At 33.9% G+C, this 61785-nt stretch overlaps 3 protein-coding genes across 18 annotated transcripts; all 3 read left to right on the top strand.

Annotated features, from left to right (window-relative positions):
• Positions 1-25651: 25651 nt before the first annotated feature.
• On the top strand, positions 25652-34830 carry LOC18443729 (small ribosomal subunit protein uS8my). The gene is made up of 3 exons (XM_006853911.4): positions 25652-25921; positions 26943-27103; positions 34506-34830. The coding sequence occupies exons 1-3, from the start codon at positions 25792-25794 to the stop codon at positions 34602-34604; spliced, it is 390 nt and encodes a 129-aa protein (XP_006853973.1). The 5' UTR covers positions 25652-25791; the 3' UTR covers positions 34605-34830.
• An 11804-nt stretch (positions 34831-46634) lies between these two features.
• On the top strand, positions 46635-48075 carry LOC18443730 (carbohydrate esterase, putative (DUF303)). Of its 2 annotated transcripts, none has more exons than XM_011628566.3 (2): positions 46635-47387; positions 47731-48075. In XM_011628566.3, the coding sequence occupies exons 1-2, from the start codon at positions 46836-46838 to the stop codon at positions 47935-47937; spliced, it is 759 nt and encodes a 252-aa protein (XP_011626868.2). In that variant the 5' UTR covers positions 46635-46835; the 3' UTR covers positions 47938-48075. The 2 variants fall into 2 exon arrangements, with proteins under 2 accessions (XP_011626868.2, XP_088723498.1); XM_088867372.1 differs by having other exon boundaries at positions 46673-47472.
• A 4885-nt stretch (positions 48076-52960) lies between these two features.
• Positions 52961-60509, top strand: LOC18443732 (protein MAINTENANCE OF MERISTEMS). Of its 15 annotated transcripts, none has more exons than XR_016055864.1 (7): positions 52982-53315; positions 57010-57084; positions 57182-57817; positions 57917-58010; positions 58138-59167; positions 59639-59759; positions 59904-60509. XR_016055864.1 is itself a non-coding variant. In XM_088867367.1 (5 exons), exons 2-5 carry the CDS (start codon positions 57019-57021, stop codon positions 58160-58162), a joined length of 816 nt encoding a protein of 271 aa, XP_088723493.1. In that variant the 5' UTR covers positions 52982-53315; positions 57010-57018; the 3' UTR covers positions 58163-59317. The 15 variants fall into 15 exon arrangements, 5 of the variants coding, with proteins under 5 accessions (XP_088723493.1, XP_088723495.1, XP_088723497.1 ...); XR_016055863.1 differs by having other exon boundaries at positions 59846-60509; XR_002282508.2 differs by lacking the exon at positions 57010-57084 and having other exon boundaries at positions 57699-57817; positions 59846-60509.
• Positions 60510-61785: the final 1276 nt, after the last annotated feature.

Here is a 61785-nt window from a genome sequence, read left to right as displayed (position 1 = left end):
GTTACGTAAAAATCTGGTTCGCTTAGATGAATTATGGTTAAAAGGGTGATGAAATATTTGATCCCTATCTTTTTTTAAAAAAAGATAGGATTCCACCATTAAAAAAAAAAAAACGTAAGTTTGAGATTTCATTTTGGAACTGTGATGTTTTCAATATTTTGGATGTAGATGCTTTTCTCAAAAAAAAAAAAAAATACAGCCAAGGAAATTCCTATTAACCTATAGGGTGCGGTTTGTATACAGCCTAGGCTCTAAACAATCAAATTAGAGCCTACCTTCAAATAGTATCGAGAAATATGGTTTTAATATCAAAAAGCCTTGTGATAGCCTTAAAATATATTTTCATATTTAATTATAAATTTTAAAGCTTCAAAATTGGTGTAAATCGACGTATCTATAAAAATTTGAAAATAGACGGTCAAAAGACGTGTTACAAAATGCACTATTTTCAAAAGTTGCAATCCATTTTTTTCTTATGTCCATGCATCTTGATGTCAAAGTGATCAATTTGAAGATATTTGAGCATCAAAACAACCTCTTCTTGTGAAATTTTTTAGGTAGGCTCAAATTTGATTGTTTAGAGCCTCGGCTCTATATAAACTTGTCCCTAACCTATAAGCCAAACCATACTAGCTTCTTGGTGCCCTAGACACCATAAACCATAGTCTAGACCTTAGGAGATCCATGAAATATTAAAAAAAATTCAATTAAACCCAGTTTAATGGGACAAGCACCCTAAATAGGCTTGTCCTAGGCTCAAGAAGTATCCATAGATTTGGAAACCACAAGGATTTTCTCATAGGATCCGAATCCATAGAGGACACAGCAATACAGACCGTGTCTCTGGTAGAGACACTCTACAGGCCGTGTCATTGACTCCAATGACCTTCCAAAACCTTCAAAAATGTCAGTGGTGTGGTCTCCTTCAATACAATTTTGAGGACGGGAAACCCTAGAATCCAGAGTACTTTTGAAACCCTAACGTTGGTTTTCAAACCTGAAAACCCTAAGCTTCCAAACTGAATCTTTGAAAATTCAGCAGCCATTAAACCTGAAGAATCAGATAATCCAAGCCCCCTTCAAGTAAAAACCCTATTTCGAGTTCTGATCTGAGCCCCAATTGTGGATGCCGGGCTTGTGAGCCTAGCTTGCAAGTAAGCCACTTTTTCTTTCAATTTATTTTCTAGTTTATTTTCTTTAAAAATTATTTAAAAACCTTTATTCTTGTTTTCCTTCAAATTTCCAAGTTTCTTGTGGTTTCTACGAGGAAAGATCGAGTTGGGCCAACTCATCGATCATGGGCCAAACCAATTAGTCAAGCCGAGTCCGACTTAGTCAGCCCGATGAACAAGTAATTGTTTAAGCACTCGAGGCAATACTTTTTCAATGAACAAGTAATTAAAGGAAATTACATACTACACAATAGTAAAAAACACTATTAAATTGTCGTGAAGTCTGGTAGCGTCTGTAGGACAACAGTCGTACCTCCTTGCCAAGTGAAATTACTGTCATGAGAAGTTCCTAAGCTATAGTCACCCAAAATTTTTCATAAATCCCTTATTAGTCTTGCGAATCGGCGAATTAGTATCGATTAGTGTATAGATAGGTTAAATTAATGCACTGTAGGGATATGTCCCAAAGGGTGGCCTATGGAATTGGGACTACTTAGGCTCGACCAGTGACTAAGTCCAAGTTAATGACTAAGTCCAAGTTAATCGATCGACTTGAAAAAGGTCGACCAACTTTTCCAACACTGGTTTCTACGCAATCCTAAGTCAGCACGGCTGATGGATGATAAGAGGGAAAATGTAAAAAGATCGAACCCTTGTGATCTGTAATTCGACAAGTCTCACTTATCTATCTAACTTTAATTTATTTAGTTTAAAATATAAAAAAATTTACTTTTCTACCTAACTTTCATTTATTTATTTTAAAATATAAATCAAATAAGATTTTATCAGAGATTTCCCTCGACTTAGCTTAAACATTGAAGTCTTTTGGGCCTTGGATGGCGACCATTGGGCAAACAGCTCTCTCTCTCTCATGACTGAAAAAGAAAAAAAGAAAAAAAAGATGCCTCTCTTGACACCGTTAATTTTCCTCCTATAACTAGTCCTCCAAGTCTATCACATACACATTAGGAAACCCCCATAGATGCTGCAATTGCAGAGGCTCTTGTTGTTAGTTGTACTGAAATTTTGGGATGGAGTTTAATCCAATTAAGGCTGGCAACGGGTCCCGGCTCTGCTTTAGGTCTGAGCCAACATACAGTTGACATAATAATTGTTGAGGATTGAGGTCTTGTATTCTGAAAAAATGGGTCTGCCAAAGTGGAGTAAAAAAGACGACTCCAGATGACCGTTAAAAGCTCGAAAGGCTGAAGGCCCGTAGGGCTTGAGGCCCGGAGGAATCCATCCTGACAGGTTGACTTGATGGACTCAGCCCCTACGGGGGTTCAAGGGCGACAACCTACGAGAAAAATTTCGAATATCCGTACATGGGATTCCGATATAGCTGGGATTCGATATATATCTGTACTTGGGTATTTTGTTGTATCATATATCTGGGACTTAATATATATATATATATATATATATATATATATATATATATTGTTGCAATGGGTTTTTTTTAAGAGTCAAGAGAAAAACACATATTGCTTTGTAATCAGAGAGGCATGAAGAAGAGAGCGATTGTAACCCTATTCTCTATTGCCAGTAAAAAAGCTTTCATCTTCCGTAGCCTACGTTGCCAAACTCCTCACCCTGAAAGTGAGGCTGAATAACTCGATTGAGTCTTTATACACTGGTCATGAATCCGCTCCAATTGATCATGAAAATCCCATGACAAATCTACCATGATGATATTGTAAGAACCGTCCATTACCTTTTACCAAGATTACCTAATGCAACTTCTTCAATATTTAGCTTAAACCCATCTAAAGAATGGGATTGCCACCGAACCAATCAAGCCCAAGCCTAATGCCATTCATCACTCTCGGGCATTCGACACTTCCTTTTCCCGCCAAATATAACAAATTATAATTGGAATGAATGAAAGCTACCTATTTGATCGAAACTTGAATCTTCTCCATTTTTGGAGATATTCTAACATATGCAAACAACTTTCTACGGCTCCTCAAAGCCGACTTTCATAACAACTTGGAGATAGTGGATATATATAAGGAAAAATAGTTTATGCATCGGGGGTAGCATAACCACATTTGTATCCCCCAAGGCATCACACATCCATCTTTATGATGGATGTGGAATTGTGGTCTTTTAAAAAACGATACGGTTTCTATAAGTCCATGCAGAAATGAGTCGCCTCTTAAAAATCTAGTTTTGAGATTGATTTTTGGACTTAATTTTTTAGGACATGTAATTTCTAACATGGAGGTCATGAATATAAATAAATAAATAAATTTTGAAAATTAAAAATAATTCTCTTAAGAAAACATTTGGACTGTTAGTTTCAATTAGTTTTAGATGGATCACCTATTTGCATCCATTTTTAAGATGGATGCTTTATACCTCAGGGACAACAAATGTAGAAAGGGTAAAATCAATTGTTTGAAAATTTCATTCAAAAAAAAAAAAATTTAGTATCTAAAAATTTATGTTTTCTTACATGTTCATGTTCTCCATGTTAGAAATTATATATACCAAAAAAATTAGGAGCAAAATTCATTTCAAAATTGGATCAAGAAAAGGGGACACATACCTACACATTTATCCTATGCCATCTAGGGCGTGGGTGATTTTTTTTACAGTTCATGCTTTGCCATCCACTACACCACTTCTCACTTTTGGGAGCAAACTTGTTAAAAATAGGTGTTTGAACTTTGAACTGGCCCTTCCATATAAATGAAAATACCATACTAGGAAATTCAAGATTGAGGGTTTAGGATGATGCAGCATCAGGAAATAAGGATGGAAATTAAGATTGGGTCGTCACAGATAACTAAACCCCGATTTGCAAAGAATTGAAAATTGGGATTAAGGGAATTTAGGGTTTGTAATTTCTTCCATATGCTCTCTGTCTCGTGCAGCAGGGGGTGGACCCGGACCTGGACTCAACCCAATCCAACTAAGTTGCATATTGATCCTACTCGGATTCAAGTCCCTTGATTGACCTGGACCCAGACTAGGGTCGGATCCAGGCTATTTAGACCCAGACCCGACCCAATCTTGAGTCCATAAATAAAAAAAGTTAAAAATTTATTTTATATTATTGACATATGTGGGTCAACTCCAAACTGAACCGATAGGGATCTATATCGGACCCGACTGGATCGTGTTCAAGTTATTTGAACCAGGACCCGGACACAGTTAGGGTTGACTAGCCGGTTTCGCAGGTTGATTGCCGCTCCTACTCATGCACTGTGGCTTCTTTTCTATTGCTATTTATCATTTTTTTTCAGTTCTAGAAAGTAACACATAATTTATAATTTACAAAGTACAAAAAGTTCGAAATTTTTACATAGGCTAGAAAAACCTTTTTAGTGTTTTTGAAAACTCGCTCCTTGTTCTTCTCTCCCCAAGTCCCAATCCCTTCTCTGATACTGTTTCCCTTCTCTCTCTCTCCCAATGAACAATCTGTTGTTATCTCTCTTTTGGGGAGAAGTTTTACCCAAAGAGGCTCTGCCCCTCTCTCTCTCTCTCTCAACAAATTGAAAGCAGATTTGCTAAATTCTGGTCTTATAGATTAATAAAAAAATATCCCTCTCAGATCTCCACCTTTGATGTAAACAGTAAGGTCCTGAAATCAAACGAAAATTATAACACAATGGCTGAAATTTCGTTGCAAAGAGTGGCAGCACTTTTGTGATTAGGTAAAGGCAATAAAATGCATATTACGAAACAAAAATCCCTCCGTCTCCCTTTTAAATACAAAACAAATGAAAAAATAAATGTATAAATGCACCACCTCTTTCCCCGGATCATTGTACTCATCTCATTTTAGCTACACACATCGAGTATCAAATAAGCCCACACTAATATAAGCATACACACATACCTACACGACTTATAGACTTGAGAAACACTATAAATCAATGGTTTAAAAAACGGATCGGTGACCCGGATCGGGTTTCCAAAAAACCTATCCGGATCGGCGAATCGACGATTCGGATCGGGAATCGGGTGAATCGGTCAGAATAAAGCTTAAAAAAAATTCAAAAAAATTATTAAAATTCATTATAAATATTGTTTTTTAGGAATTCAATAAAAAATGAGGGTACTCCATTAAGAATTTTCATGTTTTTGAATGAATATGCGAATATTGATATGTTCTTTCCCTGCATGAACCGCCATTCAGCATTTAATTTACAGTATTTTGTGCTCATCCCTACACTGTTGCTATTGGGACTCGATATGTGAATAATATGGCTGGGATAGGGTGACCTCAGAATCATCATCTCTCTCATTTTCTCTTTGAATGATATGGATTAAAAAAAAAAAAAACAAATTTTCAAAAAAATCGACCATGGATTAAAAAAAAAATCACAAATTTTCAAAAAATTCTATCATGGATTACAAAAAAAAATTCGATCATGGATTAAAAAAAAAAAATCACAAATTTTCAAAAAATTCAATCATGGATTACATAAAATTCGATCTTGGATTACATAAAATTCGATCATGGATTACATAAAATTTGATCATGGATTACAAAAAAAAACAAACAAAAAAAAACAAAAAATTCAATCGTGGATTACAAAAAAAGAAAAAAACAGTTCGATCATGGATTACAAAAAATTCAATCATGGATTACAAAAAACTCTATCATGGGTTACAAAAAAAGCAAAAAACAAAACATTCAATCATGGATTACAAAAAAAAAAACAAACATTTCGATCATGGATTACAAAAAAAAAACAAACATTTCGATCATGTATTACAAAACATTCGATCATGGATTACAAAAAATTCTATCATGGGTTACAAAAAAAAAAAAAAAAAGCGATCATGGATTACAAGAAAAGAAAACAAACATTTCGATCATGGATTACAAAAAATTCTATTATGGGTTACAAAAAACCAAAAAATTCGATCATGGATTACAAAAAAACAAAAACAATTCGATCATGGATTACAAAAAAATCGATCAAGTATTACAAAAAAATCTATCATGGATTACAAAAAAAAAAAAAAAAAAATCCGTACGGACTCGCCGATTCACTGTTCAGACTCGCCGATTCCGTACAGTGAATCGGCGAGTCACTGTGCGGAATCGTCCGGTTCTCTCTAGAACCGGACGATTTCCGATTTTTCAACCGATCCGGTCCCTTTTCGCGAATTCCGAGTCGAACCGGGCAAGTCCGGTTCGACTCGGAGTTTTTTAAAACGCTGCTATAAATAGACACTCTTGAGGTCTATTTTGTTAGGAGATTCGAGTATCTGAAAACCCGAAATATGTGAAATCGATAATCCAATAACAAGCCCCAGTAATTGTATGCAATAAAAGTTGGAAAAATAAAATAAATAACTTGCAAGACAAAATAAAAAATAAACCACAACACTAAACTTTATACGGTTTACCTCGTAGAGCTACGTCTATAGGCAAATCGGTAAGCAAAATTTCACTATCAAAGAGAAATTTACAAGAGGAGATACAATGTTACATCAATGAAAAAACGGTGAAAATCATCACCAAAATACATTCTTGAACTCACCTAAAACTCATGATTTACCACCGTGTTCCTCTACTTCGGATGATCCAAAAACCTCTCTACAAAAATGGACACAAAATCACATTCTTCACCCCTTTCATTTTCTCACTTTTACCAAAAGAGAAAAGAGAAACCCAAGAAGGAAAACATAATCGTAGGCCCAAATGGCCCATTTACGCTTTTACACAACTCATTTTAAATAGTGATAGAAAAGACACAAAACATATATATATATATATATATATATATATATATATATATATATAAAAGACAACTTGTCTCATGGGTGATTTTCTATCACCGCTAACGATCTCCACGTTGATAATAAATCACCTACTTGCCTTGCCAAGAATTCTCATATTTACTTTTTCATAAAACCTAGAGAAGTTATTTCAATTCCAACTTCTCTACCTAGACTATCTTTGTAGCCAACCGAACCACATCATCTTTAACAACTTGTCGAAAACAATGGTATCGGACCGATATATGCTTCATCATCTTTTAATAAATGGGGTTCTTAGCCAAATTAATGGCACTCGTGTTATCACAAAGTATTTATATGAGCTTAGAATGGATATCCAATTCACCCATAAGGCCTTGAAGCCAACCGCTTCTTTGCTTTCTTCTAATGTTGGCATGGGGGCCTCGGTAGTTGACAATGCCATTGTTGATTGAAGCTTAGTCCATATGAAAACTTGTCATTGTTGATTGATGCTTAGTTCCTATAAAAACTTGAAAACATAACTAGTAGTTGATCTTCCACTATCAAGATCATTGGCATAATTGGCATCAACATATCCTTCAATTGTGCCCCGTGTCTTTGCTAAATGCAATGGCACAATTATTTATGCTTGACAAATAACGGAATACTAATTTTACACCTTCCCAACGAGTCTTTCGAGGATTTGCTATAGAGCAACTTAAAATACCAACCACGTATGTAATGCCTAGTCTGGTATACACCATAACAAACATAGTGCTTATGACAAAACTTGCATATGGCACCCTAACCATAGTTTATTTTTCATCTTTAGTCTATGGACTTTACTTGAAGACAACTTGAAAAGAGGAGCTAATGGAGTCTTCAATGGCTTTGCCTTGCTCATGCTAAACTTATCAAACATTTTTTTTACAAAACTCTTTTGTGAAATAAAATAGTTGAAGGCCCATAAGTTAGAGTAGACAAATGTTGCAAGAATAAAAGTAGAGTACATGAATTTTAAACACTTACTAAAAAAAAAACATAAATTTTAAACAAAATAGTTCAAGACTGTGTTTGAAAAATCGGCCGAATAAGCTTGGACTCGCCAAGTTACTCAGGCTTAGGCAATGGTTGATCCCAAGTTGTCCTGAGCTGGGGATCCAACTCGGGGATATTAAAAACATCAAATAAATATAAAAAATCTCAAAAAAATAAGAAATTTATTTGTAATTTTTTTTTTATACTTTCTGTTATTTTGGAAAAGATTATAAAGTATTTTGACCATGAATACTTAGTTTTACATTTTTCCATCTTTTTTAAAAAAATTTAAAAAATGCCCCCATTCACAAACTGTTTTGTTAAATTTTGTTTTTTTGCTGCCTTTTTAACTACATTTAGATGTGTTTGTTTAATTTTACTTTAAATAAACTTTTCCTGTTTTTTGAAAAAAAAAATTATTTTATTTTATTTGATTTTTTTGCTGCTACAGTACTCATACCAAGTACCCGGCTTGAGCATGGGCTGAGTATTTGGCCCAAGTAGTGGTTTCAAACACTGGGTCAAGGAATTTTTCTCTCTTTCTATTTTTATATGTCCTTTTTCTATTTTTTGTTTGGCTTCTGCATATAAAATATTTTTAAACTAAGAATTAGATTGGCATGCTAATATCTCTTCCCATATTTTAGTGGGATATTGAAGTTAGATAGAGATTCTTGGAAATCTTTTAGGTTAGAGATTATAAAAACCTCAAAAAGAAAATCATTTTAAGAATTTTGTAAGAAGTAATGGGGAGTTTGAGAAAGAAATCGATAAAATTTCTAATTTGGTTATAGTGTCTCTAAACCCATTCTTAAAGGTTTCTCTTTTTTTCTTTATGGATATTTTCATGTTCTAATTCAAATATTGGAGTCTCACCCTCTATACTTAGGAATTCTATTTAAATATTTAAAAAACTCAACACAAAGAAAAAAAAAAAAAGAGATACTTATTTTGTGCATATCTTAAGATCGTATAAAGTCTACCTCTTTCAAGCTTTTACATGAAAAGATTCCCGAAATGAGCTACAATAGAGTTAGTTATTTCTTTAGTTTCTTGTTTGTCCACCCTATATTTAAGCCAGTTGATTGAATTTTCTTAAAAAGGTTTTCGTTTTCTCTCATCAAATAATTGCATGCTCACATGCTAAATATAGTCCATAATAGTCTATAGTGTACTAATATAGAGCAAGAGTTGAATACTTTGTATCTTTTGATTTTGTTATATAATATAGTTGCGGGCTACATGAGTCATAGGACGGATGTAGTGGTAATAAATCATGAGTTTCATGGTGACATGAATAGAAATAGCTAGTATTTCAAAACCTCTATTAGTGGGGCAGATCTTCCACCTTGAGAGTAATGTTGGGGATTGTTTATTTTGACCATGATTTTAATTCTTCACACCCATATTTTTTTACTTTAGCAAATTATGATACAAATAGAAATTCTACTAACATATAATTTAACTTTATAAGTGTATAGCTTTATAAACTTGCCAAACTTTTTGCGTACTGACTTTTGATTTGGTATCACATGCGTTTAATATGGCAGGACTTTGGAATAACATACTTTTATTATGATAAGTTTTGATTTCTATAAACTTCTTTCAAATATCTCTCTTTACATATCTCCTAGCTTAGTTGTGACGCAAAGCCAAATAAGCCAAATAAAAGTGGGAGAAAAGTTATTTAGCGAACTAAAAAACTTCATAATTACATTGTAATACAAAATATGTTAGGGCATTGGAGGAGACTAAAGAGGTATATTAATTTTAATTTATTATTTTTTTAGTATGATATTGTGTTTATTGTATTGTTTTTTATTTATTTTATTATTTTTTATTTTGATTATATTATATTATTTATCATTAAATATCATTATATTTCTTCTCCATGATGTCTAAGCGAATTTAGAGTTAGCAAATATCTATAGTTAAAGAGAAATCACTAGTTTATTTTTTAAAAATTACTTTATTTATTAATATTTTGTAGCTTTGAAAATTTTTGTTTTAATAAATTTTGTATGACTTTAGTGATAGGAAACCTTTTTAGATAATTAATTTAGATCTCATCTATTTCATTGATTACCATACTCTATCGATATTTATTTTCTATTTTTTTAAAATTGAAAGTAATTTCATACTGTCAATGCATTTAATATACATGCAAAGCAGAGTTTCATTTAAGAGGTATATGTTTTTGTCTGTGAGTCAGAGAGTGTGTTATACTATTTATAATAGAAAAAAAAAGAAAGTATGTTATGCCATTTGCGATAGTAAAACATATACTTCCACATACTAATATAGGATAGAACATAGCTTGGGCTTGTATTTATTGTACAAATATAAAAAAGCCCTTTAAGTCCCACCTTCTTTCATGAAAGAGAATTACAATTAGTTATCGAACTTTTCATCTATAGTTAGAGAAAATTACAATTAATTATCGAACTTTTCATGTACAGTAACAGTTTGGTGCAGAAGATTAATAAGTTTGCTATTTTTATTTGTCAGGTTGCGAACTCGATTTCTATCAGCTCGATTTCTATCAGCTCGATTCCTATCAAAATATTCGGGCTTTCTATTTTGACCCTTCGAACCAAACTTTGTTGATCCTTCGAATCATACTTTGAAAATTCCGATATAGCACCAAACTTTGAAGACATTAATGTGGTTCTCAGATATTGGACAATTCCGACCTTGGATATTGCACATTTTTGGATATAGCAGTTTTACTTTTCACTTTTCCTACTGGACTTTGGAAAAGCATTAAGAATCCATTTGATTCATATCCGAAAAGTCCAAAATCATCTACCTTTTTTTCTATATTCAAAAGATAAACCACAAACAATTTTTAAGAAATAATGGACAATAATTGCTAGGATGGAATATCTAAATTGTACAAAGTTGATATTCACCTGATACTTAACATAAATATACAAAACAAGAAGAATAGTGAATCAACCTAACACTAAACAAAGAGGAGGAAACCTATCCTATCATCATTGCTTTAAAATGAGAAAAGAAAGAAGAAATCAAAATATAGAGCCTTCGAACCAAACTTTCTCGAAAGATGAACCACAAACAATTTTTAAGAATTGATGGACAATAATTACTAGGACGCAATATCTAAATTGTACCAAGTTCACTTCTCAATATTCGCCCAGTTAAGAGACTTAACATAAATATACAAAACAAGTAGATTAGTGAATTAAGGAGAAAGAACCTATCGTATCATAGTTGCTTTAAAATGAGAAAATAGACTTAACATAAATATACAAAACAAGCTGAATAGTGAATCAACCTAACACTAAACGAAGAGGAGGAAACCTATCATATCATAGATGCTTCAAAATGAGAAAAAAAAGAAAATCAAAATATAAATATTAACACTAAACAAAGAGGAGGAAACCTATCATATCATAGATGCTTTAAAATGAGAAAAGAAATAAAAACAAAATATAAATATAAATCTTTTGAATCAAACTTTCTCGAAAGATGAACCACAAACAATTTTTAACAATAATTACTAGTACATAATATCTAAATTTTACCAAGTTAACTTCTGGATATTCGCTCAGTTAAGAGCAATGGTTTAAAAACCGGATCGGTGACCCGGATCGGGCTTTTCAAAAACCGATCCGGATCGGCGAATCGGCGATCCGGATCGGAATCGGGTGAATCGGTCAGAATAAAGCTTCAAAAAAATCCGAAAAAATTATTAAAATTCATTATAAATATTGTTTTTTAGGAATTCAATAAAAAATGAGGGTACTCCATTAAGAATTTTCATGTTTTTGAATGAATATGCGAATATTGATATGTTCTTCCCCTGCATGAACCGCCATTCAACATTTAATTTACATCACACAAAAGGATAAACATAGAATTATCATGGAATAAGTATATCAACATACATGGACTACAATAAAGCATAAAATTAGTAATATACGATCTAAATTAAGATGTAAAAAGTTTAAATTAACCTGACAGTTCAAAAAGAAAAATAATCACCATATGTAATGATAATATGTTGCGGTAGTTCATGTAGTCATATTCGTTGTTATTTGTTATTGCAAAAGGACAATAATATTTTCGTACATATCAATTACAAACATTTAGAATAATACAAAATGCGAGCTCCAAACATGGCTACAACTCAATTATCAAGAACATACATTTTTTGCATTAAAAAATTAATAATAAAAACAATTCTTCAAAGAGCCGGCTAACATCAGTCATTCCAACTAAAAAAATCCATGAACAACAGATAAAAAAAATACAGTTTTGTATTGAAAATATAATAACATGCATTTTTTTGCATAAATAATCCATCAACATACAATTTTTTCAACAAAAACTTTAACAATAAAAATTTAAAATATGGTTTAATACCTCATGATAATTAAAACCTTGTCACGATTTTCACATCTTTTCGGAAAATCATCATTTTTCAAAAAATTCAATCATGGAAAAAAAAAAAAAAAATTTACAGCAAACTCAAACAATAAAAATTAAAAATTGGGTTTAAATGTTTAATACATCATGATAATCAAAACTTTATCACGATTTTCACATCTTTTCGAAAAATCATCATTTTTCAAAAAATTCGATCATGGATAAAAAGAAATAAAAAAAAAAAAGTACAGCAAATTTTCAAAAAATTCGATCATAGATTAAAAAAAAAAATTAACAAATTTTCAAAAAGTTCGATCATGGATTAAAAAAAAAAAATCATAAATTTTCTAAAAATTCGATCATGGATTACAAAAAATTCGATCATGGATTACAAAAAATTCGCTCATGGATTACATAAAATTCGATCATGGATTACATAAAATTCGATCATGGATTACAAAAAAAAAAAAAAAAACATAAAAAAACAAAAAATTCGATCGTGGATTACAAGAACAGAAAAAAACAATTCGATCATGGATTACAAAAAATTCAATCATGGGTTACAAAAAAAAAAAAAACACAAAAAATTCGATCATGGATTACAAGTAAAAAAAACAAACATTTAGATCATGGATTACAAAAAAGTCGATCATGGATTACAGAAAATTCTATCATGGATTACAAAAAATTCGATCATGGATTACATAAAATTCGATCATGGATTACAAAAAAGTCGATCATGGATTACAGAAAATTCTATCATGGATTACAAAAAATTCGTTCATGGATTACATAAAATTCGATCATGCATTACAAAAAAAAAAAACATAAAATTCGATCGTGGATTACAAAAAAAGAAAAAAACAATTACATCATGGATAACAAAAAATTCAATCATTGATTACAAAAAACTCTATCATGGGTTACATAAAAAACAAAAAACAAAAAATTCGATCATGGATTACAAAAAAAAACAAACATTTCGATCATGGATTACAAAACATTTGATCATGGATTACAAAAAATTCGATCATGGATTACAAGAAAAAAAAACAAACATTTTGATCATGGATTACAAAAAATTCGACCATAGATTACAAAAAATTCTATCATGGGCTACACAAAAAAAAAAAAAAAAAAAAAAAATTTGTTCTTCACAGAGTCGTTTTACATAAGCGATTTTAACTCAAAAATTCACCTCCAAGTGAATAAATTACATCCAATTGACTATATTTTCTGATAAACAACAATATAAGGAATCAAAAACCTAAATTTTTAACACATTATTTCAAATATATCATGAAAACAAAATCAAAAGGCGGAAAAAAAAAAAAAAAACAGCGGAATTTGGTTCCGCAGGCATCTCACTGTTCATATCAAATTTCTTGCTGTAATTGATCAGATTACGTAAAATTGAAAATTTTAAATCATACTAGACACAATAGAGATTAAAAACCCTAATTATTGAACTCATTTTGTTCAAAATATGCCGTGAAATAAATCAAATGGCGGAAAAAAAAAAAAAACCCAAAGTTCTTACCTGTTTTTGTGAACCGAAGCCTTCAATCTCCAAAAAACTCTGTTTTTCTCAACGATTATCACAAATTAGTAACAAAAGCTTTTGATTCACAGCTTTAAGATCAATATGCCTACAAATTTTGAAAGATTCATGCCCTATTTGGCATGAAATTTCAGAAATGGCGGAAACCCTAAACCCCGAATTTTTCTTGATCCAAAAACAACCAATTTTTGCACCATTTAATCCTTGAAAAATCTGAATAAAGCTGTTTATAGCCTGAAAAACAGATCACATGCCGAAAAAAACAAAAAAAATGATCAAAAAATGACAAATTTGAAAAAATCCGTGAAGAATACTGTGCAACCCGTGTTCTTCACGGACTCGCCGATTCCGCACAGTGAATCGGCGAGTCACTGTGCGGAATCGTCCGGTTCTCTCTAGAACCGGACGATTCCCGGTTTTTGAACCGATCCGGTACCTTTTTCGTGAATTCCGAGTCGAACCGGGCGAGTCCGGTTCGACTCGACGATTTTTTAAACGCTGGTTAAGAGACTTAACATAAATATACAAAACAAGTAGAGTAGTGAATTAACCTAACACTAAATAAAGAGGAAGAAACTTATCATATCATAGTTGCTTTAAAATGAGAATTAAAATGAGAAAAGAATAAAATAAATCAAACTATAAAGCCTTCGAACTAAACTTTCAAGATATTGATGTGGAACAGATACTCTAAATATAAAATTTTCACTTCTCTTGCTAGACTTTAAAGAGTATCAAGAATCCATTTGGGCCTCTGAATATAGAATTTTCACTTCTCTTGCTAGACTTTAAGGAGTATTAAGAATCCATTTTGGCGTATATATAAGTAAGAAAAGAAAAAAAAAGAGAGAAAGAGGGAAAATAATTCATTTTGGCATATATACAAATAAGAAAGAGAGAGAGGGAAACCCATGGGTATAAAAAGAAAGAAAAGAGAAAATTTGGAAACCTATAGGTGTACATACAAGTAAAGTATAAAAAAAAAAGGAAACTTAAAAAAAAAAAAAATGGTGTGGTATACAATATCATACCCGAAAAGTCCAAAACCATTTGCCTTTCCTCTTGGAAAGATGACCCACTAACAATTTTTAAGAATTGATGGACAATAATTGCCCACGACGCTATATCTAAATTGTAACCACTAACAATTTTTAAGAATTGATGGACAATAAATGCCAAAGACGCTATATCTAAATTGTACCAAGTTAACATCATGATATTGGCCAAGGAAATAGGCTTAACATGAATATACAAAACATAAAAGGTGTGGTTTCTACAAGGTTGCAACTTTAAACGATCCAATTAACTGTTGGGTTTATGTGGCCTTATAAGTGCTTGTAAAATAAAATGATATAGTGGAACAAGAACTCAGTGGGAGTGTGGTCCCTTGTGGACCATACTAAGTAAACGATGTTTGCTGATACTGGACTGTGCATATACTACCTGGGCATAAAGATCAAACCGAGAAGGGTTCAAATGGGTTAGCTCTTGATGAGGCTGAAGAATATGCCTGGATGAGTGAGCCGAGGGACTGTGTAACCCTTGTATGTGATGGTGGCCTACAGAGACGGGGGCCAAAGCCTCATCCATGTGTCATCATACGTCATGCATATCAATCGATGAAAGCCATAAATTCACCTTTTAGAGTGAAGCATATGCATGTGCAAGAGATACCCCTATGCATCATAGGAGTTGTGGTCGTATCAGGTCTAGGTGACTTTGACTCGTCTCTAGGGGAGGACCTGAAATCCATAGACAGGGATTGCGATCCCTTGGCTCATCGACCGGACTTTGGTGACCCGCTAATGAGTCCCTGCTTAAACTATAGGTTATGAGAAACACTAGGTCGATATGATAAATCATATGGATTCTTTTCCTATCAAATTAATTTAATTGTGTTATTTTATGATGAAAATTATTTTAGGATTATTATTTGAATTTTTAAGAACTCGTGGATATTTTATTTATAATTTTTGGATTTATAAAATTAAAGATATTGATTTAAAAATGGTTTAAATATTTAAATAATATTCTAAAATGTTTGTATTAATTTTAAATATATAAAAATATCATAGGGGACCATTGTGCACATGGGCTCACTATATTTTTAGAAAGTGGGACCCATGAGTGCCTCCCTTGGGTGGCACGCCCCACCCTTATTTTCTTTCATATTTTTTTGTGATATGGCATGTGACCATATTGTTGAAAGATACTGACTAAATATTTACTTGATATAACTTTGAAAGATTTTATAGAAAGATTGAGTAGACTTGCGCTATTTTATAGTATGCACAATATTTTGATTAGATTTAATTTATTTAATTTCTATTGATGTCAAAATAAAATATTTTGATTAGATTTACTTTATTTAATTTCTATTAATGAAAAAATGGTTGAGGAAAGAGGGATAATGGTTCATGCATATTCCATAATGTTGATGGTACATCTATGAAATGGATGACTCAAATCTCTCACCCCACAAGTCACCCAAGATCAATGGTTCACATTCAATCTCACAATAAGAGACAAGTCAATGAAACCCTAGAAAACCATAATCTTATTCAAAGCCTATAAAAAAAGATTGTCTCTACCTAAAAATCTCTACGCCTTATCGTTTGTACCTAATTCCTATCTTTCTCTCTCATATCCCACAAAGGGGCACGCCCCACTTAGAATTTATCTCTCTCTCTTAAGAAAAGCTTTTATCTCTCATGAAAACCAAAGGGGGTACGCACCACTCTCTCATCTTTGATCTCTCTCTCCCACTTTGTGAAGGAACCTAAGGGTTTATGTTCTTCTTTCTCTTATCTCTCAACTATGGATTTATGGCTAAGGGTTTAGCAAAAAGATAATCCATCTCTCTCAAATTAGGGTGTTAAGAGAATTCACTTAGGGTTTGAATTTGTGATCAAAAGGGTTTATGTTCTATTAGTATGGCTTGGCCTAAACTTGTTTTCCCGTTTGAGATTGAAGGTTGATCATTGATCCCGCACCATCGGATAGTAGTGACCCAGTGTGGGGTGTAATAAGCCCGGTTGAGGTAATCTCTAGCACTCTTCTTTTTGTTTCTTGCAATCTTATCTTTTATTCTCAAGTATAGTGCATACTTGTTTCAATGACATCAAGTTGTTAAGATCTTGGTTTTATTATTATGTTGATTGTATTTTGAAATTTATCTTATTGTAATAAAGACCACATGTAAGTTATCTTTTTCCAAAATAAAGGGGTGAAGAAAAAAAAAAAAAATGTATTCCTCGGTAAAAGATACATAGATCTTTCGTTCATTGATATCAGAGCTATTAATACTTGATGTTATTAGTTGTTTTTTATCTTTATTGAGTTTAGATCAAATTTGAGAATGAGATATAAGAAAGCTAATGACTTTTGTGGTCAAGAAAAGCACCCACGGTTACGAATTATTGAAATACTCCAACACCGAAAAGGCACTCTACATAATGAGTATTCTTGGCTATTTTAGAGTAGTGATATAAATAAGATAACAAGGTATTTTTCTATTTCATACTTCAATGATATTTTATGTCTTTAAAAGTGGGATCTACCTGAAAATTTTTTGTGGGGGATCCTAAGGGAATTGAGAGTTATGGAATCATCAATGAAAGGTGTCAGTTATAACCCTGCAAAATCCAGGAGCTGTCCATTAAGTTCCATGATTTATTCTACCAATCATATGATTTTATTTCTTGCTGAAATTTTACTGCGACTCATAAAATTGAGTCTAATTTCAAGCAAACAAAATTTCATCAATAAATTCTTATTGGTTTGAAATATATGAGTGCGCAAGTGCTGTTTTCTGCAACAAAAACTATTTCCATGACTTGCAAGTCATGATTTTATTTTTATACTTAACAGAATGTTTTATGGTCCACACTAAATTTTTAGACTTCCATTCTGAATTTATTTTCTAATAAAATTTATTTAAAAGAAAAATATATAATGGAAGAGAGGAATAAAAATTTTGGATTGAAGAGAGGTCATCCTGAATTTTTTACAATTTGGTATATTCTTCATTGAGACATAAATAACTATATTTATCAAGCTTACTTAACAGGGTCATATGAGCCTTGTGGAAATATATGTGTTATCATTATATGTCTAATTTCAAATAAAGTTGGTTTGAAATGAAAACTCCATGAGAGTAGAGAGAAAAGACAATTTTACTAGATAGTGTTCATCCTGGAATTCTGCAGTATGATTTATTTTGTGACGTAAATATCATTTATTTATTTCTCTGAATAAAAGTATTACTTAGTATTCTAATTATGATGTTGTGATTTGATTTTGACTCTAGTTTTCAACACTAAAGATTTTAGGAAGAAATTTTCTGAGAATTGAGAGAAACAATTTTTTATTGAGAGGCGCTCAATCTGATTTTTTGTTGAGAAATTTGCATTATGACCTAAATGTCATTGAAACGTAGACCTCACTATATGGTATGATTTAAGGATGTAACTGAGTATTATTTTATATTTTTTAGTCTATTTCAATACTTAAAATGATTCAGAGATAAACTTTTTATTAGTTGATATATATCATATTTTTATCATGGGGTCTATACTGCAATAAATTAAAAGACGTAGAATGTTACGGCACATCCTTGAATTCGTAATTACTGGGACCTTTAAGGCTCATTTTAAAAGGTTTTATAGTGTGTCATGAGTATGATTTATTATAGTACAACTTCAGAGATATGTAATACAAAAGTTGGCAAGATAAGACACTCTATATGAAGAGTATTCGATCTCGAAATAGTAGAAAGAAGAAGAAACATAATATCTATAAAGTATTTTGGTTTTTTTGAAATGAAGAGATATATAGAGAGACTTGGTGGTAGCATATAAAGACTAAATATCAGTGAGAGAATCGAAATTGTGATATTTGAAATAATGGGATGAATAAGAGATTTTCTTCACCGTGCAAGACAGTAGAATCCAAGTGTCGAAGAGATGGATGCCTCGTGATATGTGAAACGGATGACTAATATATTTTCTATCAGTTGTGTGTACTTTCAAGATCATAAAAACTTGTCAAACAAGTCAAAGCGATGAGTCAAGAAAGCCTAGGTACCACATTACATGATTTTGAGGCATGAAATATATCTCACATTACATGGTAAGGTCATGTATGGAATGAGGATTCAATAACTTTATTTAATATACTTTGGTTATATTTTGGCTAATTATTTTATGAATATGTATGTAGTGTATGGACATTAAGTGATAAGTGCCAACAAATATGAAAGAGTCAGTTTTGAATACCTTGTGTTTTTGTGCCTCATTGTGCTTGAGTATGAACTACTTAAGGTAGCGATACACATGAATATGTGATTTGGTCAAAGGCTTTGAGTCTTAATGATGTAAGCACAAAGGGAGTGTTCTAGTGGAACTCGGTCTTGGTAACTATCCTCTCAATAATATCTATAATATGATGGGTTGCATGTGATGATAATCTCTTAATAAATTCATCATAATTGCCAAAAAAAAAGTATTTTGTCAATACTTTAATAGACATTATTTAGTCACGCTTTATTTTGGATAAAATTATAAGATGGTATATATGATTTGTTTTTTTGGCCATGAACTTAACTTGGTAGGAAATTAAAGGTGAATGCGGTAAAATGATTTATGAAGACCAAGCATTTATTTTAAAATTAAATTGGATGGCTTAAAAAAAGTCTAAGTCTATGAATATGGTTTTGAGAAAACCACATAGTCTTACAAGGTCCATTAAGTATTTATAAAAATCATTTTAAAACTGTCATGCTATTATATAACTATCGCTTATGGATGCATATATATATACCAAGTCAAGTTTTTTATTAAAAAGAAAAACATTGTGTCTTGAAGGTATTTATAAAAGTAGGAGAAAAACTATCATGCATTTTTTTTTAAATACCTATATGCTTTTGACACATGTTTCTAGTTATTTAGAATCCTAGATTACTCAAGACTTTGAACCATAGGGAATGTTGTAGAAATGTCATTATGCTAGGCTTCATTAACACATGTTGTGCTGATTAGATAACTTGGTTTGTATGAATTTATTACCAAGATGTCTAGTGTGGTTGAACCTTTGTGGTTCATGAAGGTTTTTGCATATTGTGAAACCAATGGATATTGAATTACATATTGCATGAGTCTTGATATGCTACCTCATGATATATGCATAAGAATGTTGAGAATGTATATGTTGTATATGCAATAATTGAGTGGGAGCTACTAGAATCCCACCTTTTTTTTAGCTGCTTGGATATTTAGATATACAGGTGTAAGCTATCTCATGGATCCAGATGATGCAAAGTCTACATCTGGATAAGTATTTTTGCTTGGAGGGGGTACAGTTTCTTGAAAATGAAACAAACATGATGTGAAAAAATTGTCTACCATGGAGGCAGAGTACGTGGCGTGCTGTTTGGTGATTGAGGAGGCCGTATGAAGTGATAAATTTATTAATTAACTTGACTTTTACCTCATGTATTGTGAAGTAGTAAGAATTTTCCGCGACATCACGACGGCGATATGTGTATCAAAGGAGTCACGATTCCATAAGAACTCGAAGTATATAAAACCATGTTTTTATCACTTGAGGAATGAGGTGAGATTGAGAAAGATCGATATCGAGATCCAGATAAATTAAATATTCCAATGGGAGCACCTGCTAGTATTTGACATGTCAGATGGAACAACAGACTATAATGTTGTTCACCCATGAAACCCAAATGTGTGGTGCTGGTTGTATGGCTACAAAAAGAGCAGCTTATTTGAAAAACTCTTTTGAGCCCATGAGCATACGATCACATGCGATGAGGGTACGTGATGGTCTTCTGCGACAACAGATCCATGATTCGCGATGCGATGTAAAAGATGAGCTACGACCATTTTTGGGATGAGATCCGAGCAGCAAAGAGAAAAAAGTGTTGCCTCTATAAATCCTTTTGAAAAATGATTGATGGTAAAAGCCATGATTAATGTATTAAGAGAATAAGTAAAAATGCTTGATATAAATTGTAATTGGGAGAGAGAGATAGGAATGAGAGAAAGTAAGAAAGAGAGAAGGCCTTCACTGGCCAAGTGGGAGATGTTGGGTTAATGTGGCATTTAAAAGCCTTATGAGTGCTTGTAAAATGAAATGATATAGTGAAATATGAATGCAGTGGGAGTGTGGTCTCCCATGGACCATACTAAGCAAACAATGTTTGTTGATACTAGACTGTGTTTGACAATCTAGGCTAGTCGGTTGGAAAAAAACCCATGTTATCTGGGCATAAAGAATAAGCCGAGAAGGGTTTTAATGGGTGAGCCCTTGATGGGATCGAAAAATATGCCCAGATGAGTAAGCCGAGGGACTGTGTGACCCTTATATGTGATGGTGGCCTACAGAGACGGGGGTCAAAGCCTCATCCATGTACTATCACACGACATGCATATCGATAGATTGTTCAAAAAAGCCAAAAATCCACATTTTAGGGTGAAGCGTATGCATGTACAAGAGGTACCCTATGCATCATAGGAGCTGTGGTCGCATCAGGTCTAGGTGACTTTGACTCGTCTCTAGGAGAGGACCTGAAATCCACAAACAGGGATTGCGACCCCTTGGCTCATCGGCTTGACTTTTGTGACCCGCTAATGAGCCCCTGCTTGGACTGTGGGTCATGAAAAACACTGGGTCGGTCTGATAAAGCAAGTGTGATATGTAGTCCACAGTTGAAGGTGGAGTGCCTCATGATTGTTGATTCCTAAATCATACGGATTGTTTTCCCATCAAATTAATTTAATTGTATTTATTTTATAATGAAAATTATTTTTGGATTATTATTTGAATTTTTATGAACTCGTGGATATTTTATTTATAATTTTTGGATTTATAAAATTAAAGATATTGATTTTACAATTGTTTAAATATTCAAATAATATTCTAAAATCCTTTTATTAATTTTAAATATATAAAAATATCATGGGGACCCATTGTGCACATGGGCCTACCATATGTCTAAAAGATGGGGCCCATGAGTGCCTCCCTTGGGTGGCACGCTCTACCCTTATTCTTGTTTTTATTTTTTGGTGATATGGCATGTGGCCATATGGTTGGAAGATATTGACAAAATATTGACTTAATATAATTTTGAAAGATTTTGGAGAAAGATTGAGTTGACTTGTGCTATTTTATGGTCTGCACAATATTTTGATTAGATTTAATTTATTTAATTTCTATTGATGGGAAAATGGTTTAGAAATAGGGGATAATGATTCATGCACATTCTATAATATTGATGGCATATCTATAGAATGGATGACTCAAATCTCTCACCCCACAAGTCACCTAAGATCAATGGTTCACATTCAATCTAACAAGAAGAGACAAGCCAAGAAAAACCCTAAGGAACCATAATCTTATTCAAAGCCTATAAAAAATGATTCTCTCTACCCAAAAAATATCTACACCTTATCTCTTATACTTAATTATCATATTTCTCTCTCATATCCCATTAAGGGGTACACCCCACTTAGAATTTTTTTCTCTCTCTCTCTTAAGAAAAACTTCTATCTCTCATGAAAACCAAAGGGGGCACACACCACTCTCTCATCTTTGATCTCTCTCTCCCACATTGTGAAAGAACCTAAATGTTTAAGTTAAGGAGTTCTTCTCTCTCTTATCTCTTAACTACGGATTTATAGATAAGGGTTTTAGGGTTTAGCAAAAAGATAATCAATCTCTCTTAAAATAGGTTATTAAGAGAATTCACCAAGGGTTTGAATTTGTGATTAAAAGGGTTCATGCTCTATTAGTATGACTTAGCCTAAACTTGCTTTTTCGGTTGAGATTGAAAGTTGATCATTGATCCCGCACCATCGAATGATGGTGACTCGATGTGAGGTGTAATAAACCCGGTTGAAGTAATCTCCAGCACTCTTACTCTTGTTTTTTGCAATCTTATCTTTTATTATCAAGTATAGTGCATAGATGTTTCAATTACATTAAGTTGTTAAGATCTTGGTTTTATTGTTGTGTTGATTTTCTTGTAAAATTTTTCTTATTGCAATAAAGACCACCTATAAGTTATCTTTTGCCAAAAGAAAGGAGTGAAGAAAAAAAGAAAAAGAAATGTATTCCTCGGTAAAAGATCACATATGTCTTTCTTTCATTAAGGTGCGCTTCCAAATTTTATCATAACATATAATTTTGGTGTAAAAAATTATTAAGACTATCTAAAAATCTATCTTTGTATCTAATTATAAAATTTTAAGCTCCAAAAATGGTTAAAATCAAGTAGATCTATAAACATATAAAAATCTAAAAAATGGACGGTCTAGATAATGTGTTGTAAGATGCATTATTTTCGAGACTCAAAATCTTTTTTTTTTGTAATATTCATACATTTCTATGTCGAGATGATCAACTAGAGGGTTTTTCAACGTTTAAACAACCTTCTCTGATGGATTTTTGAGATCCATCCGTATTTCTACATTTTAAGGATGCAACCTTATATAAACTTTTTCCAAACATAAATATACAAAACACTACTCATCTAAATCGTACCAAGTTAACATCTCGATATTGGCTCAGGAAAGAGACTTAACATAAATATACAAAACATAAATATACAAAACACTAAGTAGCGTAGTGAATCAACCTCACACTAAACAAAAGAAGAAACCTATCGTATCATAGTTCCTCTAAAATGAGAAAAGAAAGAACTTTCTTACTAGTGATACGACTCAACAAAAAAAAAAACCTTAAACCACTTATCACATCTCTTTAAGAGTAAAAACAAAAAATATAGAAGAAAAACAAGAGAAAAAAATGAGTACAATAAAGTGCAATATGTATCGACAGAGAAACATCATAATCTTTCCATGAATCTATATGATCATGTCAGCCTTCATCTGTTGTTGATATGGTTAGGGAAAGATATGATGTTTCTCCTCTAATCATAGAGAAGGATTTGTTCTTTCTCCATGCATCAATTCGATTATGATAGTACTCAATCTTTCTCCAGGCTATATACGTGACCAATAAAATCTGGGATTGTATGCAATTAGACCATTTACTTTTGATTCAAGGAGGTCATAATTACTTACAACCATCCAATTTGAAATTTGATAGCTTGGATGTGTCACAAAGTTCGAGATCTTTTGAAGTTTGAGCTTGGTTAATGGAATAAATGCAACCATCTAATTTCACATCCAATAGTCAAAATCAATTGTGACCATCTTGTACCAAAGATAAATAATCTCATTGTATACTTTTCCATAAAATTATATGTGATCAATATATCCATGGAGATCTCTATCCTTCTCCTCTAGTCAACTGGAGGGGTATGAAAATAAAAGAATCAATAGTTCTTCACTCCTGATCTTGTAGCTTTTCTATGTTGTATATTGTTTTATCAGTGTACTGAAAATCCACTTGGCCAAGTTACTCGGACAGTGGACTCCAGTGAGTCGAGTAACACGCTTGAGTCCAACCCATGTTTTAGGGGTATAAAAATGAGAGAATCAGTAGTTCTTTGTCTGATCTTGTACCTTTTTTATGTTGTATATTGTTTGTTATGCTAAAAATCGACTCAGCCAATGTACCTGGACCTTTTACGTGGTGAGTTATTAAAATTTTTAGAGAGAGAAAGCACTAAAAAATTTTAGGGCGACGTGAAACATCTCAATATTTTTAGAGAGAGAAACTGTTAGATTTGATACTATCCAAAATTACACACATTAGTAAATTCCATATTAGGTGGGCTTGAGATTGATATTGATAAGTTTCTTAAAAGAAATAGAAATCGAAAAGGATTAGGACACTTGGATATATATCTCTTGATTTTTGAGATATATGTAACATGTATAGAAAGTTTCCTATTTAGTGTGGATTATTAACCTTATATAGTATGAAAGTGCAAAGAATTTGTGTGCATCGTTGCTCTGACGTCTCTATCTGGTGTTATCGATAATAGTTGCCAGAAGTAAAAAGAATGAAGGAAAAATGATTTAAAGGGGTTTGCTCGATTGAATTTTGTTAAGAGTTAGAGATGTAACTCTCCGTTTCAAAATCTTTGATGTAACTTTTATTGGTATAATAATGGGCAAATTAAATATTAATTTTCTAGAAATTTATACCTAAGATGAAGAGAATGTTTGTGCAAAATTTACAGTATAGTAAATGGTACTAACAAGGTTTTTTAGAAATATAATTTTATTATATTATGGGATCGTCTAAAGAGACCATTTATTTTTAAGAATAAATCTCACGAGAAATCATTCTCGGTCGCGATATTTTGCTTTTAAAAGACATGAAAATGAGTCCATAGTCCTTTTAAAAAAGCTCCACCCCCGGCTCATTTTATTTTTGGTGCGGTTTGTATAGGGCTTAGGCTCTAAACAATCAAATTATAGCTTACTTTCAATTAGTGTCGACAAATGTGGTTTCAATATTGGAAATCTTTATATTAGCTTTAAAATATATTTTTATATTTATTTATAAAATTTAAAGCTTAAAAAATAGAGTAGATTGACTGTTTAAAAAATAGTCTAGATTGACATATCTATGAAAAACTGATAATCTTAAAAATTGACGGTCCAAAAATACATTACAAAATATATTATTTTCAAAACTTTAAATCTATTTTTATGTCCATGCTTCTTAATGTCTTGATGATCAATTTAAAGATATTTGAGCATCACAATAATCTCTTTTGGTGAAATTTTTGAGGTAGGCTGAAATTTGATTGTTTGGAGCCTCGGCTCTATATAAATTTTTTCCTTTTATTTTTTTTGTCTTTTCGAGATCCTGTATTTCGAACTTCTCGAATGAGGACAATAACCCTAACACTCTCCTCTCGTCTGGTTGAGTACATGCACACAAAGAGGATCTCTTCGTTTTGCAGCTTACAGCATCTGGTAGAGAGAGACAGAGATGGGGAGGAGGATATTGAACGATGCTCTGAGAAGTATAGTGAATGCAGACAGAAGGGGGAAGGCCACCGTCAATCTGCAACCGGTCTCCAATGTCATTGCTTCCTTCCTCCAAATCATGAAACAACGAGGTATAATAAGCAGTTATTCAGTTCCTCTCTCTCTAGTCTCCATTTCGTGGATCATATTCTTGTTCTCTTTTAGATGTCGCTGCTAATGTTGCTCTTTGATTACATCAATATTCTCTTGATTCATTCGAATGTTCATATAATGTTTAAACATGGCTCTCTTATGAATTCGCTTTCATGGATATCTTGTTGCAGTTATTCCTTAAAAAAGTTTGATTATTTTTCTTGAATTAATGGGTTTTACTTTTTGGGGTATATGAGATGGAGTTGTGTGTTTATTGGTAAAAAATAAAAGGCGGGGTTTTCATATTTCTAATATTGATTTAATTGGAGGTTGTTCCTTTACTCTTTCAATTATCATTATTAGTTTTTGTGTGTTTTCCGATTTATCATCTGAACTGTGTCATGTATATTGGAAATGTTTATTTACCTTTTGTTGTTGGAGCTACTCATTATGGCCATTTCTGTATATTTGTTGCAAGGCCACTATTCGAGACAAAATGCATTGATTTTTATTGAAAAAAATTTCTTATATCTTCAAATGTTGTTAAATAGTTTCAGCTTTCTATACTTTTGCCATTCATGAAACAGCTCAATAAAAATTTTGAAGATTATTTGAGCTGTAATGAACTTTTTTGGGTAATTAAGTGGTGGGAGTTGAATTTGGATGTAATGTTGCAATCGTCAACGACTAACTGATTCACGCAACGGGATTCATTCTTGCTTTGCTGTTTGCCCATTATTTTTACAAAACCTATATTTTGTTGTTCCAATACTTTCTTTGTGGGTTTTTATAAATTCCAAGAATCTGAACCGAAGCACTTTATCTACTATTTGTTTGCGCCCATTAGAGCCAGTATTCATTCGTTGGAGCAATATCCTTCCCTTCAATTCAATAATCTACATTTGTTGATCCATAAAAGAAAAAGAAGCTTAATGTTGCTGCAAGTGTAAATATGATTTGATGAGTCATTCTATTCCATGGTTGTGGGAATTCTTAAAAATTTGGTCCTCTGTTATCCAGGATACATTAAAGATTTTCAAGTAACAGACATGCATAGAGTGGGGAAGATCACTGTAGAACTCCAAGGCAGGATAAATGATTGCAAAGCTCTTACCTATAGACAAGACCTCAAGGCAAAGGATATTGAACACTACAGATTGCGTATGCTTCCTACACGTCAGGTACAAATTGTATTTTCCTTAATAACTGTATTTTTACTGAATATATTGTTCTTTTCTATGTCCTATGACTGTACATTTCTTTGAATAAAAAAATCTATTTGTACATTTTATCTTTAAATAAATAATTCTTATTTCGAAGTTATCTCTTCTCTCTTGCATATATAGATTGCAAGTATGGGGGATCTAGGTATGAGTAGATTCAGTAACGTTCTCGATTTCTTTATTCTGGAAATATAAATAACAATAGGCCAGTGAGACTTGCAATCTTAAATCAACTACTTACCATGAAGACCATGTTCAATGTAATTAGGGGGTTGCCTATCTAGGAACTATGGTTTACTTGTGATCTTAAAAACAACATATCTATAGGATGAGCTTAGTTGAGATGTGGATTTTGAGACGGATGAGTGGCAAGACAAGAAAGTATAGATTCGGAATGAATGCATATGAGGGAACTTAAGTGTGGCTTCAATAGGCGATAAGATGAGGGAAAGTAGACTTAGGTGGGCTGGCAATGTGCAGCGTAGATGTAATAAAACACCGGTTATGAGGTGCGATTTGGTTCAAGTGGAAGACTCTAAAAAGGTCCAAAAAGGACATGGATAGAAGTAGTGAAAAAAGATATGGTGACTTTTGGCCTTACTGATGATATGACCTTTAAGAGTGAATAATGGAGGAACATGATTCGTGTAGCTGACCCCAAATAATTGGGATAAGGCTTGGTTGATGATGATGATGATTTGTAAGCTAAGGATGATGATGATGATTTGTAAGCTAAGGACCCATTGTGTCTTATGTTTTTTTCTTGCAAGAAATCCAATTTAATAGTGAATAATGGAGGAACATGATTCGTGTAGCTAACCCCAAATAATTGGGATAAGGCTTGGATGATGATGATGATGATTTGCAAGCTTAGGACCCATTGTGTCTTATGTTTTTTTCTTGTAAGAAAATCAATTTATAATAATGATCTTGCTACGTGTTGTCATGCTGATCTAGAATTGGTGTTTTCTACCAAGTATACCTTTCTAGTTGGTTAGTGAAAAATGTGAATTTTTTACTTGCTTTGTTGAATGTTCAAGAAGCATGATACTTTGAACATACTTTATAGTAGTGGATTTCCATGGAAACCAAATGTTGAATGCATTATTTACTTTATGCGACTTTTGTATTTTTTGGTTTCCATTGTGATTCATGCAATAAGGAATTTACTAGATCTTTTGATTTGGGATTCCATATGAAAACCTCAGCCCTACTAGTATCAATCAGGATAGAAAAAACGAATACCTTTTTAGGTTACATTTAGGATAAAATCATTCATCATCATTGTTATTATTATTATTATTATTATTGATAGTTAGGATAATATTAAGGTTTTAGGAGAGGGCAGAAAAATTTATTCTCTCTTTTGGTACCAAAATTCATTAGGAATCAAAGGTCTTTAGAACAGGTCACTCCCTAGTGACCAATTTTTGGTTGATAGACCCGGTCTGTGGGTCACCTTGACCCTTACTTTTGTGAGACTCTTATTATTATAATATTAACCGTTAACATTTTCAAAAAAAATTTCGTTAGGAATCAGAGTGGGAAGTATACATCAAGAATAAAATCAACACCGAGGATAGCAACCTCAGTAGTAAGGGCCTTTCTACCTCATTCACACTCTAGCAAGTAAAAGACATCACCTTCATGTCACAGATGTAATGGCAGCAACCAGGAAATTGATGAATTCCTCCACTTGCTTACACATTGTTGCATATCGTTGGGAATGTGGGATGCCTTTCCTTTGGATTCGGTATGTGGTCAGCGCCTTCTTAGAGATGACCAGCCGAAATATCATTACTAACAAGGTCCTTGGAAAGATCATCTCCAAATCTCAATTTGCCTTTGTGGCCGGTAGACAAATTCTCGATGGAACTTTCATCACCCATGAGGCCATCGATTCCAGATATTTATCAGGGGAGAGAGGTTTGGTTATCAAACTGGACTGCAAAATAACCTATGACCTTATCGATTGGTCAATCTTAAAGGAGATCTAGGAAAGGATGGGGTTTGGGAACAGATGGAGGGCTTGGATCTGAGGCTGTATCTCCAACCCCTCCGTCATTGTACTTATCAATGGGGCCCTGAGGGTTATTTTATGACGGCTAGAGAGCTGGGACAGGGGGATCCTGTATCACCTTTCTTGTTTGCCATCTATGGGGAACTCTTCTCAAAATCCGTATTTAAATTGTTCCAACAAGGTGCCCTCCAGGGCTTTTAGTCGTCAAGTAAAGGGCTCCAATTTCACCTCTTTTATGGTGACAATCCATAGTGTTCACAAATGCCTGCCCCAATCTACTCAACAAACTTTGGCTTTTTTTGAGATGCTATGAGCTCTCCACTGCAATGAAAATCAATTTCAGCAAGTCTAGGATATTCGGGGTGAGGATGTTAGAACAAGGGGTGAGGATGTTGGAACAAGACGTGAGGGCTCTATCCTGCCATCTAGGCTCTGTGTCAGAATTTTTCCCCTACTTACCTCTATGTGTAGGGAAACCTATGGGACACTGTCATAGAAAACTTCTATAAAAGGCTTGCTATTTGGAAAGGTAGGTTCCCTTCTTTTCTTTTTATTTGTAGGGGGAGGGGTGTGTGTGTAACTCTCATCAAGTTTACCCTTGCAAACATCCCAACTTACTTTATGTCCTTGTTCCACAACCTAGCTGGTCTGGCACAGAAGCTTGAGCTCCTAATGTGTAATTTCCTATGGACTGGAGGGAAGGACACAAATTTCACCTTGTAGCTTAAAATGAGTTGTGTAGGCCAAAAAAAGCAGGTGGTTTAGGAGTGAGAAGGTTGAGGGAACTAACGTCACTCTTTTAGGGAAATGGTGGTAGAGATTTGCATCTACATATGCCCAATTGTGGAAGGAGGTGGTGCGCAGCAAGATGGCTGCAAAGAGGATGGGTGGTTCCCAATAATATAATTCCAAGACAGAGAGCATCAGGGGTGTGGGTCCACTATGCCCAAGAGTTTATCCTTTTAGGGGATCCCTTCCTTGCGGAGCTACCATGCCCACCACCAAACAACCCCCCCCCTCTTCCCCCCCAAAACCAAAAAAACAGAAGAATACATCCTTTTTTGTATCTAGGATCAGATTTAAAGTGGGCCAAGGGTGTAGAGTAAAATCTTGGACAGACCAGTGGCTAGGAACCAAAACCTTGGCCCAAAGTTGGCTGGATTGATTTCCCTAGCCTTGAACGGATCAGACAATGTGAGGTGCTACATTGATCGAACAAGTGGAATCATGCTGTCCACTCCTTTATTCAGAAGGGCTTTATCTGAGAACGATGCCGAACAGTTATTGGCCGTCCAACAAAACCTATACTCGCACTTCATCCCTCTTGAAGGGGACGATCAACTCGTTAGGTTCCCTTCTCCTAATGGGAATATCTTCTTTTTATTACTCGCCGCAGCCAAATCAACCTCATAATCCTATTTTCGTCAAGATCTGGTCAACCACTGTAACTCTAAAGATCCAGGCCTTTCTTTGGATACTTCCACATAATAAAATTCTCACCATAGATCAGCTCCAAAGGAGGGGTCTCCATCTATCCAACTGCTGCATATTGTGCCAGCAGGACAAGGAGACTGCCACACATTTGCTTCTACAATGCCCAGACATCTCACTGCTACAGGTCCAACTGGTACAGCTTTTTGATACACCATGGGTCTATCCACAAAACCTACGACAGCTATTCCATGCCTATGTCCCCGTCGCTTCCCAAAATACTCGCAATATTTGGAGAATGTCTATCCGAGCTTTCCTTTGGATGGTTTGGAATGAAAGGGACTCTAGTATTTTCCAGGCTTAACAAAGGCCACTTCTTTCTATTCTACACCTCACTAAAGCTCTCACAATCTCCTGGTCTAAAAGATTGCCACAGCGTGCCAATTTTGGTTCCTGGCTCTTTATTTCCCATTGGAATTACGTCATGCACATGGCCCCACACCTGTCTATTCCTCGGATAGTTTGGGCACCCCCATGCCACTGGGCACTTTGAAGCTAAATGTTGACTGATGCTCTTTTGGGAACCCGGTTCACATGGGGTATGAAGGTTGTGTCTCTAGTCACAGTGGTCTAATAACTTCCTTCTCAGGTCATATAGGGTGCACAGACTCCATTATTGCCGAAACCGTATCCATCCTAGAGGGCCTCAAGCAATCAATCACCCACTTAAAGAACTTTTAAGACCTTATACTGGAAGGTGACAGCAGTAGTGTTACCTCTTGGGCCAACGGTCCCCGTGGAGTCTAGCCCACTTTTTTTATTATATCTGCTATATTTGTACGGGACTTCGGTTGGCATTCAATCTTTATTCCAAGGGAGGTGAACACAGTAGCAGATAGCTTGGTTAAACAAGGAGCCTCCTCGCCTATGGAGCAAGCATACTTCACAGCATAGAATCAAGACACCTCTCCTCTCTCTCTCTCTCTCTCTCTCCCTCTATCATCACTCCCACCTTTTTCTTCTCATTTCTTTGTCCTCTCTCTTGTCTGTTGATAGTTTGTAACAGCCTACTCCTTGTAGGCTGAACCTCCTGTTGCTTCTTTTTCCTTTTTTATAGTTTACCCCATTTTGTACTAGCACCCATACTTGTGGGTCACCTAAAAGTGGTTACATTTGTACTACATTATGATATTTAATTCTACAGTTAACCATTCTTCCAAAAAAAAAAAAATCATTACTAACAAGAAGCTCCATAACCAACAAACCATATTTGAAAAAATCTGCTAGATGTAGAACCCATAGTTCCCTTTGCTAAAGGGATTTTGGAAGCATTAAAGACCATTCTTAAACTTTTGGGTAAATTTGTATACATATGGGTGTCCTTCAATATTGCCCAATCCTATTAGGATTGGGATTGTGTTACTTCCACAAGGAATTATAACAGGACCAAAATTTTACTCCAGAATCGTGAGATTGTTTTTTCGGATCTTGCATTCCCTGAGCGCGATTGCCACCTAAGTTGGGTGATCCCTATATCTATGGTGGTGATTAACACATGATTTGTTTAAGAGAAGAGGTAGATGAGAGAGAGGTAAGGATGCATGGGATTCATGTGTCCTAATTCTTGAATTGAATAGTAAAAAAAAGAGTCATTACAATACAAATGGAATCCTGAAAAGATTGAGATGCTTTCTAGGAGTTTTAGGACACTTTTAGCCCTTTATGCTGAGTGCCTTGCGTGGAGATACGCACTTGTGAAGTCCTGTAGTCTTCTTTGAATTGGCAATACGCAGATAGAAGAATACACGTTAACTTCCAATTAATTTAAGCCAAGAATAGTTGTTGGAGAGAAAACTGTGGCATTCTAACTACCCCAAAATTAAGAGAACCTAACCCTAAATGCATGAGGAACATGCATGATAGTTGGCAATAACCATGCAGTTTACTGTAGCACGTCATATCTCCACTCTGGATCCACTTTGCCCATGTATAATTGGATGGTTTGCTAGTGAGCCAATCAGAATGGTTAAAATACATCTGATTATACTATTAGTTGTCCCTGGATATCTGAGTTAATGTTTAAAACCTATGTTTGTGATTGATACAAACTCCTGATGCCCTCTAGGCAGGCAGGTGCGTTTCGGTGATTTGCTTGCCATGGCTAAGCAATGATTGCTTCTCTCCTACAAAAGAGGTGTTTACATTTTGCCTTCACTGGGGAACCCTCAAAACCAACCGTTCCTCATGTGTCATCCTTGGTTTTCAGGCCTTTTGGTCATTTACCCTCCCATAAAGAGTGGGAAGTGTTTTGGGGATGCGAGGGCTCTTTTAATGTGTCTCGAGGTGGTCTTACAATCTCTAATGGTCACTCATGGTGATTGAAGACTTGGTTAGTGGCATTTGATGGGTTTATAGTGCAACAGAGGAAATTTATGAGCTTTGCAGCAATGGATTGGTGATCCACCTCCCATGTTTGGTGAGAGGATAACAACTTAAAAGGACTCCTTTACTCGTTTTGGGAGCAGGGAGAAACTCATTATTTGTGGTGCTCAACTTCCTTGCATTTTAGTCTCTAAGTTAACATTATCAAAAAAATTTCCTTGCATTTTAGCCTTTCAAATCTTTATGCCTTTGCCTACTTACCATGGAGCAACTTGATACATATACAAATCTCTCATTCATGTCAACTTTCTGCAAGAAAACTTTTGGAAGGATTTCCAAACTATCACTTTAAAGTTTTCACGACAGCAATTATGAATAACAATATTGGTTTTCTAAAGTGTATTTTATGGTTATTATTTTGTGTGCGCACGTGTCTTTTTAACATTCTTTATATGTCAATCATTCCATTGATTGCAAATAAGATTTAAAATAGGCTTTGGGGGTATTATAAAGAGAAGTGTCTTTCTTATACTCCTGAAGACTATTTTTGTCTGCAATCAAAGCAAATGATTGAGGCTTGAACATGTATGGCTACATGTTTTACACTTGCTAATTTCCATATTTGGAATCAAGTCCCTTTTTTTATTTCTGGTGGTGTATGAATATTTATGGAATGAGCAATCCATATACTAAAAATTCAACAAGTTTGTTCATTATGAAGGTTCATGGCTGATTGTTTGAAGAATTTAACCAAGAAAATGAAAAGATGCATTGGTGTGTTTGGTCTTCAAGTAAATTATGGTGCTAAAGAACTCAGTGAATCCCTCACTTGGCCCAAAAGCCGTAAGGCATTGATTGATTACTTGGTTGACCAATCCCTTTTAGTCTAACATGGTCTCTCCTAGTCATTAATCCTTGTGAAAAGAAGTTCATATATGACCTGTCTGCTGAGTGTTTTCCTTTCTGAAAAATGCATCACTTTAATGCCTTGTGGTTTCAGCAAATGCTTCCAAAATTATGGCAGAGTGCCATTATGGTCCGAAGGAAGGTGTTGAGTATGGTCTCAACCTCTTCAATGGTTCCACACATGTGAGATGGATGCAAATTTGATTTTGGTCGCCTTGAGTAATTTCTATCAAGACTTTGATTTTTCATAGGCATGTCGACCACGTAATGACCAAGATTACTTATTCCTCAGAAAACCAAAAGATTCATTATATTCTTCAATCATTAACATCAATCGTCATATCGACTGACTTCTTATTTGGTGCATTTAGGGATTTTATCAAATAACCAAAATTATGCAGTTGACATTTCCCATAGATAGAAAAAGGCTCACACTTAGATTGTGCAAACAAGTTAATCTCTGTTTCATGAGTTATTTGTGCCCTTACTCTGACTTGTTTGGTAATTATGGGGTGCTGCTTATGAAACGTTGACCAGATGCAAACACTAGTGATATTGAGTAATTTTGAACGTCAATCTTCATGTGCCAATTTATTGATTTATTTCTTTTTGTGTCTGTAGTGGGGATATGTTGTGGTTACGACTCCGAATGGGTTATTGGATCATGAAGAAGCAATGAGACAGAATGTGGGTGGTCAGGTTCTTGGGTATTTTCACTAGATATTGTTGGGATGCAAGTAGAGGATTGATTTTTCTAGTTTTGTGCCAGTCAAAGAAAATTCAAACTCTTTTGTTCAAAAGTTTCTCTCTCTCTCTTTGTTTCTCTCTCTGTGTTTTGTGTGTGTGTGTGTATTTGTTTGTGTTATAAATTCACTGTCTTTGAAGAGTCTCCCCATCCTTTCTTTATATAAATAAAAGGGCTCAGCAACATTTTTTTTTCAAAAAATCAACAATTCGATTATGTGAAGAAGTATGCCCTACCATGAGTTGACATCCTTTTTTCCCTTTTGATTTTCTTTTTGAATGTTAACATAAGGCTTTACATTACAAATTTTTTGCTATTTGATGAGTATGAGGAATCAAACAATTTGTAATTTCAGAATAGCTTTGAAGTTCTTATTACAGGCGTTGCATGATTTTAGTGGAAGACATGCTTCAAACAATTAGACGTCTCTCATCCATACAAAAAACAAGGTTTTAAGACTAACAGATGCCCTTGGTTAGAAATTGTGAATTGGGTTAATCAGCATTGGAAGTTTTTTTTTGATGAAGTTAACTGTTGTATTAAAAGGTAGGGATGGTACAAAATTGAGTTTCCGAAATGCGGAGACTATATACGTACAAGAATGGCAACCCTCTATGAGGGAGCAATATACGTGGATTATCCAAAAAACTTAGAAAACATTGAGTGGAGATACAGATGCATAATTGTGGACTGAGCTTGCAAAAAAAACTTCAGATGCTAACATTAGTGGCACCCAACTTGGCAAAGAGTGTCAGCTAGGGAATTGCTTTCTCGCCAAGTGTGACTCCACGTGACCGTGATGTTTCTGCCCAGGTGGTTAATCTCTTCAAAATCAGTCTTAGAAGTTTGTATCAAAGGAAAAAGTTTATATAACGCATAAGGCGCACTTCAGAAGGGGCTCTTATACAAAAAAGGCAGTAAATGAGGTTCTATGGGGAGCTTCACATTATCCTATTCATTGAATGGTGTGTAGACAACTATGTTGTGCAGGCACCCCTTGAAGTTTTTGACAGACCTTGAGTGGAGAACTGGCATATCCCAGCTGTTTAAATATGATGTCTGATCTTATTGAATAGATTTCCCATAAAAAAATGCCTGAATAGTTCACAAATTTTCTTCTGCAAAATCTTTTGCGCAAGTGTAGGCTGACGTGTTGTTGAAATACCTGGAAGGCCTAATGAAGTAGTCTTAATGTCAAACTTTAACCCAATGGTGGTAGATGAGCGTGAGAAAGGAAAGACTGTTGGAAACAAGTATCAGTGGACTAATATGGCCTAACCATGGAAACTAAGTTGATTGGAAGAGAAATAAGTACTGTAGCTACTTTGGCCATGTGAAAGGGAATCAGACATATTAGACCTATTCTTTAAAGGAACACAAGATTAGTGATGACTCAGTACCTAGAGCTCTTCTGGAAAGTCTCACAACCAGTAGCTAAGGTAAATGAAGTCGTGTTTGGATAATGACAGTACAAACATGGTTGATTGTGTGCAGGCACAAGTGAGACCTAGAATCAGTAGTAGGTTAGTTTATGCAGGGTTTGGAGGACCTCCAGGTAATAAAAGAGAGGAGATGATTTGGGATGGCAAATGCTCAGTAAACTCAGCATACAACCTATTGTTTCACACGTCTGGCCCGCATGATGGCAAAGATATGGAAACTCATTTCACAAACTAAAATTGATAAGGCTATGGTAAAGGCAATGAATCCTTCCCTCTCCTTCTTGTTGCTCTCTCCGCATCCTCTTTTCAGTCTCTCTTTCTACCACTTCGCTCTTTCTTTCTACCACTTCTCTCTTTTATGCCTTTCATTTTCTATCCATTCTTTGTCTTTTACCTATAGCGGATTTACGTACCTCCAAGCTGTGAAAGAAATCCTTGAAATGTTTCCTGATCAATGGAATAAGAAAAATCAGCAAAGAAACTGAATAATTTTTCTTTTTTTTTTTTTTTTGCTTTTTTTCTACCACTTTATAGAGCTTAGGGTTTCTAGAGACAGTAAAGAGAGATGGGGGTTCAAAGAGTTCCACAGAAACAGCTCTGAATAGGAGGGAATTGAGGGTGGGGATGAGATCTCAAGGATGAAATTTTGGACGTCTATTCTTGTCATCAAGCGCATTTAATCAAAATATTTTAATTTTTTTTTTTCAAAATATAAATTGATCGAAATATTTTTAATTTTGGGGGGGGGAGAGGAGGGGGGGGGGTATTTTGGTTAATTTATTTTTTACAAAATAATTTTTTGATATTTTTATTGGATTCTAATATTTTTAAAGAACATATATCCAAAATTTTAAGTGATTTGGATATATATATAAAAATTAAAATTAAAATTAAAATACTAAATGCAATCGTGATTATTAGATCAACTCAAATTGAATATGGGACGTCGGGCCTATATGTAGTTGTAGGTTAGTAGGTTTATACAAGCATTTCTTTATATATATATATATGTATAACAATGATCTAATGCAACGACACTTCTATAAAACCATGTTTGTGGTATTTGTATGGCCCAAAATTTTGCAACATACTCTCTTCATTTCAATAATTAATCCTAAAAAAAAAAAAAAAAAAAAAGTTCAATTTGAATCTTAGGTACGGTCAAAATGAGTCCCTTCGAAAAGCGAATCTAGACCACACATTTTTATAAACTCAAAATCATTTTTTCCTTTTTTAACATTGTTTGTCTAATGATAATAAAACCATCAAAAAAATTGGAAATGAAAAAATCCTTCTAAGACCTAGATCTAAGCATCTCACTAAAATGAATAGCTTATGGCTTATGTTAATTGGGTTAAAAAAATACTTTTTAGGTTATGTTTTCAATTTTTTTCTCTTTTGTGATTGTTCATTAGAATGAAAAGCTTCTTCAAAAATAGTGTAGATCGACAGATTTATGAAAAATTGAAAATTTTGAAAATTGACGGTCAAAAAATGTATTACAAAATACATTATTTCCAAAATTTGAAATCCCTTTTTTTTTTTATGTCCATGCTTTTTGATGTTGTGATGATCAATTTGAAGATATTCGGGTATCCAAACTTCATATTATAGTAAAATTTTTGAGGTCGGTTCAAATTTGATTGTTTAGAGCTTCAGCTCTCTCTCCTCTCTCTCTCTCTCTCTCTCTCTATATATATATATATATATATATATAGTAAAAAGTAGGTTCAAGTCTCTAAAGGGTGAGGGTGGGGGATATCTTGGAGGCCCAAAGTATATAAACTCCTCGAGTCTCCTTCAACGATTAGGATCGAAGCTCACGAGGAAATTGAACTTGTGGATCCTTGAAGTTAGGCAACAACATCAACCATCGTGCAGTCATCGAAGCTGATATTACTCTGAGACTGAGTATAAGGTGTGTCTCCTTTCTTGTTTCGGAAGAAAATTTCGTAACCTGCACGCCCCCGTGTTACTGAGAGAGGAGCCATCAATGTTTAGTTTGATTTGCCTAGGCTTTGATGGTTACCAAGAAGCAGAGATTCCTTGGAAATTCAGTAGGGGCAAGGCCAATTAAATTATTTTCTGGTTTTCACCAAAGAAATGGTAAAGGATCTAAAGCTATCATAGAACTCTTGTATAGATTCCTTTATTCCTTACGTTATTCAGCTGTTTTTCTCGATCCTTAGGCCCAATTTATAGACAACAATTATGCTTTCTACAGAATTCTGTAATGGTGTATTTTCTGCCATAGCGATGGTCTACATGCTCTGATACCAATTATTACAATCCTCACAGCCAAAACAGTAAAAATTTGAAAAATAAATCCAAAAAGAATGGTGGAAAGGTCCGATCCAATTGAATTACATAGTTTTCTTTAATAACCTAGAACTTAACCCTGAAGGTTCAACCACTCACCACCAAAAGAAAAGGGAAACCTTCCTAATCTAAGATAAATCCATAAAGGAAAACATATAATTCTCTGTCTCTCGAGTGATTTCATGTTACGGTTACATGGTTATATAATAAAACAATCTTCAAAAACCATATTGTTCAAGTCGAGATGATAGGCTTTTCAACACTTTGAATTGTAATTTTCAATGCATTATGAGATGAGGCTTTACCAAACCATTTTCCGATATATAGATATGAGGAATCTCCCTCTCTCTTGCATATGAGGAATCACATCGTTGCAACTTAAATTCAAGCTAAGAATCGAAGTTCCAAAGATGTCAAAGGGATCTTCTAACCACTCCAACCACGCCTTTGAAATTCCAGCCCCCCAATGAAAGGTGCTCCATAGTTTCCACACAATCTCTCTGTCTCTCTCTCTCTCTCTCTCTCTCTCTCTCTCTCTCTCTCTCCTCGAAGCATGGAATAATGAGGTCGGGAACTTTGGTGCAACAAGCGAAGAATAGAACCTTTGAAGCATTTAACAAGTTGCATCCTGTGATCAATTCTTGGATCTCAAAATTCATCACTCCCATCTTACATATGAGAGAGAGAGAGAGAGAGAGAGAGAGAGAGAGAGAGAGAATGGTGCCTAATTCTGATCTTCTTCTTATAGCCTTGATCCATTTATCCAGCATCCTCTGTGTGATTCTTGTGTGTGGTTTCCTCCTTTTGATTGGCACTTCTCTCTCTGCATTATTCACATTTTTATTCATCATTTTTGCTGGCATTTATAATATGGTCTCCTCCCACTCATGGCTAATCCAGGAAATGAAAAGCAGCTTGAAATGGGCTTCTTGGTCTCTTGTAGAATTCACTGTGAGATTAATGGTGGAGGCCTATTTGGTCATTGTGTTGTGGTATAAGTCATGCGTATCTAAGCTCGAGTCTTGGCGAAGAACAGTGATTTTACCTGCAATTCAAAGGGTGCACCAGAGGTTCCAAACTATAGTGGAATGAATGAGAATATTTATATTTAATTTGTCTCATGTCTTTGGTATCTTCGAGCTAATACAGAACCTATATATCCAATAATTAAAGGTCCAAACAGGATTGAGATCCAAATGAGAGAGAGAGAGAGAGAGAGAGAGAGAGAGAGAGAGACTATGACTTGATGGTGAGAGAAGCTCAAATATGTGCAAAACAGAGAGAAGTTCATGCACATCGAGCTCGCATCTTTTATGAGGTAGAACTTCATGCACATCGAGCTCGTATCTTTTATTAGGTATTCCTCTTTGTTTCTTGAAATATTTTCCGAGATACTTCTGTTTAGGTGGAGACTTTTTAGAAAGCACGTCTTTGTTGATAAATTTTGGCGTTAAAGCTGTTTTTAATAATATTTGAAAGAAAGAATATATAACTTGAAAAATATTCTATTTGTAATATAGAAATCTCACATAGTATATCTTTTAATTTTTTATCAACTTTACCCTTTTTTACCATACCTTTTTGGCCCAAATAAAAGTAAAAAATAGATCTTTTTTTTATTCATTTATAAATCCCCTCTCTTCCATTGTTTTTAAATACCGAGTCGTGTTGGTTGATGGACTTCATTTTGCATGCCATTCACAAAATAAAACTCCACAAAATGACCAAAAAAGAAATAAACTAGAATAAAGAGAAGGAGATTTTAAAAAGGAATAGAAAATGATATCTTTTTAACTTATGTTTGGACTAAAAAGGTGTGATCAAAAGGGATAAAGTTAGTCCTGAGGTTTAGAAGATATACATGTGAGATCTCCATCATATATATTTTCAAACCTTGGGTTTGTTGAGAAATGAAACTTAAAAAAATGGTGTACATAGATATTTTCCCTATAAAACATAGGAAAATAGTTTGTTAGTGCTATAACCATCAAAATAAGTAAAGCCGCACCTAATATCTCACCGAAAATTCCAATTCAAGCATTGAAAAACCTTTACATCGATCATCTTGGCTTGAACATTATGGTTGTGGAAAAAATTTAGAATTTCAAGCTCTCAAAATAGTGTCTATTGTAAGACCTTCTATATTTACCTTAAAAATAAGTGTTCACAGATCTGCAAGATCTTTATCATTTTTTACTTTCAAATTTCATTGTCCGTATTGGAAATTGATATTAGAGCCATCATGGAGATTTTTATTGCAGAAAGTACTTTCTGGTTAAGGATTTGAAGTGAGGCTTTATTTTGTTTTTATAAAACCTATGCCTTATAGAAACATCATCGTAAAAACTATAATGCTAAGTACTTTTTTTTTTTTTTTTTTTTGGGGGTAAATCTCTTTTTGTTTTCCAGTGAATCGTTTTTCTTAAAATGCTTGGAAGGGTGGCAATGCCCCGGGTGGACTGGATCGGTCCAGTGCTGCCTCATCAGCCGGCCCTAAAAGACTTGGGCTTGGGCCACAAATGTGGCCTGAGGGCTGTCTAGAGCAGGGCAACCATGGCCCGAGACCGTTTAGAGCCGGGCAACCATGGCCCAAGGGCCGGGCCATGGCCCCAGCCTGTTGCTACCCCTACTAAATTGTTGTTTTTTATTTAAAACTATGAAATAATTGAAACTATATATCAACGAATAAAAGAAGTAGGATTACTGCATACTTTTAAATCTATTCCGTCAAAATTGTTCGAGTAGCGTCCTCCTTGGCAAGTTCATAGGTATTGCTATCCGTAACGATGATGCATTTATTTAACTCGCAGCGATCCCAAGATCTCTTTGATTTCGTCACAAATTAGGATTAGTCCTAGGGTTGGCAAGGGGTCGGGTACGGGTATAAGGCCGACCAAACCTGAATAGTATTCTAATCTAGGTTTTGAACTGGAACTCAATCCGTTGGGTTCAAAAGTTGGACCCATACCCATACCCATCAGGTCTCATATCTATCCCGTCAGGTCTTAGGTCTAGTCGGGTCCATTGCTACCCTCATTATGAGCTTTTTTTTTTTTGCTCTTTTTTTACCATCATATACCCATCTGGCAACAAGGCCACAATCACCTACTATTAGATTTTAAGCTATCTGATTTGTCGGTTAATAGCTAAAGATGATTACGAGTTCTTATTGTATACGATCTTTAGTACACCTAAATGAATAGGGCTTAAAGTATTTTATCTCCAACAATTTATGGGTACAGGTATGGGTATGGGTATTTTAGACTCCAACGCGACTCACTAGGTCCAAATATTGAACCCATACCTGGATCCGTGTCGCGGTATACTCAACGGGTCCCAGATAGTCTAAATCCATTGCTACCCCTAGTCCCAATAAAAATTGCACTTTACCCCTTTTCTCCTTTTATAACTTCAAAAAAAACCCCTATGCTATAAGATCTCTTGAGTAATCTTCTACCAAGTTTAGACCTTGTTTAGATGCGCATGTATTGCATGGTCTTCAATACATAATGTTTGATGAAGAATGGTTAGTGTAAATACCAAAACCTTGCTTCTCATTTTATATAATTTTTTTTTCTATATTTTAAAAAGAAAAAGTTTATATAAGGAGAAAGCCTTGCTTCCAAAAGTATGGCTATAACATCCCTTTTGATAGAACAATATACATTTAACAGTCTTAAAAGGTTTGATAAATTTGTAGACATCCGTACCTGATTTTAAACTCAAAATCTATTTTCCCCAGGTTTGGAAAGAGATCGCACTTAAACATGAACTCACCATATCCGATTTCTACCTTCCTATCTTCTTTTGGCACAATTGGGGTACGATAAACCCACACCTTCAAACCTCGCTAGAAGATGTAGTTTATATATTAGAAACTCCTATAACAGCCACAAAATCTATTTTCACCTTTAAATATAAATTTGAAGCATAAAAATAACATATGAGCAGAAGATCTATAAACGTTATGAATCTGAAAATATTGAAAACCAGTGTTTCAAAACCCAAATTAAGGGGCAAAATCTTCAGCCATGTCGAATCACTGGATCGATAAGAATCAGTAATTTAGAAAATATAATAAAAAATTAAAATGGATATATATTGGGTGGAGATATGGATGAGACCTAAAAAAATATTAGACAAGCTTGATAAAAAGAACATATACACACACATGGTGAGAGGATTTTTTGGGGGAACCAAGCCGTGACCCATACTATCCCATAACAGACTCGGTCCCAACCATAGTTAGCAAGTCGGGAAATAGTAAAATATCGGTTTTATTTCAAAAATTCGAAGGCAAAGTCGGATAAAAAATATGGATCGCCAAAAAATAAAGTAAATTATAGAATCATGAATATCTTATATTGATTCAAAAAACATAGTGAAAAAAGTGGATATGTAAAGATCACACAATATAAGATTGTAATTTGCAGCTATTGCATAGATATATTAAAGCTATTAAACACCGATTTTATATCCTTACTAGTGTCATTAGAGTAATACTTGACTATTTTTTGTTGAAAATGCTTACTCTATTGTCACAACACAAAACATATCATAGATTTATCGGGAGCATAAAATGAAATAACAACAACAATACTAAGCATAATAACTAATTAGTAAAGAACAAGAGCTATGAACCAAGGTATGGGATTACTTTTCAAAAAAAAAAAAAACACCCTCAATACAAGATTGCAGCTAATTCAAAGAAAAGGCAGAGACCCAAATATGTAAATAGTAGTCCATCCAAAATGCTAGGTTGTATACACCAATAAAATAAAATAAAAATAAAACATGAAATTAATCAAACTTCTCTATGCATAAAAATAATAATAAAATGCTTAAGCAAATTAGAATCTCACATTGAATTCTTAGCTACCTAAATCTTTAATATCATTGAATCTCTCTCTTGCTAGGAATAGACGTCTAAGATGATCCCAATCACAATGTCACGCCTCTATACTATTTTATTTTTAGCTTTTTTCTATAAAACATTTTGACACCAAATTTTAGGCGCCCACTCCTCTCTTAAACCAGCTCCTGTAAAAAAATTAAAACAAATATAATCAATAGAATAAAATAACAAAAATGCCCCTAAAAATTAGGGGTAATTTGGTCATTTGATTTTACTGAAAATATTTTTGTAATATATTTTTTAGGTGTGCCACATTAATATGATGACATGTACTAAATTTCATATTCATATAATTTGTAAAAAACAATTAAAAATAAAATACTCTAAAACATCAGTACTAGATCAAAAGGTTAGTGGCTCTCTTGATCAAAATTGGACGGCTGGATGGGAGGGAGTATATATCTTTCATACAATAAGAGAAGTACAAAAACATTTGCCGTTAAGTATAAATATTTTAAATGTAAATTACACTTGGGTACGTATACTATACTCCCTCAGGAGTATAGTTTACTTCTACGCCTTCGGTCAGAATACCTACTTGAAAGGATTTTTTGAATCTCAAATTTTGGGAGCCACTTAAAAATTACCATATGATTATTCTATTTTATTTTATTTTTTGAAATTTGAGTTTTTAACACTTAGATCTCACCATCTAAAAATTGAATGGTCTCTGTTCAATCTTGAGACTATATTATTTTTTTCAAGTGCATAGATTATAAAATTAGGAATCTTTCTTATTGAGATTAATCGGTGGGTTAAAGAGGTCACATCCCCAAAAATTAGAGCTCCTAAAATTAATTCTAGGTGGGGTTTTATCCAAGGAGTAAATGGACATTCTACTCCACGGGAGTAATGGTTTCTCCAAGCTATTTTTCTTTTTTTATATATATATGCTAGGTTCGAACCCACTACATATAAGCTAGGAGCAACAATAATCCCAGTTGAGCCATGGGCTTGAACCTACTACTTTTATTTTCTTTTCTTTGTTTTGATTTCACACAAGAAATGACATAATTTCCAATGTGCTTATGACCTTGTTCGATTGCATCATCCATAGGGAAAAATGTTCGCTCCTCATGCTTCCTTAAACTGGGAAGTATTGAACATGAACAAATCTAATGTATATTATATTTTTAGCCATTGGATGTAGAATCTAATGGATTGAAGTATGTCGCAACATTCTAAAATATTTATTTTGGACTTTGTGCTTAATCAATGATGCATCTTCAATCACCCAATTTCACATCAAACGGTCAATAATAATTATTACCTTCTTGTATCAAAAGTAAATATTCTCATTATATACATTTCCTTACAAAATAATATACATAAAATCAGGCATCGGTAATCCACTTCTTTCGCAAATATGATGATGATGTCCCTCCAGAGATTATTATGTTGTTCCAATATTAAGTTAGTGATGCCTGAAGTCCTTTTTTTTTTTTTGTCTGTTTTTTCTATTTTTTAAAAGATAGTAACAAAAACGGATAATCACATTCATATCCGTTATACTTTGCGTTATTACGGATGTACCAAATAGTTTATGTTATTACATGTATGTTCGTTTTTTACCATTTATAATGTAAATTTTTAAAAATGACGATTTTACCCTTTTTTGGATGTTGAACATCCGAAAATAAGCCGAAAGTGTAACGTTCACATTCCGCATTCACATTTTTGGATGTTCAACATCCGAGAACATCCGAAAATGTCATATTTTTTTATGTTAAACATCAGAAGATATCATATTTTTGGATGTTAAACATCGAAAAATGTCATATTTTCGAATGTTCAATACCGGAAAATGGGAATATGAACTTTTGGCCTATTTTCGGATGCTCAACATCCAAAAAAGTAAAAAAAAGAAGGTATGTATGTAATTTTTAGATGTTCAACATCCGAAATAGGGTATATATGTAATTTTCGGATGTTCAACATTTGAAAAACGGTAAAATTGTCTTTTAAAAACATTTACGTTATAAAAGGCAAAACATAGACATACATGTAATAACAGAAACTATTTAGTACATCCTTAATAACGCAAAATATAACAGATATGTATGTAATTTTTTCTAACAAAAAACTATTTGATATTGAATATCTAATTTATTTGTATATATTTTATTAATTTTTATATTATTTGTATATATTTTAGATAGAAATATCTAATTTATTTATAATAAATTAGAAAATATAAAAATATTTAATTTATTTCTGTTAAATTAAAAATATATAAAAATATCTAATTTATTTACGTTAAATTAAAAATAAAATCCCAAGTTTTCTTTCGAATCAGCAGAAACATCAAATTGCTTCATCTTTCTCACCAAATAGAAAAAAACTCCAAAAATATGAAAACAAAAACTCCAAAAATATAAAAACATTGGTTGTGACACCAGTTAAGGACATTCACAGGCTTAAGCATGGTAACATACTGAGACTCATGCATTGAATTATTTTATTATTCAAGTGTGCCCCAAAATTAATAAACACCTAGATGATCCGACAAGAGGTGGCAGGACATTGTCAAAATTTGCGGTTGAGCAAAGCCAAGCAAAGTAGGCACAACCTTCAGTCAATGACAACTAAATGTGAGGCAAGATAAAGAAGAGAGAGAGAGGAAGACAGATTTTTCTATATATTTTTTTTCCTAGCTGACAGCACTCACGACACCTAAAAGAACCCAACTCTCTTGATCTATTTGAAAAAGGAAAAAAAATTATAGAGAGCCCAAGTTTTAAACAATCAAATTAGAGCGAACCTCAAAAATTTTACTATAAAAGATTATTTTGATGCTCAAATATCTTCAAATTGATCATCTCCACATCAAGATGTATGGAAAGGAGAAAAAAATCGATTTTAAATTTTGAAAATAGTGCATCTTGAAATACATATTTGGACAATCAATTTTCAATATTTTCGAGGTTTTAAACGATCCAATAGTGTCAAGAAATGTGGTTTCAATACGGGAAATATTTGTGATAGCCTTAAAACATACTTTCAACTTTAGTTATAGAATTTAAAGCTTAAAAAATAGTGCAGATTGAATAGATCTATGAAACTTGAAAATGTTGAAAATTGATGGTAAAGAAATGTGTTACAAAATGCACTATTTTCAAAACTTGAAATTTTTTTTTCTTTTTTTTCCTCATGCCCATACACAATGATGTCAATTAATTTGAAGATATTTGGACATCCAAACAAGCAACTTCTTCTAAAGAAATTTTTGATGTGGGCTCTAATTTGATTGTTTAATTTTTGATGTGGGCTCTAATTTGATTGTTTAGATCCCCGGCTTTATATAATTTTTTTACTTAGAAAAAAATGGGTGGTGTAAAAAGAAAATAAATAAATACAGAAGAGAGAGAGAGAGAGAGAGAGAGCGAGATGAATGTACAAACTAAAAGAGGGAAAAGAAAGAGTGGGGGAGGAATATGGGTTATGGAGACGGAGGAGAAAACAGAGAAGTTGAAGGGGGAGTAAAAGAAAAGAGGTAGAAAGATTGGGAAAGGAGAGAGAGAGAGAGAGAGATGGGGGCATGGATGTCAAGAGAGGAGGAGGTTGAGAAGAAGCGCATCTTCATCCTGGCGGGACAGAGCAACATGGCTGGAAGGGGTGGTGTGGAGGCATCAAAATGGGACAGGGTGGTTCCCTCAGAGTGCCGATCGGACCCCCTCATCCTCCGCCTCAACTCTGGCCTCTGCTGGGAACTCGCGAAGGAGCCCCTTCACAGAGACATCGACACCTCCAAGACCTGCGGTGTCGGCCCTGCCATGTCCTTCGCCCATGCTCTGCTCAATTCCTCCTCGCCTTCTCCTTCACGTGTGCCCATTGGGCTTGTGCCCTGTGCTATAGGGGGAACTGCTATTCAGCAGTGGGAGAGGGGGAGTCATCTTTATAAGGCAATGATAAGCAGGGCGAAGGCAGCGGCGCGAGGGTCGGCAATAGAGGGGATTCTATGGTACCAGGGGGAGAGTGATACTGAGTCTCGCCAGGCAGCCGAGGCTTATGGAAGAAAGATGGAGAGTTTTGTGAGGGATGTGAGGTTGGATCTTCAGCTCCCTAATCTCCCCATCATTCAGGTGCACCCATTCCCCAACCCTTTACCTCCTAGCAGCTTCATCATAGTTTTAATGGAGAGTGGATGAAAAGGATTGGGATTTGAGAGTACTTCTCTTTTCTTTCTTTGATATTTATGATCCTAACAGTTGAGATCAGTAATTTACAGAGATTTTGGATTCAAAAACTATATTGAAGATGCAGTGGGGCGATTTTTTAGGACATCTCTCCTTCAATTAAATGACCACATTTTTTCAAACTTGAACTGTGGGATTCATTCTAGGATCAACTACATTTCCCCTTCTGTTATTGGGTAATTAATATTGTATTTCTAAATATTAATCGATCAATGTTGTGTTAATTTAGGTGGCTCTAGCATCAGGGACTGAACCATACATGGATATTGTGAGAGAAGCTCAGTTGGGGATGCACCTTCCCCATGTATTTTGTGTGGATGCAAAGGGACTCCAACTCAAGAAAGACAACCTCCACCTTACCACCCCATCACAAGTGCAGTTGGGTAAGATGTTGGCTGATGCATACCTAAATCACTGTGTTTTTTTACCATATTAGACCACCACACATCTGGGTTATGTGAATCCCATATGATTTGTAGAAGGCTGAGGCCCTAACAATCAAAGTAAGGCACACCTTCAAATCGTGTCAAAAGGTGTTGTTTCAGTAATAGAAATCTTTGTGATGCCTCCAAAATTGTTTTCATATCTAATTATAAAATTTAAAGCTTTAAAAATAGTGTAGATCATGCATATCTATAAACACTTTAAAATCTTGAAAATTGACGGTCCGAAAAGTGTATTACAAATGCATTACAATATGCACTAAATCGTGAAATCGTTATAAGATAGTTTCTCTCTCTAAAACTTAAAATTTGATATAGTTTCTCTCTTTGAAAATTTTATGTATTACAAATGCATTACAATATGCACTAAATCTTGAAATAGTTTTAAGATACTTTCTCTCTCTAAAACTTAAAATTTGATATAGTTTCTCTATCTGAAAATTTTATGGTAGTTTCTCAATCTAAAATTTGATATAGTTTTTAATCTTTAAAATTTTAATATACTCCCTCTAAAACTTAAATTTTGAGATAGTTTCTCTTTTTAAAAGTTTTGAGATATTCATCTCTAAATTTTTTTAAGTGGTTCCTTTCTCTAAAAGTTAGTATAGTTTTTGTCGCTAAAATTTTAAGAATACTTTCTCTCTCCAAAACTTAAGATTTGACATGTTCTCTCTGAAACTTGAAGTTTGAGATTGTTTCTCTATCTAAAAATTTGAGATAGTTTCTCTCTCTAAAATACTTATGTATTTTCTCTCTCTAAAAATTTCATATAATTTCTCTCTCTAAAATTTGATATAGTTTTCCTCTCTAAAATTTTAATATGTTCTCTCTCTCTAAAATTGATACAGTTTCCCTTTTTAAAATTTTAATGTGTTTTTGTTCTTCAACATCAAAATGGGTCGATTCATGAAATGTCAATTCTACCTATTTTGATGGAATTGAGATTTCCAAAGTTTAGGTTTAAAATGAGCATTCAGGTTTCTCTTGGAAATCTCAATTCTAACATAAATGTCAAATTCTAAAGCACCAAAATACGATTGCCTAGCCTTTTCTAGGAAAAGTGACTCATAGAAATTTGAATCCACTGAGCCAAACGGGCCCTAAGAGGGAAACGTACACAACTCTCTTTGAGACTTCTCCCGTAGCTATTTAATAAAGGGATTGTATAATCATGAAACCATTATAAGGACGTCACAATCATTCTTAGCTCTCAGATGTCAAATTGTATAGCTTGGGATGTGTAACCAACTTGGAGAAATGGTGAATTCTAAGTCTAATCAATAATACATTAACAAACCACCAGATTTAAAATTTGACGGACAAGGCCTCCTTATGCTAAAAGTAAATAGCTTCTTTGTGTATTTTCTCCTTCTAATACGAACAAAAAATTTATGTTCTTACACCCATACTGCAATACTTTTGCAGTATTACAGTATGGTTTGATTTTTTTCATATTTTACGTGGAGGTCATCATACTCTTGCATTTGTTTAGTTTTTTGTAGGTGGCTCCCCAGTTTGATGTTTGCAACATAAGTGTTGTGTTATTTTATTTTATTTCTCTTTTTAGTCCATTAGGTTGTCCAATGGGGATGTGATAGAGGTATATTATGTGCTGATATGACTTTCAAAATATCGGACTACACGTTGACATTGTCTCGCCAGTATCGTACCACTCCATACTTTGAATTTTTTTTGGAGCTGCGTGATATTTGTGACACTAGACCCTGATTTCTGAAGCATCATATCACTTGTCTAGTGAGTGGTCCTATGTCTGGAACATTGACCCTACGCCTACCTAAAACGTTCTTAAGACACATGGTCTGATATTACAAACATTGAGCAGCTCACTGTAGGGTGTCCAATTTTTTGGAATATAAATACCAACCCCTAATATGCCTCCAAGCCTACATAAAGCCCTCCCTCCACACTTTCCATAAAATATGGAAAAACTAGCCCAAACTGTAATTACCAAAAAATTATTGCATTGTGGGTGTAATTTCCTCATGTTACTTAGAGCTTCGGGATCCAAATAAAGAACCTACACAAACAATCCCAAAACATAGGGACATCCTTAAGAAACCCCAATCGGTAAAATATTAAGAACATGATCAAAGGATGCGAGATTCTTCTAACTTACAAACCTAACAAATTCACAATCATCTTAAAATGATCTTCGATAAAATCTGCACGGAAGTTCAACACTACACAAATAAATCATCAACAATTGGATTTGGAAGTAATCGAGTTGCGTCCCCCCCCCTTTTGATGTGCCGAGGTCTATCCTAATTGGTCAGCGTTTGACGATTTGCAGTGCAATGTCCTAGACTTAATTTCTATTAAGGGCAAGGGCCCTTTCCCCACTGACTCACCCAAAAGAAAAGGTTTATACTTAAACTAGGAAAATATTACTTCAAGACATATTTTTGCTGGATCGAGTTGTGTATTATTCGTTAGCATCAACCACAAGTAGAAGCAAAACAACCATGTTTGCTGCGAGGTTAGGCATGTTTATCAGTGTTTTAGGTAGAAGTTAAAAAAAATCAATTTTAAAAAGATTGACCGATTTTTTAAATAACGGTTGATTAAATCAAGATTGATCACTGGACAATCTTGATTTATCCCTATTCCAATGGTTATGTATTTTGAAATTTTTTTCAGTGTACTAATTGATCGATTTTTTAATTAACCGGCACAAATTGGCCGATTAGTGAACTAATCGATGATTTTTTGAAAAAAATCCCCCGATTTGTGCAGTGTTCCAGTTTGACTTTTCAACATTGCCCTCTATTATTATAAAGATAAGTTATGCCCATAATATTTTTCTCCGAAACCCAATTATGCCCGCATGAAGCAATTATTGTCACATAATTGGGTTTCTTTATTGGAGGTAAATGAGCTAAGAATCAAGTGATACACCTGCTCTCTAACCTGATGTCTTTAAAAAGCGGCACATGTAGTTAATGAGTGATTATTTATTACAACATGTTCCACACAAAATGACTAAAGCACAATACAAATGCATGTCATAAAATGCATTTGGTCTATTAGTTGATTTTCTTGCACTCATGAAGTTTTATGTCTATTTGAGCATAATGTATACTGTCGACCATTTAATTGCATATGTAAAATTTATTGGAATTATGAATTTGCATATGTAGCTATAATCCTATTTCTAAGATTGAGTTGTACATAAAAACCAAAGCTTAATTATAGAAATCATATGGTAACAAGTCATATAATCTATTTTTAAGATTCTAAAATTATGAAGGTAACAGTCATGTGATTTTATCCATTTTTAACAATCGTGTACAAAAATCACACGAGTAAGTGAAAGGAGCATACATCTAGCTGCAAGGACCCAAGGAGAGGGGCAGCTTTTGCAAGTACAAGAGAACATGCCACACGCAAGTAGTTTTATTCATTTTAACCATCTGTAGAACTCCTAGATTTGTTCATAAGAAGTATAATTTGCCAGATACATTTCAAAGGGCAAATCTTTTTTTTTGAAAATTTTTCAGGTGCCTAAAAATTTTATCCGAAACCCAGTTATGCCCATGATATTCTTTTGTTTTGTTTGGTTTATGCGACAATATAAATAAACAATACATGTAAATTTTAAATATTTTTTTACAATTTGTTTGGGATTTTTTGGAGTTTTTAGGATTTTTTTACCAAAATTACAATTTTCATGAAAATTGGGGCACTAATCGGCCGATTTAGTCGGAACTACATCCCACGTACTGTGTCCAAAGAGTAGAATAACTTGTTGGAAATCGGAGGAAACGTGGAAAAATAAACAATATATAATATATATTTTTGTGTAACTAACAATATATAATATATGATATTTATATTATATTATATATTAATTACATAATATATAATATACATATTATTAATATAAGCAATTCAATTAAGGCGCACCACCAATTTTTATCATAACATGTAATTTTAGTGTAAAAAATTATTAGGATTATTTATAAATTTATTTTTCATGTCTAATTATAAAATTTTAAACTCCAAAACTAGTTAAAATTGAGTAGATCTATATATATTTTTTGCCATATATCATAAACTTTATTAATGAAATGCAAAAATCTAGTAGATCTATAAATATATGAAAAACTTGAAAATGGACAGTTTAAATAATGTGTTTTAAGATGCACTATTTATGGGACGAAAAATATTTTTTATTTTTATTTTTTTCATATTTATATATCTCGATGTCAAGATGATCAATTAGAGGGTTTTTCAACATTAAAACAACCTTTTCTGATGGATTTTTGAGATGCATTTTATATTCTACATTTTAAGGTTGCAACTTTATATAAACTTTTTTAAAAAATATATATTTATATTATATTATAATAGATATTATAATAATATAGCATCACTATATATTATATAATATTCAAATAAATATTTAATATATAATGTTTACATAATATTTAATACATTATATTTCACTAGTATTTCAATAAATATAACTAGTATTATATATATTTAAAATATACTTAATCTATAATATTTTAATAATATTTAAATCGGATTTAAATAAATGTAACTATAGATTTATAGTTATAGTATTTAAATAATATTTAAAAATAATTTAAATACCAAACATATGAAATTCATTGCACAATGCTTTTTAAATGTGTTAACCGACATGGAGAAAAGAAAGTTTGCAAATTTTTTTATTGCATAGGGTTTACATATGTAAATATATTTCTTAGGGAAATATTTACACACCAACCAAATGTGGCTTGAGGTTTTCCTATATTTGTTTTCCCAACTTAATAGATGAATTCAAAAAAATAAAAATAAAAAAAATAGGAAAAAGATCGCCATCGCATGACAAATTTGAAGGAAGTCAACCAAAATAAATAAATATACCTATGTGAAAGATATTAAAACAAATATCTATGTAAAAAAAAGGGGAAATTATACAAAAACCCCCCTTCAAATGTTTTATTACTAACTTGTTTTAAAACTTATATTTGCTAACAAATAACCCCCACCTATCTAAAGTTCTAAATCATGCCTATTTTGCCCTTTCCTCTCGTCTCTCTTCCCTTTTCTGAAACTTCACATTTTCCCCTGTACTCTCACTTTCTCTTTTACAATTCTCTCTTCACCACATTTTCTACTCTCGCTCTCTCTCTCCACCGACGACCAAGCACCGTCTTCACCGAATAGCTTTCTTCACCGCCTCCTTCCAAGCGGACACCATCTTCCACCGGCTCTCTATCTTCAATATGTTACTCATTTTTTCCCTATGGTGCTCTCTCTGTCTTCAAGATTTACCCTCAAACAGGCTCCCTCAAACCAGGCGAATTTTGGTGCTCGATTTTAGCCCTGAATCAGCCCATAGGTATGAAATCTAAGAAATAAAAAATTGAATGTGGAGCTCGATTTTAGGGCTTGAAATTGTTGTCTTTTGTATAAAAAATTGAATGTGGTATATTTAGGGCTTGAATATTTTTTATAGTTGTAAATTTTTGTTTGAATCTGTTTTCTTTTGTATAAAAAATTGAATGTGGTATATTTAGGGCTTTATAGTTATAAATTTTTGTTTAAAACTATTTTTTTTAAATAAAAAATTGAATGTTGTATATGTAGGGCTTGCATGTTTTTGGTAGTTGTAAATTTTTGTTTGAAACTGTTTCTTTTGTATAAAAAATTAAATGTGGTATATTTAGGGCTTGAATGTTATTTGTAGTTGTAAATTTTGTTTGAAAATGTTTTTTGTGTATTAAAAAATTAATTTAAGGCTAGGGCTTGAATGTTATTGATAGATGTAAATTTTTGTTTGAAAGTGTTTTTTTTTTTTTTTGTATTAAAAATTGAATGTGGTATATTTAGGGCTTGAATGTTATTGATGTAAATTTTTATTTGAAACTGTTTACTTTTGTATAAAAAATTGAATATGGTATATTTAGGGCTTGAATGTTATTGATGTAAATTTTTGTTTGAAACTGTTTACTTTTGTATAAAAAATTGAAAGATGGGACTCATTGTGAAGTTAGTTGCACAAAAAATTGACTAGCCCGTTACAGAGAGAAGGTTGGGATTATAGAGTTGTCATTTTTACAAAAAAACAATGAAAAAAAGATAAAATTAGAGAGATTCTTTATTCTCTACTGGCTAGAATTGTGTTGGTTTTGTTGTCAATTAGGATATGAATAATCCATCATATTATTCTTGTTAACTTTAGTTCATTAAAAAATAATTATGTGTAGTTCTTGTTATTTGTAGGTTATATACCCCCAATAATATGCATACCTCCTGTTAAAATTTAATTGTAGTTCTTTGAAAAAAAATCTAATAGATTGCTAAACTTCCGCAAGTTTAAGGCTATTTTTAAGATGTTGTAATGCAATGTATAGAGTGTAAATTTTTACAAATATTGTGCAGGACAAAAGAAAATTGGTGATAACAGATTGGGTTATTGTATTTATGATGGAGAACTCCGAACAAGTATCGATAGCCTTAAACTCCGAACAAGTTTAAGGCTATTTTTAAGATGTTGTAATGCAATGTATAGAGTGTAAATTTTTACAAATATTGTGCAGGACAAAAGAAAATTGGTGATAACAGATTGGGTTATTGTATTTATGATGGAGAACTCCGAACAAGTATCGATGGGATTTTGGATTATATTTGTGATAATGCATGTACACTTATGATTGAGAGTAGTACTAGGTTAGATGACATACGAAAATATGTAGCAGAACGCTTCAAATTTGACATCCACTTAATATCTTTAAGATACTTTGTCCCGAGAAATAAAATATTTATTGTGAACCTATACAATGATGACGATATTATTAGGATGTTGAACGTCCATGAAGGTGAGAATTAAGTGTTTGTCTATATGTTTGATGGAAATAAACGTAGGGATGGAAGTATTTCACATAATACTATGACAATCAAAGATGTCAAACCCCCACAATCCCCTAAAGTTTTAGTCTGAGTTTCCGATCAAAGCATTGCACCAAAGTTGCTTAGTACATGGGAGAATGCACTTTTGAGGATATGGCAGATTTTTAGAAGATATTCTAGAAGCCCTTAGCAAGTTTGTTATAGCAAACCATTTCACTTAAAAATGAAGGGTATCGCATAAGGGCAAAATGCAAGGGTGAAGGATGCAAATGGGAGATGTATACTGGGAAGCTTGGCAAGACGAATGTTTTCATAATCAAAACATGGATAAGAGATCACTCATGCAATATTGAGACAAGCAGTGATGTACAGAGAAGAGCTTCACAAAAATTTGTTGCATCATTAATCAAAGATAAATTAAGTGACACTGCACATTACAAGGCTTGAGAAATCATGAGTGATTTGTCTCGAGATTATGGGTTAGAATTACCCTATTGGAAGGCTTGGCGAGGAAAAGAAACGGTCATAAAAGACACACATGGTTCGCAAGAAGAGGCATACAACCAATTACCAGCATATGCAAATCGTGTGATAGAGACAAATCCTGGTAGTTATGTAACAGGACAAGTATGGTCAGGTGATAGATTTCGTCGATTGTTCTTAAGTTTTTATAGGTCAATACATGGCTTCAAAAATGGATGTCGTCCACTTATATTTTTCGATAGGACATCATTGAAGGCACGGTACCTTAGGACTCTACTTGCTGCCAACTCACTCGATGGGGAAGGAAAATGTTTCATGTTGCATACAAATAACTGGTTATGGTTTATGGAATCGTTAAAGATTGCTATTGGGACGGATCGTGAAATTACTTTTTTATCAGATAGACACCTTAATCTAATTGATATTGTGTGTCAAGTCTTTCATAATGCCCATCATGCCTTCTATGAGCGTCATTTAATGGAGAATTTCAAGAAAGAAGCAAAACACATACCTAATGATGTTAAGAAGAAATTGTATGTACCTTTATCAGTGCATGTAGAGCATATATGCAGCTAGAGTATTTTGATAAGATGATAGAAATTAGATCACTTTTTGAGGACGCATTCTAGTGGTTCATAGAAGCCTCACCAAACCGTTGAGCCACATCACAGTTCAAGGGTAATCGATATGACCAAGTAACAACTAATGTGGCTGAGTTATATAATAAGTGGATTCTAGAAGCACGAGATATGCCAATTCTCCAATGCGTTGACTTGATTAGAAGACAAATCATGGAATTAATGGCCACTCGCAGCTTGAAATCTAAAACTTGGACTACAACACTTACCCCAAAAGCACAAAACGAACTAAAAAATGTCATAAAACAATCCATTTCCGTGAGAGTCACTGTGGCAACAAATGGAGCAGTTTATGAAGCTAGGGGTGATCGCATAAATTACAAGGTAAATATTATTACACGAGAATATGAATGTCGGGGTTGACAAATAACATGTTTGCCTTGCAATCATGCTTGTAAAGCCCTTCAAGTAATGAATAGGGACTATTGTCAAGAATATTTCACAATTGCGAAATTTCGTGAAACATATTCCGTAGCTATCATGCCAATTACCTTAATCGACTTGTCTGTGCATGGTTTACGTGGACAACTTCATTTAGAGGGAGTAAAAGTACTTCTACCTCACTCAAGACGTCCCCCTAGCCGACTTAAAAAGAAGCGCATCGAGTCACATGAAGTACTAGTGCGACATATTCACTGTAAGCAGTGCAAAGGAACTGGTCATAACAGGGCAACTTGTAAAGCACACACTTGAAGGCATAAACTTTATTTATATTTTCTTTTCTTTTTAAGTTGATTGTTGTAATTGTACTTATAGTTGTGTTCATTTTGGTTAAAGAAGCATACTTTATTTACATTTTCTTTTCTTTTTGATTTGGTTGTTGTTATTGTACTCGTAGTTGTGTTCATTTTGGTTAAAGAAACGTACTTTATTTACATTTCCTTTTCTTTTTGATGTGATTGCTGTTATTTTACTTGTAGTTGTATTTATTTTGGTTAAAGAAGCATACTTTATTTACATTTCCTTTTTACTTGTAATTGTATTTATTTTTTGTTAAAGAAGCATAATTTCTCTTTGCCAATTCATATGTTATGCACATGTAAACTCTGATAATATAAATAGATAATAGTGATGCAAGACCCAGAACCGTCAAGTAGAACAAGGAGCGCATCCACTTCCTTCGATCAAAGGGAAAATGTATGATACTCAATTTACTTTAGTTCATGATTTACATTAATTAGACAATTATTAAATTATTAATAAATATTGACATATTTTATTGAATCCATTTTAGAAGAAAAACAACATTCGTATTAATGAATCAACTAAGACCTTGGGAAAATGGGAGCTGGATCCACGGCAGGTAGCTTTGATTGAAAAAAGCAATTTGATCTCCTTGAAAGACATAGGGGTTACACATATTGATTGCAGTTTACTGAGGGCCTTTATTGGAAAGTGGTGCAAGGTAACTAATACCTCACGGTTAACTGTTGGTGAGATGACTCCAACTCTGTACGATGTGTGGCACATATTACGGATATTTGTGATAGGCAAGCCTGTAACAGGCATAAGACCTAAAGACTACAAGGCTTTCATCATAGAGTTTTTGGGAAATTACCATATTGGTGATAAGTTGAACCGACTTAAACATATTCGGTTGAGGGCAAAATTTGAGCAACTACCGAAAAAACCTACCAAATTAAAATTGCTTCAACACACTAGAGCTTATCTATTGTATTTAGTCGGCACAACTATATTTGCTGATACATCTCAAGATTCGACACTGACAAGTTACCTGCAACTGTTCGGAGATCTCGATGAGGCAGAAAAGTATGCATGGGGTGCAACAGCACTTGCATTCTTGTATGGTTCCTTATCTAAGATTGTAGATGGGGATATACATTTTAGTGGATCAACAACACTACTACAGGTAACTTGTAGTGTTGTTTATTGCTATATTTTTACATTCTAGTTATTTCTAGCTATTGTTTATTACTATATTTTTACATTGCAGCTATTTCTTTTGCAGCGTTGGATCTATGAGCATTTTCCAGCTCTAAGCAGCAAGCCTACAACTATCACTATAGAAATGCCTAGAGCTTCCAAATGGAAGAAACAACCACGTAAGAAAGACCCATTAACAACATTTGATGACATCTCAATTGGCATGGTTTATTACTTGCTAGTGTATATATATGTAATTGTAGATAAATACAAATACAAATAAGTTCTAATTGTGTTTTGCTACAGTGTAGGTGACTTGGTAACCATGTGACGAGTACAATCCACGAGATACACTAATTAAGGAAAATGCGTTGTGCCGGTCATATCTGATATGCTTCAACATTGCAGAGTTCTATATGTTTAATCGTGTAGTGCGACAATTTGAGATGATGCAAGCGATTCCTGTTGGACCATACAAGTGGGATAGGAGGGAAAAGGTCGGCTTACATCCTACAAGTTGGATTGACGAGTTGAGTGTCGAGATAAGTGACTGACGTCAACGAGAACACAACATTGTCAGGGCAGACAAAGATAAATATGGTGGAATGCTTACAAATGAATATATGAGTTGGTACAACATGTTCACCCATGGATATAGAAATACTCCAATGTGCCCCCCCTCGCAGTCGCAATCGAGTTATAGAAATACTCCCATGTGCCTCCCCTCGCAGTCACAATACCAATTACCCCCCCTCCCAAGGCATATGTCCGAGAGGACATTGGTATATTATGTAATTTACGTACTTTTTTTTTTATTGACTTAATATGTTTTTCATTATCTACTTGCAGCGATTGGCCTGTATAGGGATACTGCAAGCTGCACTTAGGAGTGAAGTATTAACAGGTGAATCGAGAAATTACGTACAAGCGGCACATGATTTGCTATTGCAAAATACTCCTATAGAGACAAATGTCGAGGAGAGGGTGGAGGGAGATAGTGGAAACGAGCGTGAAGAGAGAGATGGTAGAGATGATGAAAGCGATAGTGAGGAGAGAGACGGTGGAGATGATGAAAGCGTTAGCGAGGAGAGAGATGATAGAGATGAGGAAAGCGACTCTGAAGAGGAAGATGAGGAAAGCGAGACTAAGGAAGGAGATAAGGAAAGTGACACTGACGAGGGAGATGAAACGAGATTAAAAAGCAGAAGCCTGCAAATTCAAGTTCTGCCAACCTTACAAGAGGAATCAAGGCGGCATACAAGATCACAAAGTGATGGAGATATCCAGGCAGATGTAAAAGGAAATGGTATTACAAGCTGGCCAAAAAATGGTTAAGGTGAAGAAAGTGATTCAATTATATCTTTCAATTAATATGTATTTTTGTATTTTGAAATAGCTAGCTAATGAAATGTATCATTGTAATAGTTTTTGTACTTTGAAGCTACTCTATCAAGTAGCCAGCTAATGAAATGTGCCCTTATATATATATATATATATATGTGTGTGTGTGTCATCTTCTTGGCATCTTAAGTTGTCTTCTGAGGACAAACATTGAAATCACAGGGATATATATATATCCCTATTAGCTAAAGTCCAACTTTTCAGGGTTTAGTGAGCTAATAATGAGCATCAAGTATGGGTTATTTGGATTGTATTCAAAACTTTAGCCAAAATTCAATTGCTGTAGAAGAATCTTTGAAAGTTAACAAAAAAAAAAGTGATGTTTGAAAGAGAAGCAATTTGAAACCTTTGTGAAATTTTGTTGAGCTATAGCAGTAACAATGAAATTTCTTCCGAGCTCCCACAGATATTTTATTCCGACTAAGATGGGAGCCATGGAAAAGCTTTTACAACTTCAAGACTCTGTTCCTTGCATGGTTCAAGCAAAACGTGGTTGTGCCACTCACTTAAGGAGCATTGCAGAAAGGGTATGCTTTGTAAAATGTATGATTTCTTTGTTTCCATTTCATAACAAATTCTTCAAATATTTACAAATGCTGATGATATGTCTCAGCATCAAATGACAATGTAAAAGAGTACTGCTTCACCTAGGAAGCTGTATATTCCTGCAGTTGGACAATCATTGAAATCACAGGGGTAGTCCGGTAATATATTGGGCCGCTCCAGCGATAATGAGGGGCAGTCCGGCACCTTAAAGACGGTCTGGCGATCACTAGGAGCAGGCTGGCACTTAATGGGGGCAGTCCGGCACCTTAAAGGCGCGGTCTGGCGATCACTAGGAGCAGGCCGACACCTAATGGGGGCAGTCCGGCGAAAAGGTTGACTCAATCCGACAACTATTGGGGCAATACAACGTATGGTCAATTGAAAGACCGGTCCAACAATCCTCTAAGGGCACTCCGACATTTTGGGGCTTCGGTCCGACGTTTGTCTTAGGCAATCAGGTGATTGAACTCATTGGAAAATCCAATCCGGCACTTCAAAGGGGTAGTCCGGCAATATGCTCTGTCAGTCCAAAAATTCATGGGGGCAGTTCGGTGACTATATTAATGGAACACTCAGTCCGGCAATAAATAAGGTCAATCCGGCGTTTAAGGGCATCAGTCTGGCATTTAAGCTAGTGGCTCCAGTGATTATGGTCATTGGAATTTCTCGTACGGAGTTTTGGACAATCGGTCCAGCATTTATAGCATTCAATCCGGCATTTTCTTTGTTCACTCTGGTGTTTGATCTCACTGGGAAAACCAATCCGGCGTTCTGTGGACATGTCCGGCATTTCGTTTCGTCAGTCCGACGAAAGAACTGTGCAGTCCGGTGTTAGAATCACTAGAACTGCCCCGTTCCGGCGTAATAAGGGGCAGTCCGACATTTTGGTACATTAGTCCGACGATTCTTTGCATCATTCCGACATTTTACATTACGACGAATTTGTTGGGCAGTCTGGAGATTCATATCACTGGAACTGCCCCAGTCCGGTGTTATCATGGACCAGATCGGCACTATATGCAGTCCAGTCCGACGTTTTCGTCACTAGAATTGCCCCGATCTGGCATTATGAGGAGAAGTCTGGTGCTTGGGTATGTCATTCTGGCATGTTTGTATTATAGTCCGGCGTTTTTCAATCTGGTAGTTTTTTGGGGCAGTCCGGTGTTTTATGTCACTCGAGCTGCCCCAATCCGGCATGTTTTGGTGCAATCCGGCATTTTATGGAGTTGTTCGGCGTTTTGTTTGTTACGGTCTGGATTTAAGTTTAATGGGATGCGAAAAAAAAAAATTTGACGGACGGGAAGGGTATATTCGTCCGAAAAATACTTACTTTTGTGTTGGGGGGTTTTTTGTTAGAAAAGCTGGGTTTTAAAAAAAAATTAGTGAAAAAAGTTAACTTAGGGTTTAAGTTGATAGAGTACTTGATTTTGGGGGGGGGGGGGGGGGTTTTATAATTTTCCCAAAAAAATATGTCAATGCTATAATTTATATTTTACATCATTTTTCCTTAATATTTTTTGTCACTTCTAGAGTATGAACGTTTTAAGTGTGAAAAATTTTTTATTAAATTTTTCATTGATTTTATAATTCTTATGTAGTATTTTCTATATAAAAACTCACTAATTTCCAAGAACTTTAATAATTTTAGTTACAAAGTTATATGTTTTAAAAAATTTTGTTTATGATTTCTTTTCAAATTTTATACTTGTAAACTTTGAAATATTTTTAAAATTAATTTTTATTTCAACAAAAGTTGGACATTAGTTTTATTTATTCTCTTAGTAATTTAGACCGTACTAACTTTTAAATACAAAACTATATTAAAAAATACTTAAAAAATATTTATATATACCATTAATAATTTTCAATTATTGTAAAAGCTGATACCCTATTCTCCAAAAAGAAAAAAAGATACCAATTTTGCTTCCTTGTTTCTCTTTTCCAATCTTGCGAACTGTATATAAGTATTTTAGAAATATTTTTTTATTGTTATAATATTTTATATTT

The sequence above is a fragment of the Amborella trichopoda genome, chromosome 5, assembly GCF_054954075.1.
Source record: "Amborella trichopoda isolate Santa Cruz 75 chromosome 5, AtrichopodaSantaCruz75HAP2 v2.0, whole genome shotgun sequence".
In the NCBI taxonomy this organism is placed as follows: Eukaryota; Viridiplantae; Streptophyta; class Magnoliopsida; order Amborellales; family Amborellaceae; genus Amborella; species Amborella trichopoda.
The sequence above is the reverse complement of the archived record's forward strand: the minus strand, read 5'-3'. Positions and strand labels throughout refer to the sequence as shown.

Coding starts and splice junctions, on each gene's coding strand:
- LOC18443730 (XM_011628566.3), top strand. CDS start 46,836: ATGGGGGCATGGATGTCAAGAGAGGAGGAGGTTGAGAAGAAGCGCATC. Junction 47,388..47,730: donor CTAATCTCCCCATCATTCAG/GTGCACCCATTC, acceptor GTGTTAATTTAG/GTGGCTCTAGCATCAGGGAC.
- LOC18443729 (XM_006853911.4), top strand. CDS start 25,792: ATGGGGAGGAGGATATTGAACGATGCTCTGAGAAGTATAGTGAATGCA. Junction 25,922..26,942: donor CCAAATCATGAAACAACGAG/GTATAATAAGCA, acceptor TCTGTTATCCAG/GATACATTAAAGATTTTCAA. Junction 27,104..34,505: donor GTATGCTTCCTACACGTCAG/GTACAAATTGTA, acceptor TTGTGTCTGTAG/TGGGGATATGTTGTGGTTAC.
- LOC18443732 (XM_088867367.1), top strand. CDS start 57,019: ATGCAAGACCCAGAACCGTCAAGTAGAACAAGGAGCGCATCCACTTCC. Junction 57,085..57,181: donor CCTTCGATCAAAGGGAAAAT/GTATGATACTCA, acceptor AATCCATTTTAG/AAGAAAAACAACATTCGTAT. Junction 58,011..58,142: donor CAAATGGAAGAAACAACCAC/GTAAGAAAGACC, acceptor GCTACAGTGTAG/GTGACTTGGTAACCATGTGA.